Here is a 70,050-nt window from a genome sequence, read left to right on the forward strand (position 1 = left end):
TTTTCCACTTTCTTTTACAATTAGTGTTTTTAATTATTCTATTTCCTCTATTCTCTTGGCTTATTAACTATGCCTTTTCCTTATTTTAGGATACAAATGCTTGTTTCAAAGGAGACATTAAATTGAGTCTTCCAGTTTACATAATGAAGATCAAACCACCTAAGCCGGTTACAGGTAAGTGTGATTCAAATCTCTCTCCTTTTGCCATTGATTTATCTGTTCTTTCCGCCTTTCTCCACATGTCTTATCTTTTCAATTTATTAGCAACAATATCAAAATTACATAGTTATGAAGAGGAAATTTTTTTTAAACTTATAAGCTCTGAGACATAAAAACAAAAAATGTAAGTAATGCATTTGTATTACATACAGTTAACTAACAGAATTGGAAGGTCAGGAAAGAAAGGTGTCTTTTCTGAATTGCCAGGATGAGTTCATTTATTCCTACATTTCTGTGGTAATTCATTTGACTGCTAGTTGTAATACATTCATTCCTACATTCCTGTGTTCATTTATTCATTATTATTTGCTGAATGCCCATAATGTACCAAGCACAAAGATGAGTAAAACACCTCTCCTCTCCTGCACTCTAGAAGCTGATAGTCTGCTAAGGGAGAATGACAAGAAACCACCATAGTAGGATGTGATAAGTACAGCAGTGGGGACCATCAGGGACTGTGAAAACTCAGGGTAAGAAGCGACTGACTTGCTAGGGAGTAAGCAAAGGTTTTATCAAAGAAAGGGACATTTGGGCAAAGTTTCAAAGGATGGGACTTGGTCAAGAGGAGCAGAGAGGCTAGCTATTGTAGGCAGCGAATACAGAGGATATCCTCTCAGCATTCACACAAGATCACAAAGACATATCTATAAGAATGTTCACTCCTGGTGGACTAGTAGTTAGGATTAAAAAAAAAAGAAGAAGAAGAATGTTCACTGTAGCATTATGCACAGAGGTGAATAATTGGTTAAATAAAATCTGGGCAGTGCGCGGTGGCTCATGCCCATAATCCTAGCACTTTAAGAGGCCAAGGTGGGCGGACTGCTTGAGCTCAGGAGTTCAAGACCAGCTTGGGGAACATGGCAAAACCCCACTTCCACAAAAAATACAAAAATTAGGCAGAGTGGCTTGCACCTGTAGTCCCAACTACTTGGGAGGCTAAGGCAGGAGAATCACTTGAGCCCAGGAAGCAGAGGTTGCAGGGAGGTGAGATTGTGCCATTGCACTCCAGTCTGGGAGACGGGAGTGAAACCCTGTCATAAATAAATAAATAAATAAATAAATAAATAAATAAATAAATATCTGGTACACTCATACAAAAGAATACTTTGCAACCATTAAAAAAACAAAAGAGAGGCCAAGTGTGGTGGCTTAGGCCTGTAACCCTAGCACTTTGAGAGGCCAAAGCAGGAGGATCACTTGAGCCTAGGAGGTTGAGGCTGCAGTGAGCTATGATCACACCACTACACTCCAGCCTCGGTGACGGAACAAGACCCTCGTTCAAAATCAAGAACAACCCCCCAAAAAGGGAAATGAGAAAGGTGAAGAATAGACAATTTTCTCTTGTAAAAGAATGTAGTGGTCAAACTTGCTCTATCAATATTTATTATAAAACTGCACTTATTAAGATAAAAAATAGATAAGTGAATAATAGAAATATAGATGAAATATAGAAATATAGATAGATAGAAATAGCAGAAAGAAAAATAGAGGAAAAATAGGTGAATGAAACAGGATATAGAGACGAAAATAGACCCAGGCATAAATGGACACTTGATGCATTACAGAGGCAGCACTACGGAGCACTGGAGAAAGGGTGGTCATTTCAATAAGTGGTGGTGGTGGTGGTTTATATGGAGACAAAAATAAAACTTAACCCCTGCCTCATGCCATACACAAAACTAAATTCCAGAAGAACTGTAGAAGTAAATATATGAAAGGCAAAGCAGTAAAGCTTTTAGAAAATAATACAGCCTTTAGGCCCGGGGCAGTGGCTTATGTCTGTAATCCCAGCACTTTGGGAGGTCAAGGCAAGTGGATCACTTGAAGCTAGAAGTTCAAGACAAGTGTGGCCAACATGGCAAAACCCCGTCTGTAGTAGAAATACAAAAAAAAAAAAAAAAAAAAAAATTAGCTGGGCATGATGGTGTGCACCTGTAGTCCCAGCACTTTGGGAGGCCAAGGCAGGCAGATTGCTTGTGAGCTCAGGAGTTTGAGACCATCCTGGGCAACATGTAGAAACCCCATCTCCACAAAAACCAAAATACAAAAATTAGCTAGGCATGGTGGCGTGTGCCTGTAGTCCCAGCTACTTGGGAGGCTAAAGCAGGAGAATTGCTTGAACCTGGGAGGCAGAGGTTGCAGTGAGCTGAAATTGCACCATTGCACTCCTGCCTGGGTGACACAGTGAGCGAGATGCTGTCTCAAAAAAAAGAAAAAGAAAATAATATAAACAATACCTTTATCACCTCTGGGTAGAGAAAGACTTTTCAAATAAGACACAAAAAGTACTTACAATTCTAAAACATTGAATAAATTTGGCTACATTAAAATTAGGAATTTCAAATCATTCAAAGACATCATTAAGAGGATGAAAGATCATCAAGCCACATAGATAGGTAGAAGTTATTTGCAAAACACATAAAACCCACTAATGGTTTGTGTCCAGAATATATGAAAAATTACTACAGATTCTTTTTTTTTTTTTTGAGACGGAGTCTTGCTCTGTCGCCCAGGCTGGAGTGCAGTGGCCGGATCTTAGCTCATTGCAAGCTCCACCTCCCGGTTACGCCATTCTCTTGCCTCAGCCTCCCGAGTAGCTGGGACTACAGGCGCCCGCCACTTCGCCCGGCTAGTTTTTTGCATTTTTTAGTAGAGACGGGGTTTCACCGGGTTAGCCAGGATGGTCTCGATCTCCTGACCTTGTGATCCACCCGTCTTGGCCTCCCAAAGTGCTGGGATTACAGGCTTGAGCCACCGCGCCCAGCCCAGATTCTTAAGAAAAAGAGAGATAATCCAGTACAAAACAGGCAAGAGTATTGCACAGGCTATTCACAAAAAAAGATTATTTAAATAGCCAATAAACATGAAAAGGTGCTCACCATCATTAGTCTACAGGGAAGTGCAAACTAAAATCACAGTGAAGTAGCACAACACATTCACTAGGATGAGTAAAATTAAAAAGACTGACCACACCAAGTGATAGTGAGGATGTGGAATAATCAGTACTCCCATACATTGCATTTAGCAATGAAAACTGGTACAACCACTCTGGAAAATGGTTTGGTATTATCTAGTAAAGTTGACAATAATTTGTATCCTATGACACAGTATTTACACTGCTAGGTGATAGGGTGACAAACCATACCTGTTTGCCTGACTGAGGGGTTTCCTGGGATGTGAGATTTTTCAGTGCTAAAACTAGGAAACTCCTAAGCAAGCCAGCTTGAGTTTGTCACTCTACTTCTAGGAATGTACCCATAGATTTGCAAGCAAGTGTGTTCCAGGAAACATGTGCATGAATGGTAATAGCGACATGATTTTGAATAGCCCCAAACACAAAACAACTAAATGTTAATCAGTAGTAGAACAGATAAATTGTACTATATTTATTCAATGGAATACTATACAGCAACAAAAAATGAACAAACTGCAGCTACACACAGCAAAATGGATAAATCTCGTGAACAATGTTGAGCAAAAGAGGGCAGCTATAGAGTTAACACTGCATGGTTCCCCTTATGTACAGTTTAGAATCAGGCAAAATGAAACTATGGTGTTGAGGATGCACGTTTAGGTGATAAAAGCATAAATAAATGCAATGAAGTGGCTACCATAAAAGTCAAGAGAGTGGTTGCCACTCTTCCCAGAGAATTGTGATTAGAAAGGGGCCCCTGGGAAGCTTCTAGTGAGATGGCAATATTTTTTTTCTTTTTTCTTTTTTTTTTTTTTTTTTTTTTTTTGAGACAGGGTCTCCCTCTGTTGCCCATGCTGGAGTGCAGTGGTACAGTCTCAACTCACTGTGACCTCTGCTTCCCAAGCAATCCTCCCACCTCAGCCTCCCAAGTAGCTGAGACTACAGGCACATGCCATCAAGCCTGGCTAATTTTTGTATTTTTTGTAGAGATAGGATTTTGCCATGTTGCCCGGCTGGTCTCAAATTCCAGGGCTCAAGCGATTCTCCTGCCTTGGCCTTCCAAAGTGCTGGGATTACAGGCATGAGCCACCGCACCCAGCCAATGTTCTATTTCTTGACCTGAGTAGATGATACCAGAGGTTTGCTTTATAATAACTCATTAAAATATATTAAGGTACATATTTTATGCTCTTTTCTGCATGTATGTTACACTTCACAATAAGAAAAAGGTTTAATAACTAAAATAAGCAACAATGAAGAGGATCTATAGTACTAATATGAAATAATCTCCAAAATATTTTAGTAAGTGAAAATATAAGGGGTATAATTTATAATAGCAATTCTCAAACTTTAGCTGCATCATACTCATTTGGAGAACTCATTAAAACCCAGATTGTTTGCCTATAGTGCCAGCTACTCAAGAAGCTGAGGTGGGAGGATTGCTTGAACCAAGGAGTTCAAGCCTAGCCTGGGCAATAATAGCACAACCGCCATCTCAAAAAACAACCCAGATTGCTGGGCCCCACCACAGAGTTTCTTCTATTCCAGTAGGTCTGGGGTGGGCCCTGAGAATCTGTATTTTTAGCAAGTTCCCAGGTGACTCTGTCACTGCTGACCTGGCATCATCCTTTGAGAACTAGTGTATCATATGATACTATGTGTTTATAAAACAGGTGTCGCCCTCTAGAAAGTTATGCAATTGTCTCTGAGGAAGCAGTCAAGGGCACTGTGGAATCTCCTGGGCAACTTGAGGGACCCAGACACCTTCCAAAGTGAACAGAATTCTGAAACTCAGGGTGCAAATCCAGAAAACAAGTCAGCCAGTTTTACTGTGGATTTAGGAACCCATGAAAAAGAAGGAAATGAAAGGTTATTGGGAAGAGAAATAGTAACAAAAGTGACTGATAAGAAAGTTTTTTTTTGAAGGAAGGAATTGGGTAAGTGTTGGCATAAGAAGAGACTGAGACTGCCTAATTATGTGAGTCTTCAGCAGTGGCTGAAAAGTGATGGTAACTGGCAGATTTGGGGCCTTCCTCAGCTGGGGAGACAGGGACAGTGATTTAAAGTCTCTAGTGGCATTGTGAACATTTCCCTGCCCCACCGCCCCCCACACCCCGGCCTTTGCAAATATTCTGTAATCCAAAAGCAGAGAGAATGGTGTTGGGATGAAGATACAGAAGAAGGAGGACAGCAGCTGCTCTCTGCCTGGGCTCTGTGAGCTGGTGGGGTACAGGAGAGACTGGGAGAAGACTGAATACAGACCAATTGCAGAGCAAGAGTGGATTTCTGAGGATGAGGGATTCTGCAGAAAACTGGGGAATGTGGAGGAAGTAGGGGAAAATCAGGAAAGGGGAAGTCAGATGGCTTGACTAATTCTGTATATTTTCAACCTAGGCACCACATTCAAAAGCCCCCTGGAAGTCTTTGCAAAGATCAAGGACTGCTACGGACTGGGCTCCGGGCAGAATCATTTCATCAAGGATAGTCAGTGGGAGCAGCAAGCTGAGATCTTCCAAGCTTCCTACAAGAAGTACCTAGATGGGGAGTGGGAGGAGGAGCCACTCAGGTGAGCCCCCTAATCCCAGGAAAGCCAGGGAACCTCCCCAGGCTTCTGCTGTCTTGGCACATACAGGAATCAACCCAAGGACCTGAATTAATCTGAGATCTAAAAGCTCTTTCTGGGGCCAGGCACAGTGGTTCACACCAGTAATCCCAACACTTTGAGAGGCTGAGGCAGGAGGATCATTTGAGCCCCCGAATCTGAGACCAGCCTGGGCCACATGTCAAGACCTTATCTCTGAAATAAATAAGCTCTTTCTGGTTTGGGAGAATTGTCAGAGAACATCAGCAGATATTTTGAAATGTTGTGTGGAGATTGTTACTATACAGTTAGAACAAAGGTTGATAATATGGAGTTAAAAGAAGAAATAGATATCTATGTAAATGAGAAATATAATTTATTTCAATTTTATATATGACATCTCTTTTAAAAAATTTTTTTTCTGGTTATCTAAAAAACACAGAGGCCAGGCACAGTGGCTCAGGCCTGTAATCCCAGAACTTTGAGATTCTCAGGCAGACGTATTACCTGAGGCCAGGTGTTTGAGACCAGCCTGGTCAACATGGTGAAACCGTCTCTACTAAAAATATAAAAACTAGCAGGGCATGGTGGCGGGCACCTGTAATTCCAGCTACTCAGGAGGCTGAGGCAGAGAATCACTGGAACCCAGGAGATGGAGGCTGCAGTGAGCCGAGATCACGCCGCTGCACTCCAGCCTGGACAGAGAGACTCCATCTCAAAAAATAATAATAAAAATATAAATAAATAATAAATAACACAGAAGATCCAAAAGACAAATAAAGTCACCACTACTAAAATTCTTCTCCATTTCCTTCCTGTCTTTCTAAATGTAATGTAGCATAGGTGTATAATTATTATAATATATGACTTTCCCATCTTGGTGAGCAGTTAGGTCTCATTAGCTCCAAATTGTGTTGGAGAGCCCCAGTCTTTGAAGTATCGATGAGGGAGCTGGTTTTAGGAATTAGGTTTCTTCATAGCTACTGTGGATCTCAGGAATGTTCTTGTTCTCACACGGGAAGGGAAATCTCTCGTGCTGTCAAGTGGACCTTAAATTTTCTTACTTCAGGACGCAAAGTCCTAAGGCTGCCCTGACAACAGCTCCCTGTTACTGTCTGAAACCATGACAAGATTCAGTGGTGTGCTGGGGCTGGCTCCTATGGCATAGTGAGATAATTAGGGTTTTGCAAGCCAGTTGTTAAACTACCGTTAGTTGTCCATTGTGGGAGCATTTACACCATGAAAATCTGCAAATCCTACAAATTGGGGCCTCTTTTATTTAAGAGACCCAGTTTATCAGTACAACACTGGCTGCATTGCCCCTGGGATAAGAGAACATCTGTGTAGATCACCTAAGTCTGCTCTTTAAGGAGATCTTCCCCAAAACAGAAGTGGCTCTCCAAAAGACAGCTCTCTCTGGCAAGAGCTTTGCACACCACACTGGCCTAGGAGTGATTCCCAGCCCCACCCAACCTGCCCTCACCAGCATCCAAGGTCAGCACATCCCACCAGGACCAGCACCTAGAATGTGATTTGCTTCATGGCCTTTGTACACCTGGGAAGGTCCATTCTAACTATGTATTCTGGTTTTAGGACCAAGACTCTGCCAGCATCTCTCCTTGCCAGGGAGTCTACATGGCTCTGACTCATGTCTCTTTCTTTCCCAGTACAGCCACCTTCTATTTCCTTCTTCCCAGCTGCCTCTTTGCAATGCCAACGGAAGTCAAGGGCCCCACAGGTAAATGAACATGAAGTGGGTGGTTGTCCTAGCAAGGGGTCACCTTGGGGAAACCCCTCAGCAAGCCCTCCCAGAGATGTTCCCCAACAAACCTCGCATGGTAGGAGGGAATGAAGAGGGGAGTTCAGTTGCCAGCTGTAGCCTGCCAGTTTCTGTTTGCATCTGTGGCCCTTGAGCACAGCTTCCCTGATCACAAAGGCTGGCACTGCCTTCAGGGAGTGGTTGCCATAGGAGAAGGCATGAGCCCACATCCACCAGGCTACTTCTGGGTATGAATTTGTCTTGTAGAAGATGTTACTTAAAACACGGAGGGTGTGAATTTTCTAGATGTGAAAGCAGCCAAGGGGGAGTTGAGACTGTCCTCCCTATCCAAGAAGGCAAGCGGGCCCCAGGAACAGCCCTCATGGGGCTGCCCAGTCCCTCTCTCTTGGGAAGCTCACTCTTCTCTTGGGTGCTGCCCATTAAAACAAACTACTTCAGACTTCAAACCAGCTTCCTCTTGCGCAAACACCTTCTGTGCAAACCAAAGGCCACCCCTATTTATTATGTAACACCCATTTTCTCTCTTTTTTTTCCCCCAGGAATGACCTGTGTCCTTGGTATACACTGGACCAGAAGTCACAATTTCTTCCTGTATTCACTAAACCGAACTCTAAAGGATAAAGCTGGTACTCTACTGCTGAGATGGGAGTCACCTAAGCTCAGGACTTGCAGACATGTCCTTCTCCAGCTTAGCTGAGAGCATGTGACTGACATACATCAAGTGTCACTTTAGGGACCAGATCTAGGCAGGCAGTAGGGGGCTTGGTGGGTATAGTGTGACCCCAAGAATCTGTCTCTGAAATGTCATGTTCCTTAAAGACAACAGGTCAATAGGGACAAAGTCTACAGTCAGGTCCACAGGGCTCCTTAAGCAGCTAAGGTAAAAAGAGAGTAGGCTTGGCTGGGCACGGTGGTGCATGCCTGTAATCCCAGCACTTTGGGAGGCCGAGGCATGTGGATCACCTGAGGTCAGGAGTTCAAGACCAGCCTGGCCAACATGGTGAAATCCCATCTCTACTAAAAATACAAAAATTAGTCGGGTATGGTGGCACGCGCCTGTAGTCTCAGCTACTCAGGAGTTTGAGGCAGGAGAATCACATGAACCCGGGAGGCAGGGGTTGCAGTGAGCCAAGATCGTACCACTGCACTCCAGCCTGGATGACAGAGTGACACTGTCTCAAAAATAAAATAAAATAAAATAAAGAGAGAGAGAGAGAGTAGGCTTGGAATCAGAAGGTCAGTGCTAATCCTAGCCCAGCTGTCTGCAAACCATGTAGCCTCAGGCCAGTTGCTTCACACCCCAACCAACTTTTCATGTAAAACATAGAACTAATTAATTACACCATTGTTGCCTAGTGCATGAGTTTGTTGAAAATAGCAAAATCCAGAGAGTTTCTCTATGTGAAAGCTCTTTGAAATTGAAAGGCACTAAGGAAATACAGGTTGTTGTTGTTTTACAAATTTATGGAGGTGACCAGGCGTGGTGGTTCACGCCTATAATCCCAGCACTTTGGGAGGCAGAGGCTGGTGGATCTCTTGAGCCCAGGAGTTTGAAACCAGTCTGGGCAACATAGCGAGACCCTGTTTCTACAAAAAATAACCAAGCAAGGCGGCATGAGCCTGTAGTCCCAGTTACTCAGGAAGCTGGGCCAGAAGGATCACTTGAGCCCAGGAGGTTGAGGCTGCAGTGAGCCAAGATCGCACCACTGCACTCCAGGGTGACAGAGTGAGGCCCCGTCTCAAAAACAAAACAAAAAAAAAAAAAAAATTAATGGAAGCAGTTACATGAGCAAGTTTGCTTTGTGAATATTCCTTGAACTTTACTCTTGTTATACCTTATGTTACACTTCAAAAGTAACATTAAAAAATTCACAAAGGAGGAGTTTCTTTTCTTCCATCCCTTTCCCAGGCAACCTGGCTTCTAATCTCCTTCTATACTGACTGTATGGCCTTGAGCAAGTCACTTCTCTGCCTCGGTCTCCTCATCTTTAAAAAGAAGATACTAATAGGACCTACTTCATAGAACCCTTGTGAGAATGCAATGAAATTATGTGTGGAAAGTGCCTAACACAGTATCTAGCACCTAGGACATATTCATTAAACATTAGCTGTAGAGGAATAACAGTGTGACATTATCTTATCATCCTAGGCAAGGAGAATAGCACTTCATAAAGAGAAGGAAGATGGTGAGTCCAAACAGGTGTTCCTGGTTCCCATTCCCTGAACAGGGAGACCAGTCTGAGTCACAGGTTGTCCAGGTAGAAGTGATGGGTAGGTGCAGAGTCTGGGGTGAACTGGTTGAGTATTGTCCTTCCCCCTAGACCCTGAGGGTGTGTGGCCCTGTGCTGCGCCCATTGCAGTCTCTCAGCTCAGCTGCTCCTCCTCCTACCTGCTGCTGGCCTGTGAGGATGGTGTGCTCACGCTGTGGGACCTGGCCAAAGGTGAGCCCTCCCTGCCTTTCTACCTAATACTCTGGGCAATGAGTCTGGGAGCTCTAGAATTCCCACAGGCCCTGGGGCCTTCTGTTACCTCTGTGTTCTTAAAGTCACCTTGGAGAACTGGTCCTGCTCTCCTCTCATTCATTTATTCAACAAACATTTATTGGACATAATATGTGCTAATGCTTCCCACTGCCAATGTGTTTATTGAGTGACTTCTCTGAGCCTGGCACTGTACTAGGCTCTGAAATATGACCATTGCCTTCATTCTTACACTCCAGTGAAGAATTATGTCTGGCACAGTACAGGTGATCATGGTGACCTCAGCCCTCCTCCTTCCCCCAGCCCCCAAGCTCTAAATAAGTGAGTCTTCTTCCCTGCTATTCCCCCCCATTCCCAGTCAGCAGGAACTCTATTGTATTGGAGTTAAGAGACCTATAAAGCAATCAAAGCGAGACCAGAAGCTATTCTGGATGGGTGGCACTGTGGTGGAGTTCTAGGGTCCTGGGTCCAGCTTTGCAGATACAGAAATCAATGATACTGCTCCCTAAATTCTTCAGCCTCTAGGGAAGCAGCTCCCTCTAACCAGACTTTGTAAAAGGCCATTAATAACTCAGTGGTTTGCCATTTTGCAGTTGGAGATGTATTTTCCTAGAGAGTGGAGGTGGGCCACCTTCACTGGGCAGCCCTCCTGGCAGGTGCAGAGCATCAGAGATAGTACCCTGTTTATTGAGCAGCTTGTGATCAGACCGGGTTGCTGACTGTTCTCAGGGAGGCATCTGTCAAGCTAGCAAATTGCCTTCCTCACTTGGCTATCACTTTCTGAAGAATGCAGTGGTTATTTCAACTTTGGAGGATATTTTCCCCACACACTGCCAAGATAAACACCACTAAAGACCCTCCTTTATTTTATTATTGAACCAACAGCATTATTATAGAAGCAAAAGATATTACAAGGAAAGAAGAATGATGATGATTTCATAAGCCCTTGACCAAAATAGCTTGTTTTCATTTTTTTCTGGATATTAAGTTCTTGTCTGGCTACACACACACACACACACACACACACACACACACACACACACAGCCTTCTGAAACAGCTATGCCTCCCCCTGCCCATATGCCTTTGCATCCCATGGTCAGCTGTGCCTCAGTCCCTGGCTGGGTTGTAGCTTCCTTCCACTCCAGGGTTGACCCTGCCCTCCTCCATGTTCTTGCTTCTCCCCCTCCCCAATTCCTCTCCAGACATAGCAGCATTCCCCTGCAGGGGGCTTTTCTCTCCCATTGGGCACTGGGTTTACTGGTTTGCTCTCACAGGGTGCTCATTGCTTGATTTTGCCTTCACATCCTACAAGTCCCTCACACACTTGCTGGTCACAGCCCCTGTGCCCATGGCCCCCTCCCCTATCCCCTTTTCTGACCGGCTTGTGTGATTACTTTCTCCAGGATTCCCTCTTGGGATCGCTGCTCTTCCTCAGGGATGTTTCTGCCAAAGCATTCACTTCCTAAAATATTTCTTGGTCCACAAAGGACAGAATATGTATCCTGAAGGTCCAGTGAAATCCCAAATGAAATGTGTGGTGCTGTGCACAGATGCCTCCCTCCATCTGTTGGAGGCTAGTGGGACCCAAGGACCCACCATCAGTGTGCTTGTTGAGAGGTCAGTAGCTTGAGGGCCGCATGGGGTAAATAATCAGCCAGACAGATTATTTTAATTGCTATTTAATAGTAAAATCTGACAGTCTCTCTGACTACAGTCTACCTTTTGTATAGTCATCACTCTCCTGGTGAGTTTCTGAAGATCGCCAATGTCATATATATATTACAATTTTTTCTAACAAAATTGTATGATGGCACATCTGCTATGGTTTGACTATCCCCTCCAAAACTCATGTTAAAACTTAATCCCCATTGTGGCAGTACCGTGAGGCGGGGCCTTTAGGAGCTGATTGGATCATGAAGGCTCTTCCCATATGAACGGGTTAACCCACTCATGCATCAGTGGATTCATAGGTGAATGGATTAATGGGTATCATGGGAGTAGAAATGGTGGCTTTATAAGAAAAGGAAGAGATACCTGAGCTAGAACATGAGCACACTCAACTCCCTCGCCATGTCACACCCTGTGCCATCTCGGGACTCTTTAGAGAGTCCCCACCAGTAAGAAGGCTCTCACCAGCTGTGGATCCTTGACCTTGGACTTCTCAGCCTCCAGAACTGTAAGAAATAAATTCCTTTTCTTTATACATTATCCAGTTTTAGGTATTCTGTTATAAGCAACAGAAAATGGATTAAGACAACATCCTTCCTATCCCATACACCAAGAAGAGGCTCATTTCTCCCACAGTAACCTTCCATCAGTTTCCCCAGGGATCTCTCTCTCTCTTTTAAACATTTTAAAATATTTAATGCATGCAAATGAAACTGTATAATGTGTGTGTGTGCGCACGCATGTGTGTACGTGTGTGTGTGTAATAAAGAGTAGTGAGATCAACTCCCCTGTAGCCGTTGGAAATCGATAATCTCCAGTTCCATTTGGGCTCCCTGTATGGCTCTCCCTCATCAGTCCTTCTTGTTCCACCCTAAACACCTTATTAATTACCTAATGCTAAATAATAAACCACCCCAAAACTTAATGGTTTAAGAAAATAGTCATTGTTTAGTCCTTGAGTCTGTAGGTCAGCAATTTGGGCTGGACTCAGTCCATTTCTTCTACTGGTCTCACCTGGGCTCTCAAATGTGCCTTCAGGCAGCTTGCAGCTCTTCTAAGATGGCTTCACTCACACACCTGGCAGTTGGCAGGTTATTGGCCAGGGCACCTCAGTTTTCCTCATGGTCTCTCCTGCAGACTAGTATAGGCCTCCTCACATGGTAGTCTAAGGGCTCCCAGCAACAGGAGAGGGCAACCCTAGCACACAAATGCTTTTCAAGCTTTTGCTCATGTTACATTTGCTAATGACCCATGGGGCAAAGCACATCCCACGTCCATGCCCACATTCGAGCAGTAGAAAAACAGACTCCATCTTTTGATGAGAGTCACTGCCAAATACAACCAATTGCTTTTCAATCTACCACACCATTTTTCTAAATTCATCATTCCTTTGTTCTCCTTTAAGAATTAACCACATTTAGGCCAGGCACAGTGGGTCACACCTGTAATCCCAGCACTTTGGGAGGCCAAGGTGGGAGGACCACTTAAGCTCAGGAGTTCAAGACCAGCCTGGGTAACATAGTGAGATCCCTTCTCTGTGAAAAGAAAAAAAAAAATTATTAAAAAAAGAAAAAGAATTAGCCACATTTGTATGACTGTATTTCTAGACAGTACATTATTTAGCTTTGCATATTTAGGAAACTTATAAAGGGAACCATATTCTATACATTTTCCAACTTGCCTCCCTCCCTGCCTCCCTCCCTCCCTGCCTCCCTCCCTCCCTCCCTCCCTCCCTCCCTCCCTCCTTCCTTCCTTCCTTCCTTCCTTCCTTCCTTCCTTCCTTCCTTCCTTCCTTCCTTCCTTCCCTCCTTCCTTCCAGTTTGGTTTGAGACAGGGTTTCCCTCTGTGGCCCAGGCTGGTCTTAGGCTCCTGGGCTCAAAGTGCTTGGCCCCCAGAGTGCTTGGATTACAGGTGTGAGCCACTGCACCCAGCCTCCAACTTGTTTTTCAATGGTATTTATTCTGCATCTTGCTTTGCAACATTGTTCACAAGAGCCATACATGTTGATGCATGTAGCTCCAGTTCTTTTATTTTCATTACTGTATTATATTTCATTGTATAATATACCACAATGACTTAAGCATCCTCCTAATAGATATTTGGATTGTTCCTAATTTTTTGGACTATAACAGCCTCCTCACATATTTCTTGATTTCTCTGAATTTCCCCAGGATACATGCCTAGAAGAGGATATCAAAACTTTTAAACTCTTAAAGTAGGAGAATGCCTGTGTGTTTTCTGTCCTATAGGCCTGTAAAGCACCTGGATAAAACCATCTGTGCAGTGGCCCCAGTCCCAGCCTTACCTGGCATGGTAGGTTCCCCATGCCTCTCTGTGAATGCCCCATGCCTCTCATTTGAATGTGTGAATGTGTCTATCTATCCTTTTGAAAATGCTTATTGAAGGCCTGTTACGTGTTAGGCACTGGACTAGCTTTCGGGCTTACAAATAGAGAAAGAACCTGCCTTCATGGAGCACACAGCTCATTTGGGAAGACAGAGAAGTCATCAGACAGCTGCCCTAGAACATGAGAAAGGCTGTAATAGGAATTTTTTAATGGATGCATGGAATAGAGAGAGGGGTCACCTAACTCAACCTGCAGAAGTTGGCAGCAGGGCAGGACAGTGTGTTTTCTGGAGGAGGTGACAGCTGAGCTGAGCCAGAGGAGTTGAGAAGGCAACACCATGGAGGCAAGAGAGCACTATGTGTGTCCCGGGCACTGCAGGAAGTTCCAGCACCTGCCACATGAGATTGCTGTGGAATGTGGAGAGGGAAGAGGCTGGGGTGGGAAGACAGGTGGGCCAGACCGTGGAAGGTCCTGTACACTGGGCAGAACAATACAGATATGTCCCCGTGTGGGATGGCGCTCAAAACAGAGAGATCAGAGAATGGGAACAGCATGTTTAGAGCAGGGATGGAGAGTTGAGACATCTCAGTTCAGAGATGGACTCCACATTCTGGGCTACCTGTGGCTGTTGCCAAAGGAGAGGGAAGCGTGCACGGTTGATCCTCACTTGCAGAGCTGACTCCCCAGTCCTTACAGGGCCCACTGCAGGCCTGGAGAGAAAGTCTGTGATTCCTGATGTGGCCCTGCAGAGGGTGAGGGGCCTATAGGACCCCCAGGGGAGGCTTCCAGAGAGCCCAGGGCTGAAAATGTAGATTCTATGCTCACCAGCCAGGTACAGTTAGTGAGTGGTGGTTGAAGTGGGGGTACAGCAGGTTCCCCTAGTTAAAGAGAGGGAGTGAATAGAGAAGAGGTTCCCATGGGCACTACCATCACTTACAGGACCTGGAAAATAAGTTCACAAAGTGACCGAGAGGGGCCCCAGGGAAAACTGCATGGGGACAGTCCTGCAAGCAGAGAGGAGAGTCTGAAGAAGGTGAGAGCAGTGTCCTGTGCTGCAGAAAAACCAAGAGCATGGTGGAGACAAGTGGCTGAGGCTGGAGACAGAAGCAGGAGGTCGGGAAGTGGACAGGGTGTGGAAAGACCCTCTTGTGTTGGGGAGGGGAAAGTAGTGTGGCAGCTGGAGGAGGATGTCGGGTCAAAGTGGGCTTTCTAAGGATGGGGAGAGTTTAGTATGTTCACTGCAGAGAGGAAAGAGCCCAGGCAGGAGAGCGTCCCCAGCTCGGATCTCAGGCCAGGAGGGGCTGTAAGATTGAGCAAGGTCCCTGAGGCAGTGGGAAGGAAAGGCATTGGGAGCACAGGTAAGAAACTGAATCTTGGCCACATGGAGAGTGAGCTCTTCAGCAGAGATGCAGAGAGCTTGGAAGAGAGGTTGGGGAAAAGGCGGAGAAATGCATCGCCCTGGAGCAGACAGCATGTGGAGGAGGGCCTGTTGGCTGAGGGGGACTGCGGAGGAGTCAGCATACATGTGTGTGCAGGTCCCCAGCAGTCCTGGATGGATCCAGAGGCTGGGGCCCAAGAGGTTTTATGTCCAGCTGCTTCTCTCATTCCTTACTGGGGTGACCTCTACACTCGACCTTCCTGTGAGGGACGGTGTCCAGTAGAAGTCCCTACTCACCATCTATTTGCTTCCCAGGTGCTCATCTTTTCCAAGAATGGCTCTGTGTGCCTTATGGACGTGGCCAAGCGTGAAATCATCTGTGCCTTTGCCCCCCCGGGAGCCTTTCCTCTGGAGGTCCCCTGGAAGCCAATGTTTGCCGTGTCTCCAGACCATCCATGTTTCCTGCTCCGAGGTACAGAAAGGGACCAGGGCTGATGCCCACTGACCATTTCCCTGACTTAGTTCTCTCACAGACAGAGCTCCTCCGATCTCCTTCCCACTCTATGCCCCCTCCATCATAGGCCAAAGTGAACCTCAGCTCAGTCCTCACAGCACACTTCGATAAAATGCCAGCAGGGTCTTCTCTCTGAAGTCACAGCTCAACCCAGATGACCCAGCCTTTATAAGCAGAGAGTGGCCCCCACATGCTCACCTGGACCACAGAGCCCACTGAGAAAGCGATTGCTACACAGAACATGGTGTTCTTGTCTTGTCACAGGAGACTATTCACATGAAACTGAGTCCACCGACGATGCTGGAATCCAATATTCTGTTTTCTATTTTAATTTTGAGGCCTGCCCACTCCTGGAAAATATCTCAAAAAATTGCACCATTCCTCAAAGGGACTTGGATAACATGGCCTTCCTGCAAGCACTACCATTGGAGAAAAGATGTGAGCGTTTCCTCCAGAAGAGGTAAAGAGCTGTGTCTTCACCCCCTCCCGCATCTGAGGTTGTATCTGGATTGAGGGATAGTGGAGTTTGTTTTATGGTAAATCCTTTCAGCATTGAAATTTCCGCTGGCCGGGCACGGTGGCTGACGCCTTTAATCCCAGCACTTTGGGAGGCTGAGGCAGGCGGATCACCTGAGGTCAGGAGTTCAAGACCAGCCTGGTCAACATGGCGAAACCCTGTCTCTATCAAAAATACAAAAATTAGCCGGGCATGGTGGCACACGCCTGTAATCCCAGCTACTCGGGAGGCTGAGGCAGGAGAATTGCTTGAACCTGGCAGGCAGAGGTTGCAGTGAGCCAAGATCGCACCACTGCACTCCAGCCTAGGCAACAGATCAAGACTCTGTCTCAAAAAAAGAAATTTCCCCTAAGTGAAGGGTTCTACACCATGATATTGCATGAGCTGCACTCCACCTCACATGTGGATTGGTAGAAAAGGAGTCATTAATTCAGGCTGGGAGAAAAGAAGGGCTTCCAGCTGGTGTTTTCTTCCTGTCAAGACCATCTTTTTAACTTTCTCAAGTCCCTGTTAAAAGTATGTTTAGGCCAGGCACAGTGGCTCACACTTGTAATCCCAGCACTTTGGGAGGCCGAGGTGGGCAGATTGCTTGAGCTCAGGAGTTCGAGACCAGCCTGGCCAACGTGGCAAAACCCCATCTCTACAAAAAACACACAAAATTAGCTGGGCGTGGTAGCATATGCCTTTTGTCCTGGCTACTCTGGAGGTTGAGCGCTTGAACCTGGGAGGCGGAGGTTGCAGTGAGCCAAGATCGTGCCTTTGCATTCCAGCCCAGGTGACAGTCAGACCCTGCCTCAAAAAAAAAAAAAAAAAAAAGGAACAAAGTATGTTTGGGTTATTAGACACAATCATTAAGATGGGGTTGGCAAACTATATGGGCCATATCCAGTCCACTGCCTGGTTTTGTAAATAAGGTTTTATTTGAACACAGCCATACTCACTTGTTTATGTATTATCTATGGCTACTGTGTGCTACAGCAGGAGTGAAGGCTGTAGAGGAGACAGCGTGACCTATAACGTCTAAATTATTTACATTGTGGGCCTTTACAAAAAATGTCTGCCAACCCATGATCTAAGCCCCCTTTCTTTTACCCATCATTCAGATAAACCGTGATGCATGTGTTTCTCCTCTTCCCCTTCCTCTTCCCACTCTCCCTAATCCTGCAAGCATCATTTTCTTGCCCTCCTTTCTGCTATCAAAGCATAAGGCACAGTACTCAGGCTGTTCTGGAGAAATAGATGTATCTTCTAATCCATCTCACAACAAATTTCTGGGGATTTGCAAATCCTTGTTGATGATTCCTTTTGTGATCTGACCACACATTTGGGTGGATTGGGGTCATCACTGGAGCCCTGGATCCTCATCCCGGGCCTGCCATTACAGAATTAGGTGGCTCTGGCAGGCTCCTTTCCTTCCAGGGCCTTGATGTCCCTATGTATGTAATGTGACCTCTGAGATTCTGTGATCTCTCCAATCACCATAATGTCCCTTCACGACTGTTTCCCCCTTTCTCTATGTAGACTCTTTACTCAGGGAGGATTGAAGTAGAATGGTTAAGATATGCAGGTCTGGAGCCAAACAGACCTGAGTTTGATTCTGACACTACCACTTACAACGAGCCCTTGGGCGAGTTACTTAGCCTGTCAGAGGCTGTTTCCTCATTCAGTCAAAAAACACATATTGTGCACCTGTGAGATGCCAGGCTGTGTTCTGACCATTTTAATGATGGCTGATTTTTTGGGCTTGAGGTATTAATGGGATGATACACGGAAAGTACCAGGCACAGAGTGGTTGCTCAGTAAATGGTAGGTATGACCATGATGATGGCTCCCTGCTAATCCAAGTTCATGCCTGGGAAAATTCTAAACATCACCATTAGGTGGCACCATAGCTCCTCTCTGCTTCCCAGCTCATACCTGCACTTAACAGGGGCGTTCAAGTCCTTCCTGCGTTGTAGTGTGGGTCGATGGGAGGCTCTGGATACCTCCTGGAGGGAAATGTGCCTATTGGTCAGGAGACGAATATGGTCTCATGAGTCTCTAGGGAGAGAGAGAGACAATGAAGAAGGCGATGGTTGACATTGGCCCTCTCTAAGAATGTTCAGCTATTCTTCACAGGGAGGGTTTTTTTGTTTTTTGTTTTTTTGAGACGGAGTTTCGCTCTTGGCGCCCAGGCTGGAGTGCAGTGGCGCAATCTGGGCTCACTGCAACCTCTGCCTCCTGGGTTCAAGCGATTCTCCTGCCTCAGTCTCCCGAGTAGCTGGGATTACAGGCATGCGCTACCACACCCGGCTAATCTTTGTATTTTTAGTAGAGGTGGGGTTTCACCATGCTGGCCAGGCTGATCTTGAACTCTTGACCTCAGGTTATCTGCCTGCCTCAGCCTCCCAAAATGGTGGGATTACAGACGTGAGCCACCATGCCTGGCCTGATTTTATTTAAAAGCAGCAAATGTATAAATTACTTTTTTAAAAAGTGTTAAATTGGCCGGGCGCGGTGGCTCACTCCTGTAATCCCAGCACTTTGGGAGGCTAAGGCGGGCAGATCACCTGAGGTCAGGCGTTCGAGACCAGCCTGGCCAAAATGGTGAAACCCTGTCCCTACCAAAAGTATAAAAATTAACCGGGCGTGGTGGCAGGCACCTATAATCCCAACTACTCAGGAGGCTGAGGTAGGAGAACTGCTTGAACTAGGTAGGTAGAGGTTGCAGTAAGCCAAGATCGTGCCATTGCACTCCAGCCTGGGCAACAAAACGATACTCTGTCTCAAAAAAAAAAAAAAAAAAAAAAAAAAAATGTTAAATATTCTATTCTCTTTCAATAAGTAAAAGGGATTTATTTTATTTTTGTTTTATCTATTTTTTGCGACAGGGTCGTCCAGGCTGGAGTGCAGTGGTCCAATCACAGCTCATTGCAGCCTTGACTTCCTGGGCTCAGGCAATCCTCCTGCCTCAGGAGCAACTGGGACCAAAGGCATGCGCCACCACACCCAGCTAATTTTTTTATTATTTGTAGAAACAGGGTCTCCCTATGTTGTCCAGGCTGGTCTTGAACTCCTAGGCTCAAGTGACCCTCCCACCTTGGCCTCCCACCTTGGCCTTACAAAGTTCTGGGACTATCGATGTGAGCCACCATTCTCAGCCTAAAAGAAACCATTTTAGATACAGGGAATTCTACTTAGATTGGCAGAGTTAAGGTCAAAAATACAAAGTACACATTGCTACTTTATCTTCAGCCCTTTCCTTTAAGTGGCAAATGAACACAAAATACGGTGCATCTTGCTTGGTTCTGAGACAGTGAAGGAATTTCTCCAGTGTTAAATATATTCATATAACCAGTTATATAAATCTAAATATAAAACCTATCTCCAATACTTTTTCTTTTTCTTTTTCTTTTTTTTTTGAGATGGAGTCTCACTCTGTTGCCAGGCTGGAGTGCAGTGGCACAATCTCGGCTCACTGCAACCTCTGCCTCCCAGGTTCACACAATTCTCCTGCCTCAGCCTCCTGAGCAGCTGGGATTACAGGCACATGCCACCATGCCCAGCTAATTTTTGTATTTTTTAGTAGAGACGGGGTTTCACCATGTTGGCCAGGATGGTCTCGATCTCTTGACCTTGTGATCCACCCGCCTTGGCCTCCCAAAGTGCTGGGATTACAGGCGTGAGCCACCGCGCCTGACCTCCAATACATTTTTGAGATAGCATTCACTATCTTTGTAAAAAGTTGAACATTACCAGCCAGGTGCTGTGGCTCACGCCTGTAATCCCAGCAGTTTGGGAGACTGAGGTGGAGGATCACTTGAGGCCAGGAGTTCAAGATTAGCCTGAGCAACACAGTGAGACCCCATCTCTACATCTACATCTATAAATAAATACATTAATTAAATTAATTAATTAAAATCTTATCTCCACATAGATGTCCCATATGCAGAGCCTCAAAACAAATCAAAGCTATGGTCATTGTCTTTCCCCCCCAGAGTACTCCTCTTCCTGTTTGCCTAAGCATTTTAACATCATTCAGCTGCACCCCCTTCCCCACCACAACCCCACCAACAGCCCCCTCCACCCTGCTAAGCGTCACAAAAAGTGTCTTTTTGTGACTGGCGTATTTCACTCAACGTAATGTCCTCAAGAGTCATCCATGGTGGAGCACGTGTCAGAACGTCTTCCTTTTCAGTCTGAATGTTCCGTTGTGTGTAATCCCACAGCTTGTCTGCAAATAGCCTTTTAGTTCCTCAGTTCGCCATCCTGTCTACCCACATGCACCTCACAGGTTAGAATGCTAGACCCTCATTCCTCCAGGAAAGGCTTTCTGAGCACCTGCTGTGTACCAGGCCGAGTCCTGAGGACACAGAGGTGATGCAGGAGTGTCCTCTTAGAGTTTCTCAGAGGAGCAGAGGGTAGTGGAGCTCTGCCCTGGGGGCTCGGGAGCTGGGGAAGTGAGGGGAGATTCCTCTCATCACAGTTGTGTGGTCCTCAGCTATCGGAAGCTGGAGAAGAACCCAGAGAAGGAGCAGGCCCCAGAGAAGGAGCAGGCCCCAGAGAAGGAGCAGGCCCCAGAGAAGGAGCAGGCCCCAGAGAAGGAGCAGGAGCCCTGGGCCCGGCTTCAGAGGTACTCCTTGTTGCTCCAGAGACAGAGCTTCAAGAAGTGAGGCTGCCACCGCCCTGGCTCTCTGAAAAGGAGGTGTCAGCCACTAGGCAGCCGTTCCCAGGATGCTGAGGCCAAGAGAAATGTGACAGAGCCAGAGCTCCACAGGCCTGCACTCGGAGTCTGGGGCCTCTGCAGAGCCAGCAAGGGGAAAAGGATAATCTGGGGGACCTTCAACCACTAAGCCTCTTGTCAGAGCCTCAGGCAGGCAGATGTGTCACCCAAATAAACAGTGATATTGTCTCCAGACTCTCACGTTGCTGTGGTATATAACCCATCATTCCCACCGAGTCCAAACCCCAGCAGAGCCCAGATGATGGTTTCAACCAGAGTCCTTGGCCTGGTGAGGACCACTCACCTCCTAGGCCCTGGAGAGCCACTGTCCTCAGATGAGCAAGACGCCCCGCCCACCAGCAACAGTGAGGCCCCCTGTTCTCTCCACCCACTTCTCCCTCCCCCGGCTGGCTCACACCTTTATAGAATAGTTTGGAGGAGCTAGGCTCAGGGTGGTGGCATAAGGGCCTGAGGTCACACAGGTATGAGAGGCAGAGTGGGAGGGAGAGGCGGCAGGCAGGAGCTGGGCCACTGCTGCCCCGGCCTGCTGGCCTGGGAACGCTAGAGGCGGCTGGGCAGAGAGACGCCTTGCTCTTCTCTAGAAACTGTCCTCCCAGAAATACCAGATGGAGGGGTCCCCAGCAGCCCAAGGGATCCGTGAGGACACTGTGTGGAACCTTGGAGGCTGAGGGGGATCAAGTGTCCCAGCCTGGTCCTAGGCCTGCTTGGTCTCTTGGGTGAGAAACTACCTGGGAGGGTGACTGCACAGAGTTTGTGATGGCTGCTGCTTTTGCGGCCCCATCCACTTCCTCCCCGGGTCACACACCACACTCCTTGTTGGCCAGACACCTCCCGTGTGGCACTGATGCTGGCGGGCTGACTGTCCCCCTGGATGAGAGGATCCCCGCCTGGAGACACTCTGGCCCTCTCCACACCCCACCATGGGAATGAAATATAACCACCAACATAGCTCTTGGCAGTAATTCCCTCTGTACAACAGGTGCTCTGGCAGCTCTCTGGAGATGAGGGAGGAGAACTTAGGAAGATGGTCTTGGTTTACACACCACCTAAAGGTGATGGGGAACCAACATTTCTGTGGTTAGTGTATTTTCCACTTAAGCTTTAAGCAACCTTGTGAAACACAGATGTTATCCCCATTTTACCAAGAAGGGAACTGAGACTCAGGTGAGACAGTGTAGAACAGCCTGTGTCAAGTCCCCATGGGCTTCTCCATAGCAAATGCTAGAAACCCAACACAAACTACCTTAGCAAAAAGGGGGATGTGTTGGCTCAGATAACTTAGCCGTTCAGGAGTCATGCTCTCGGTGTGGCTGGAGTCTCCCTCCGCCTCTCAGTTCCAATTCCCCCTTCAGGCAGGCCTTCCACTTGGATGACACTAGAAGCACCCGGTGGACCACCCCTTCCTAATAGTGCTGGCAAAGCCCTGAGCCTGCTCCTCACTGGCCTACATGTGGTCTCTTTCCTGAACCGCTCACTGTAATGATGGTCAGGCCTGCAGCAGGTGTCCATCCTTGGAAGGAGGGAGAGGTCTTGCCACCCCCAAACCAAGGACTGACAGGGGAAGAGCTCTCTGGGGAAAGGAGATGACAGGGCCATGAGGGAGGAAGGCAGGAGGAATGCTGAGCAGGCAGACAACAGAGGCACCTGGCCTAGGAGAGCCAGCAGGGAGCCCCGCCCACCCTCTGCCAAGACATGTGCTGCCAACACCTGGCCACCTTCTCCTTTCCCAGCGTGTGAGGGGAGAGCAGGTGGGGAGAGAGGAGCTGAGGCATTCACAAGGTGTCTTATGTGCCAGGTCCCACCAGCGGGACGAGGGAGAAGGAACCAGGGCTGGTCAGCACTAGGCTGGCACTCCCCAGCTGGTAGGCTGGGCTGCCACGGCTCCAGTGACCTCCGCCTATGCAGCCCCAGGCAGAGCTGGCCATGCCTGTGGGCCCAAAAGAGATCTTTGCCTTCTGGGTGACAGACCCCATGGAAACATCAAGAACCTTATGTCGGCCAGGCGCACTGGCTCACGCCTATAATCCCAGCACTTTGGGAGGCCGAGGCAGGGGGATCATGAGGTCAGGAGATCGAGACCATCCTGGCTAACACAGTGAAACCCCGTCTCTACCAAGAATACAAAAAATTAGCCGGGCATGGTGGCGGGCGCCTGTAGTTCCAGCTACTCGGGAGGCTGAGGCAGGAAAATGCGTGAACCCAGGAGGTGGAGCTTGTAGTGAGCCAAGATTGCGCCACTGCACTCCAGCCTGGGCGACAGAGCAGAGCAAGACTCTGTCTAAAAAAACAAAAAAACAAAACAAAACAAAAAAACAACCTTAAGTCTTCTCAGGGACTGTTGGAACTAGAGTAAGGCAAACCAGTGCCCAGGTGCACCATCCACACATCCACACAGCATTCATACCTCCACACAGAACCCAAACCTCCACACATTCACACCTCCACACAGCATCCACACCTCCACACAGCATCCACACCTCCACACAGCATTCTCACCTCCACACATCCACACCTCCACACATCCACACCGCACCCACACCTCCACACCTCCACACAGCATCCACACCTCCACACATCCACACAGCATCCACACCTCTACACAGCCACACAGCACCACACATCCCTGTCTCAACGTGGAGTGGCACGTGTGGTCCGCAAGTAGAAGCTGATTCCCTGCTCACCATGACACTGGTGGCCAGTGTGCCTTAGGAACATTATTTCACAGACAGGGCCTCACCACTCCCCCGCACACACACAGCCCAGCCACCACACAGACACACAGCCTTGTCTCCACACACACACACACAGCCCCGCCACCACACACACACACACAGCCCCGCCACCACACACACACACACAGCCCCGCCACCACACACACACACACAGCCCCGCCACCACACACACATGCACAGCCCAGCCTCAACACAAACACAGCCCCGCCTCCACACACACAGTCCCACTTCCACACACACACACAGCCCCACCACCACACACACACACACAGCCCCACCTCCACACACACACACACAGCCCCGCCTCCACGCACACACAGCTCCGCCTCCACGCACACACAGCTCCACCTCCACGCACACACAGTCCCGCCTCCACACACACACACACAGCCCCACCACCACACACACACACACACACACACACAGCCCCACCTCCACGCACACACAGCCCCGCCTCCACGCACACACAGCTCTGCCTCCACGCACACACAGCTCCGCCTCCACGCACACACAGTCCCGCCTCCACACACACACACACAGCCCCACCACCACACACACACAGCCCTGCCTACACACACACACCCAGCCATCACACACACACAGCCCCACCTCCACACACAATGCCCTGCCTCCCCACACATACACACAGCCCTGCCTCCACACACACACACAGCCCTGCCTCCCCACACATATACACACAGCCCCGCCTCCACACACACACAACCCCGTCTGCACACACACACAGCCCCGCCTCCACACACACACAACCCCGTCTGCACACACACACAGCCCCGCCTCCACACACACACAACCCCGTCTGCACACACACACAGCCCCGCCTCCACACACACACACCCACCTCCCTACATACATACACACACAGCCCCGCCTCCACACACACGCACAACCCCGTCTCCACACACACACAGCCCCGCCTCCACACACACGCACAACCCCGTCTCCACACACACACAGCCCCACCTCCACACACACACAGCCCACCTCCCTACACACACACAGCCCCACCTCCACACACACACAAAGCCCCACCTCCACACACACACACACACACAGCCACCACACACACAGCCCCGCCTCCACACACACACACACACACAGCCCTGCCTACACACACACACACACACACAGCCCCGCCTCCACACACACACACACACACACACACATATAGCCCTGCCTACACACACACACACAGCCCCACTGCCACACACACAGAGCCCCGCTGCCCCCCCACACACAGCCCCTCCTCCACACACACACACACAGCCCCACTGCCACACACACACATGTAAACACACACACAGCCCCGCCACCACACACACACATACACACACAGACACAGCCCCACCACCACACACACAAACAGCCCCGCCGCCACACACACACAGCCCCGCCACCAAACACACATGCACGCGCACACACACGCACACACACACACAGCCCCACTGCCACACACACACACATCTACCTTGCTGCCAGGACTCTTGCAAAGACAGCCTTCACCAACCACCAGCACGCAGTTGGCCCTTCCCCAGGGGCTGCACTCTAGCCTCATGGAAAAGTTCCTTGAGCTCCCTGTGCTTCAGCTTCTGCCTGTAAAACAGGGGGAGTGCAAACCTACCCACCTCGCCAGCGGCCCTGAGCCCAAATTTCAAGTCCTAACTAAGCACACAGCCTGGCTGAGGGTCACTGCTCTGGAAATGCTGGTTTCCCTGCGCTGGCCTTCTCACTAGGTGGTCCTGTGAAAGCAGCTCCCAAGAAGAGGAGGGCGGCTGGGGACCAGCGGGGACCAGAGGGCAGCTAGCTGGCCTCAGCGGGCACCCCCATGCTGGTGCAGTCTTTCTCATTACCCCCTCCACGGCACATGGGGCCTGGCCCAGACCACTCCACAGTGGGGCACCCTGCCTGGGCCTTGGGGGAGGTGAGACACCCCCCAATACCCTCTGTTCTTGAGACAAGCTGGTGTTCAGCCGTAGTGAGGGCAGGACACCCAGTGATTACACACACAGGTCTGGAGTCACAGCTGGGTCCAGATCCGAACACTGCCATCCACCATTGCAGCCTTTTTCTTAACCCTCCTGTTCTTAAAGTGGCTCTGCAGCTGGGGTTACCTCGCAGCGGGGCTGAGAACTGAGGTGAGGGAGGCTCCGCTACCATCTGGCACGGGGTGCCTACCTGGACGCTGGCTACTGTTGTCGGCTCTGTGAACAGGCACACAGGGTTTCCTCCGGGTGCGGGATGGCGCTGGCCGAGATGGGGGATGGGGATGCTGGAGCAGTGGGAGGTGTCCCCTTCCTATCTCCAGTCCTGAGTCTGGGCAGCTATTAGCAGAAGCTTGTTAATGAAAATTCACACCTAGGTGCTAATAAACAGCGGGCCACTCCCAGGCTCAGGGCCGGAGAAGAAGCCCTCTGCGGGGAAGGGGGCTGGCCAATGAGCCCCACTTATCTGTGAAAAGACTTGCTAATAACTTTAATTCCCCATTCTGAAACGCAGGGCCTTTGCCATGCAAATAGATCTTCTAAGCTGGGTCGGCTCCAGAAAACTTCCCACTCTACCCCAGTTAGGGTCCTGGGAGGGGAGTGAGAGATGGGACAGAGGAGCAGGAAAGGGGGTGACCCGCGGAGGTGTGAGGTCCCACCCCGCTGCAGGCATGACTTTTGGAGCACATTCTCTGTGGCCAAGCGCCAGCCCGGGTGTGCCCTGCCTGGCCTAGACCCCTGAACTGCAGATCAGGGACTCCATCCCACTCTGCATTACAGCCCCTCCCGGCGGGGCTAGAGTACTGGAAGGGATCTCTGAAGCAGTTGAAAAGCAAACCCAGCAGCATCAGCGGATGAACGGATAAACCAACTGTGATGTAGCTGAACAATGGAAGATTATTGGGCAGTAAAAAGAAATGAAGTTCTGACACAGGAGGCAGCATGGTGAGCCTTAAAAACACTGTGCTCAGTGAAAGAAGCCAGACACAAAAGGCCATATTTTATTATTCCTTTTATATGAAATATCCTGAAAAAACAAACCTATAGAGACAGAGACTAGATGAGTGAGTGCCAGGGGCTGGGAGTAGGGGAATAATGGGGAGTGATGTTAACAGGTACACGTTTTCTTTTGGGGGGTGAAAATGTTCTAAAATTAGTGGCAATGGTTGCAGAACTCTGTGGATGTACTAAAGCCATTCAATTGTTAAAAGAGTGAATTGTATGGTATGTGAATTATATCTTAATAAAGCTTTTATAAAAACAGACATTAAGGCCTGTGTTTCAGACACTTGAAGGAGAAGAGAGGAGAACTAGGTATCTATCCATAGAGGGTAAAGGACACTTGGCAAGGAGCCTACACATCCCTTCTTCCCACCCCACCCTCCAAGGATAACTGTTCCCTAGACACCCTGGCTGGATGAGGACACACTTTCTGGGCTCAAGGCTCCTGTCTCTTGCTCCCTGATGTGACTCCAGCCAATGCAGACAGGAGTGCAACTGCCTGTGTGGATTCTGATGCAACCCCATGGGCGATCATCTCACCCCAGCTAGGCCTCTAGGAGGTCATGGTTATATAAACTCAGGACCGCCACACTGTTATTTTTATCTCTAAGCCACAAGGCCAGGAAACCAGAGAAAAGGGAGATGGGAAAATGTCGGAGTAGGGGGTGGGAGGTCCAAGGCCAGGGTGCTCCAGTCTATGGAGAATAAGGCCCCAGGACACAAGAAAATGACCTCTTGTAGCTGTTATCCCTCAGGCCCCAACATGCATGAAGCTGGCAAAATCCTCCAAGAGCTGAGCGCTGGGACTCTGGAGGCCTACAGGGGCTTGAGTGCTGATCCTCATCCTTCTGTAAAATGGTTACTTGAATATAATAGGTACCTGATATACATACAACAAATAATAATGGAGTTGTATTTCTACACAGATATTTTGGTTTTAACCAGTTCCCCACCAGGTTCAAAGAAAAGATCAGCAGATTCTACTTGCCGCTGCCTTCTCAAAGGACGCCCCTCCCCACCCCTTCCAGGCTGACCCATCTGGACTAGATGCTGAGCCAGGGCTGGGGGTAAGGTCAAAGGGGGTTGGGCCTGTGGGGGTGGGAGGGCTAAAGATTGCAAGAACCCCTCCCACCTCTCCCATGCTCTTCTTTAGAGGGAGAGAGGGAGTTTTGTGTCCACAGGTAGGAAGAAGAAATTGCCAACTGACACCAGCAGTTTATTCACAAATAAATAAATTCACATTAGGCAGAGCCTCCTGCTTGCTTCAAAGTGTCTAACTCTATGGGTCCCTCCATGGAGGGGGGGTGCTGAGAAGGGCCGCTGTGGTGGGCAAGGCTCTCACCCGCAGGAATGCCCCTGCCGGGATCGCCGGTGCCCTCTTCCAGGAAAGGCAGTCTGCTAAGGAACCACTTCGAAGGGGCTGAGGCCAAAAGAGCCTCGGTGCTCATAGAGACGGCGTCAGTTGTCTGCTGTCACTTGGGCTCCTCAGGCAGCCACTCCAGAGGCGAGAGGGGCATCCAGGTCTCCAGCAGGGCCAGCACGTCGCCGGGAAGGAGCTGTAGCGAGAGAAGGAACAGGGCAGCCCTCAGCACTGGTGACCTTGTGCGGGTGTCCGCGTTCGTGGGCTCCACCCTCAGGGGGCCCCTAGCGAGGGGAGACCCAGTCACCTGCGTGGCCTTTCCCTGCCCTCGCCTCTTGGCGCCCTGGGCATACTATGGAGGCCAGGCTGCTGGCGGGGAGCGGCAGGGTGCCTGGTCCTCGCCGTGGGGGGCGGTGGGGCTGTGCGCGGGGGCACGGCCGAAGGGGGAGCAGGGGAGGGGGCACTAACCGGGGACGGTGGGCTCGGCTCCATCACCTGCCCTTCCGAGCACGCTGCCTCGGCGAAGAGCGCAGGCAGGTCGCGCGGCTCGGGCACGGCTTGGGCTCCGGGGCAAGCAGGCAGGGACCCCCAGGACGCCCCGGCGCGGACGGCGGAGACCAGACCCAGCCTGCGCCCCTGCCCCTGCCGCTGCCCCTCCGCCTGCGTCCGTGTCTGCGTCTGCGCGGGGCAGCCGTCGGGGCACAGTGGGCAGCCCCGAGGGGACCCCGCGTCCCCGCGCTGCCGGCGCCGGCGCTGGCGCTGGAGACTCTCCTCGCTGAGGCCCAGCACGGCCGACAGGTGGCCGATGTAGCGGATGGCCAGGCGCAGCGTCTCGATCTTGGTTAGGCTCTGGCCGGCCGGCGCCACGGACGGCGGTAGAAAGCGGCGCAGCTCGTGCAGGGCGCGGGCCAGCGTGCGCATGCGCAGTTTCTCCCGCTCACTGGCGCTCTGCCTCTGCCCGCTGCCCAGGCGGCTGCTGCGCGCGCCGCGCTTCCCTACGGTGGGGGCGCGGGGATCCAGGCGGGAGCCGGGACGCGCGGCGCTCGGCACTGGGCTGTCGGCTGGGGTGCTGCCGCATGAGTCTGGGGACGAGACGAGGGAGCGGCCGCAGTCCCTGTCGGAGGGCGGCGGCCGCCGAGTTGGGCCCCAGGCCGCGGAGAGCATCCAGGACTCGGAGAGCGGTGGGCACAGGGGCCGGGCCATGGCAGCGACGGCGCGTCTGGGGGCCGGCGACCGGCGGCTGTTTTATGCCGAGCCCGAGGTGTGAAGTGGCCCCTTCCAGGCCGCATCAGCACATCAAAGTGGGCTCGGGGCTTCGAGGGGGTGGAGCCCGACCCTTTGAATCCACAGCGGGGGGCGAAGGTGCCAGCCCCTTGGCTGCGCCTGTTTCGCCCCACCTGGGCCCTCGCTTGGGCGCCCGACCCAGCCTCTCGGACTTACCGCGTGCGCCCAGTGTTGGGTGAAGCCCGGGGCGTTGGGCCAGCCCTACAGGTTAAAGGAAGCTGGGTCAGAAAAACGAAGTCTAGAGCCTAGGTTTGGGGCCTGTCTTTACCTGTTGGGGATATTATGCAAATTCTTAGTTCTTTTACACCTTAGCTTCCAATCTGTATAATGGAAGCCTCAGGGCATACCTCAACTGGACAATGGAGTAGAGTAAGGACCAGGAGCAGGGGCCCTCATTCCCTCTAGAGGTGGGGAAAGCAGTAAACCACTTCTCCTTTGAGGCAGGACGGCCCTGGGTAGACCCTTCCCTGTTGAGGACGTGTGGACATGCAAGGAAGCTTGCACCCTGGCAAATCCAGTCTGGTCAGGTTGCTGGACCTTCTGAGCAGAGGGAGGGGGCAAGCCTGCTCCTCCAACCCCAGGACACCTCTAGCCTGGCAGGGTCTGGGGCTCGGCCTGTTGCCACAGCTGTCACCACTGGACTCTACCTGATGTTCTGCAGCCTTTGGACAGGTATAACAGGTTTTCCCAATGAAATGTGAGTGGAAATGATGCAGCAAAGGCATCTGACAAAACCCAACACTCCTCGTGATAAAAATTCTCGGCAAACTAAGAATAGAAAGGAATTTCAGGCCGGGCGCGGTGGCTCAAGCCTGTAATCCCAGCACTTTGGGAGGCCTAGACGGGTGGATCACGAGGTCAGGAGATGGAGACCATCCTGGCTAACACGGTGAAACTCCGTCTCTACTAAAAAATACAAAAAACTAGCCGGGCGAGGTGGCGGGCGCCTGTAGTCCCAGCTACTCGGGAGGCTGAGGCAGGAGAATGGCGTGAACCCGGGAGGCGGAGCTTGCAGTGAGCCGAGATCCGGCCACTGCACTCCAGCCTGGGCGACAGAGCGAGGCTCCGTCTCAAAAAAAAAAAAGAAAGGAATTTCATCAACCTGATGAAAGGCTTCTACAAAGAACCTACAGGTAGCCTCATACTGAGTGGTGAAAGACTGAAAGCTTCCCCACGTCCCCCGATTTCAGGAACAAAGCGAGGGGTGTCTCTCTTACCACTCCTATTCAACATTGTACCAGATGGAGGATCTAGGCTGTGCAATTAGGCAACAAATAAAAGACATACATGTCAGAAAGGAAGAAATAAACCTCTTCGCAGGTTATGGCAGCTCTGGGCCCTGCTGCACATGAGCCTGATCAATTTAAAGCCGAATCCTGGCTCCAGGAAACCCATGAGACTACCAAAAGGTCGGAGAAGAGGTAGAAAATGTGGCAGAGGCCATAGAAGAGAAAGGCAAAGAGGAAACTGACTCTGCTGGGCTTTGAGGATGGCCAGACTCTATTTTACAACAGAATCCCAAAATACAGATTTAATGAAGGAACTAGCTTCAGGCACCAGTATCATCCTTTAAGTATCAATAGACTGCAGTATCTTACTGATTTGGGTCCTGTTGATCCTACTCATCCTATTGACTTAAAGCAGCTTGTCAATGGAAGAGGTGTGACCATTCAGCCACTTAAAGAGGATTATGGTGTTCAGCCGGTCGAAAAGGCTGCTGACACCTTTCAGGTGAAAGTTAATATTGGGCCGGGCGCGGTGGCTCATGCCTGTAATCCCAGCACTTTGGGAGGCTGAGGTGGGCGGATCATGAGGTCAGGAGATTGAGACCATCCTGGCCAACATGGTGAAACCTCGTCTCTACTAAAAATACAAAAATTAGCTGGACGTGGTAGTCCCAGTTACTCAGGAGGCTGAGGCAGGAGAATCACTTGAACCCGGGAGGTGGAGGTTGCAGTGATCTGAGATTATGCCACTGCATTCTAGCCTGGTGACAGAGTGAGACTCTGTCTCAAAAAAAAAAAAAAAAAAAAAAAAAAAAAAAAAAAAAAAAAGTTAATATTGAAGTACAGTTGGCTTCAGAACTAGCTATTGCTGCAATTGGAAAAAAAAAATGGTGGTGGTGTCACTACAGCCTTCTATGATCCAAGAAGTCTGGAAATTCTATCCAAACCTGTTCCATTCTTTTTGGGGACAACCCATTCCAAAAAGAATGCTTCCATCTGAAGCACTGGTACCATATTCCACCAATGGAAAGAATCATGGGAACCTGGCAGATCCTGCCAAATTTCCTGAAGCACAACTTGAGCTTGCCAGGAAGGACAGTTCTAATTTACTGGATATCACGAAAGAAGAACTCTTCGAATGTTCAGTACTCAGAAGGATCCAAGGCAGATTTTCTTTGGGTTTGCTCCAAGATGAATGCTGAATATGGTAGATAAGAAAATCCTAAAATCTACAGATGAAAATCTCCTCAAGTACTAGAGCTCATGAATTCCCATCCAAGAAAGCAGAGTTGTTAATACTAGAAAAGGGCCAGGCGCCGTCGCTCATGCCTGTTATCTCAGCACTTTGGGAGGCTGAGGCGGGCAGATCACGAGGTCAGGAGTTTGAGACCAGCCTGGCCAACATGGAGAAACCCCGTCTCTACTAAAAATACAAAAATTAGCAGGGCATGGTGGCAGACACCTGCAATCCCAGCTGCTCAGGAGGCTGAGGATAATCGCTTGAACCCGGGAAGTGGAAGTTACAGTGAGCCAAGATCGCGCCATTGCACACCAGCCTGGGTGAAATTTCACCTGGCCCCTCAGGGGTTTGAGTTGGCACCCTGGTCTTAATAGGTACTTCATGCATGGCTATCTGCTCTCCAGCCAGACTGTGAAGTACCTGGTGTCTGGCATCATATCTTTACGCGTTTTCAAGTGGGATGGTTTCTTTCAGTGACAGACGTCTGATTTTTATTTTTATTTTTTTGAGACAGGGCCTGGCTCTGTCGCTCAGGCTGGAGTGCTGTGGCACTATCTCGGCTCACTGCAACCTCCACTTCCTGGCTACATTGAAAGACGAAGAATTTTCTTGAATCACATATAAAATATGGTAATTCGGCTGGGCACAGTAGGATCATGCCTGTAATCCCAGCACTTTGGGAGGGCAAGGCAGGGGGATCGCTTGAGGTCAGGAGTTTGAAACCAGCCTGGCCAATATGATGAAACCCTGTCTCTACAAAAATACAAACAATTAGCCTGGTGTGGTGGCCCACGCCTGTAGTCCCAGCTCTTGGGAGGCTGAGGCAGGAGAATCGCTTGAACCCTGGAAGTAGAGGTTGTAATGAGCTGAGATCGTGCCACTGCACTCCAGCCTGGTGACAGAGCAAGATTCTATCTAACAGCAACAACAACAAAAATGCACTAACGAAAGCTGCTGCACTAACAAAATTGCAAAAAAAAAAAAAAAATCTTGTAATGTTTTAAGAAGTTTATGGATTTGTGTAGGGCCTCATTCAAAGCCGTCCTGGGCCACAGGTTGGACAAGCTTGGTGTACACCAAACCACTCATCGTCTCCTCCCTCCTCCACCTCCTTTCCTCCCTACCTCTCCATTCACCTCTCACCCATCTTCTTTGCTTAACTTTCCTGGTTCTCAGCAATACCAGCTTTCTTCATGGTATGAAATTGCAGGGATGCCCACTTCACCTTCTCCTTCCAAGCAGTCACCAGATGACATCCCTTCTTTCTGTATTTTCTTCAGGTGCACCTCTTACTTTGCTTTTCTTTCTTTTTCTTTTATTTCCATTACCTAAATCCAGTCTTTCCCCCAACTTCCTTCACCCAGTCTAATCTTCTGTAGGAAACATTTCTTCCATCTTCCCTTCAATCTATATTCTTTCCTCTGGCCTCCAAAGATCTCTGGAATGTGGATCCTCTCAGCCCTCAGGCTGTCTCTGCTCTGGGACACAGACCCCTTGGCCCATGAGACTTGTCTTCCTCTGTTTTCCACACACACTACACCAAGTCCCACCTCTCTGCCTTTGCCCACGCCACTGCCCCACCCTGTAGTGCCCTCATTCCTACTTAGCAAGCTTTCTAAACATCAAGACCTAGCTCAACTTTTTTAATTTTTTATTTGTTTGTTTGTTTGTTTGTTTGTTTATGTTGAGAGCCTCGCTCTGTCACCCAGGCTGGAATGCAGTGGCGCTATCTCGACTCACTGCAACCTCCACCTCCCGGGTTCAAGTGATTCTCTTGCCTCAGCCTCCCAAGTAGCTGGGACTGCAGGTGTGTGCCAGCACGCCCAGCTAATTTTTGTGTTTTTAGTAAAGACGGGGTTTCTCCATGTTGGCCAGGCTAGTCTCGAAGTCCTGACTTCAAGAGATCCTCCCACCTGGGCCTTCCAAAGTGCTGGGATTACAGGCATGAGCCAGCGTGCCCAGCCCCAGCCCAACTTTTACCTTTGAGGAAACTTTCTCTGAACTTTAGTATGGTAGTTTTCCAAACTATTTGTCTTCTTGTTCATGCTCTCATGTTTTACATCCTAATTGTTTCTAGTAGATTGTAAACTCCTTTGGAATAATGTCAGTATGTAATACTTAGTTACTTATCCAAGCAGTACAGGACACTCAGAGTTGATTTGCTGGTGTGGAATAGATATGTGTCCCAATTTGTGTTTGTTTGTTTTCTTTCTTTTTTTGACACAGAGAGTTTTGCCCTGTTGCTCAGGCTGGAGCGCAGTGGTGTGATCTAGGATCACTGCAGCTTCTGCCTCCCAGGCTCAAGCAATCCTCCCACCTCAGCCTCCTGAATAGCTGGGACCACAGGCGCATGCCACCATGCCTGACTAATCTTGGTATTTTTTGTAGATATGGGGTTTCACCATGTTGGCTAGGCTGGCCTTGAACTCCTGACCTCAAGTGATCCACCCACCTCAGCCTCCCAAAGTCCTGGGATTTCAGTTTTGCTGGTCTGATGTTTGGCATTCCCCCATGGCTTCCAGCCCAGTGAGCCTGATGCGTAAGCTGGTTTGTAGCAATGATGGCCCCATGACATGGTACCTTCTCCCTGGGCATGTCTCCCACCCCTCCTTCCTGGGATCTCTTCTGTCTCCTGCTGCTCTTGGCCTCCTCTGACACCTTCTGTGCCTCCTCCTCTGCTGTCTGTCCCAGCAGCCCCAGAATGCCTGTGCCCAGGGTCACATCCAGGAGAAGCAGTGCCAGCCAACCCCTAGAGTGGGGAGAAGGGGAGAAGCCCCCTCCCTGTGCATATGCCCTAGGACCCCATCTACACCCAAGGACAACCTGGCCCAGGAGGCACTTCCTCAGCCTGCAGCTGTCAGCAGAGCCCACTCCTTCTGGACTGCAGCAGATGGATGCCTTCCTGGGCTCCAGAGCCAACTCAGGAAACTGGCACGGGGGCCCAGTGACCATGCCTCTTTGATGCCACTAGGCCCAAGGGAACATGTGGTTGGGAATTGGTAAAGTGTTCTGTGTGCCGGGGTGGGAGCGGGTGCCAAGAAAAGGCCAGAAAGCGGCCGGGCATGGTGGCTCACGCCTGTAATCCCAGCACTTTGGGAGGCCGAGGCAGGTGGATCACCTGAGGTCAGGAGTTCGAGAGCAGCCTGGCCAACATGGTGAAACCCCATAGCTACTAAAAATACAAAAAAATTAACTGGACGTGGTGATAGGCACTTGTAATCCCAGCTACTCGGGAGGCTGAGGCAGGAGAATCGCTTGAACCCGGGAGGCAGAGGTTGCAGTGAGCTGAGATCATGCCATTGCACTCCAGCCTGAGCAACAAGAGCAAGACTCCATCTCAAAAAAAAAAAAGAAAGAAAGAAACAAACAAACAAAAGAAAGAAAGAAACGTAAAGAAAAGGCCAGAAAGCAGGAGGGCTGGACTTCAGGAGGCTCCAGGTACCCTGTGGTTCAGGGATTGCTAAGCTTCTCAATGCCAAGAAAGCCGATTCTCGCATGATTGTGACTTCGTTTCATAGCTTTGAGTAAACTCAGAATGACCACAAACTCGTGTTTTATCATCATATCTTTATTTGCAAGTAGAGCATTTGCTTTACACATAGTTACAAAGTCAACACGTGCAGAGGGTACAGCAAATCTCTTTACCATGCTCTGGGGTTCCCAATTGCCTGTGCCAGAAGAAAGCGCCATTACTAGGTTGTCAACAATGCTTTGAAATGAATTTGGTTTTGGGTTTTTTTGTTTGTTTGTTTGTTTTCTTTTTCTTTTGCAGGGTCTTGTTCTGTCACCCAGGCTGGAGTGCAGTAGCACAATCTTGGCTCACTGCTGCCTCAACCCCCTGGGCTCAGACAACCCTCCCACTTCATCCTCCTCAGTAGCTGGAACCACAGGCACAGTGTATCACCACACCCGGCTAATTAAAAAAATTTTTTTGGATTGGGCGCAGCGGCTGATACCTGTAATCCCAGCACTTTGGGAGGCCAAGGTGGGTGGATCACGAGGTCAGGAGATCGAGAGCATCCTGGATAACACAGTGAAACCCCATCTGTACTAAAAATACAAAGAAATTAGCCAGGCATGGTGGACGTGCCTGAGTCCCAGTTACTCGGGAGGCTGAGGTAGGGGAATTGCTTGAATCCAGGAGGCAGAGGTTGCAGTGAGCCGAGATGGTGCCACTGCACTCCAGCCTGGGTGACAGAGCAAGACTCTGTCTCAAAAAAAAAAAAAAAAACACCATACATACTTACATACATACATACATATATATGTATATATACATACATATATATAACACCATACATACATACATACATACATATATATATATGTCTATGTATATATATTTGTAGAGTCTGGGTCTCACTTTGTAACCCAGGCTGGTTTCAAATTCCTAGCTTCAAGTGATCCTCCCACCTCAGCCTCTCAAAGTGCTGGGATTATAGGTATGAGCCACCGTGCCCAGCCTGTATTTTATTAAGTACAAAATCAACTAGACATATTCGGACAAGAGATCATATGTGTGGGAAGCACACTGTATGTTGAAACCACAGCCCCTAGAAGTTCTCAGATCTGAAACTTAATAGCTAATGTTAAGCAGGTGGGAGCCACCGAGAGATCTGGAGCAGGAAAGGGACATCAGGAGTGGCCCATGACAGGAAGATCCCTGGTGTCACCACTGAGGAAAGGTTAGAAAGACACAGGGGCAAGTGTGAAGACAACCCACAAAGATGGCAAGAGAGAGGTGGGGCAGACTGGAGGGTTTTACCCCCAGTCCCATCTCTGGGGTCTTCAGCCCTCAAGGCTGACAAATTGGAGGGAACACATGGAGTCCCTCCCTCTCTTGTTGCCACTGGGGTCTCAGGAAAATCACCCCAGGGGCCCAGCTGGTGCAAGGGCAATGGTCAGTGGGCCTGATGGAACCAAGTTGGGGGATGGGAGGCACCCCAACCTCAAGCCCAGTCCCCGCCGCCTCCCACCATCAAGCCTCCTCTTCGCTGTCCCCTGCCTGTCTCCCCTTTGATCTCCTTATTGTGGCCAGCCTCTCCGGTGGGTTCACGTGGGGGCTGCCTGAGTTAATGAGTTCTCCGGGCGGCAGGGCCCACACGCTCTCCCACTGGGGTGAGGCCTTCACACCTCTGCGGCCTGTGTTTTGACAAGTGCCGGAGCTGGTGGCCTCTGCTCCCCTGGCCTGAGCCAACCCTCTGCCAAACGTGTAAGGCTGGGAAATGAGGCCTTGGGGCAGCCCCACAGGAGCGGAGGTGAGACAGCAAGCTGGGGCCAGGATGGGGGGCAGGCTGGACAGGGCAGCACCCTCTTCGGCTCAGGCCTGGGCCTCAGCCTCCCCACTCTGCCCAGCCTGCTTCCTCATGCCAAACCTGGGTCCTGGGCACTGCCCGGCCCCCCTCCCAGCCCCAAGGCCCTCATTTCCCGGCCAGCCCCTCTGACATAGGAGTGCTAATCAGAGGTGCTATGTAAATAGTTCCCTTGCAGCCCCTAATTCTGACCCTGCCGGAGCCAGAGGCCCCAGGAGAAGGAAGCGGCTCTCCTACTGCCAGCCTACTTAGCATCTCCTGGGAAGCTCCTAATTTGGGTGTCCCCCACAGCCAGGGATCTTCGCGCCACACCTCTGCAGCAACCCTCTCAGGGGAGAGATTGTTGGTAGCGAAGCCTCCACCTTCAGACAGCCCAGGACACCCCTCTGGAGTCTGGCCAATGTGGGCACGAGGCCCTCCCTTGCCAGGCACCACCTGTGCCACTTGGGCACCTTGCTTTCCACCTCTGGCCTCAGTGTCTTGTCTGTTGCTGTGCCACAGGATAATTCATGCCTTCTGGGCTGAGCATGCGCGGATCAACTCAGGTTGCACGGAGCGTGCGTGCACACTACCGCCCTCCAAGGTCTGGCACTGTGCTGGAACTTGGCAGGGTCGCTGCTCACAACACACTTTGATATAAGTATAGCAGCACTCGCTTTGTAGATGACGAAACAGAGGCTCAGAGAGATTGTCCCACCTAACAGGGTGAGCAGGGGCTGAACTGGCATCCATCTGGCTCTGTCAGAGGCTGAAGCCTCTGTTCTGTCCTCCCTACACCTCCCATGTCTCCTTTGGAGGATGAGTGGCTCCTTCCATCCTGGAGGGAAGTCCTAAGAGTGAAGGGGTTGGGGACCCCTCCAGTCACATTAAGCCTTGCTTCACATCACAGAGACTAAGAAGAAAAAGAGGCCGGGCACAGTGGCTCACACCTGTAATCCCCACACTTTGGAAGGCCCAGGCGGGTGGATCACCTGAGGCCAGGAGTTCGAGACCAGCCTGGCCAACGTGGAGAAACCCCATCTCTACTAAAAATACAAAAAATTAGCCGGGCGCGGTGGGGGGAGCCTGTAATCCCAGCTATTCAGGAGGCTGAGGCAGGAGAATCGCTTGAACCTGGGAGGCGGAGGCTGCAGTGAGCCGAGATCAAGCCCCTGCACTCCAGCCTGGGGAACAAGAGTGAAACTCTGTCTCAAAAGAAAAAAAAAAGAAGAAGAAGAAGAGGAAGAAGGAGAAGGAGAAGGAGAAGAAGAAGCAGCAGCAGCAGAAGAGGTTTGCAGGCCCCATCTGGACTTGATGGGCCAGATCCCTGGAGGATGCAGCCTGAGGATAAAAAATAAAATCTCCCCAAATTATGCAGCAGTGCCCCATGATGAACACCCCACCCCAATCACCCCCATTAAAAGGTGAGAAAGGCCCTGGGGAGCACCCAGCCCCTGTGGGTCTCAGATAGTGAGGCCTGGAGACCATGCTTGGGCTGAAGCCCAGAGAAGTCAGAGGGCCCAGCAAGGCGGGCTCACCTTCCCCCACCTGTGTGTCCTTTCCTATCAGCCTCCTGCTGAGGCTCCGCAGCTCCCAGGGCAGCCCCTTCCAAGGACGATCACTCCCTCCCCTCACACCTTCAGCTCTCGGAGCCACTGAGCTGGCAAGCCATATGGAATAGATTATTCTAGACCCACAATAATCTGATTATCTGGCTACAGATCAGCTGGGTGCTCAGCCAGTGGAAGTCGCAGGCAGCCCAGGGGTGATGAGGAGGGAGGGGGTGGGAGAAAGGAGAGAAACTTGGCAGATTCCAGGAAAGGCTCAAGAGGAAGTGCCGCATCTTGGTGAATCTAGAGGTGGCTGACAATGCAGGGTAAGCAGATAGCACCTTTCTCCTTAGGGATGTAGCATTTATGCTCCTTCACTTCCTCCAGGAAAGTGCCGGTGGGTCTCAGCCTTAGAGTGAAAAGTGGGGAAACTGAGGTATAAAGGGAGGAGGGATACTTGTCACACAATGCCACCTGCGAAATGGAGCAGGGGCTCCCGGCTGCCTGCTGAGATGTCCTGGGGGACTCTGCCTGCCTTGGAAGGCCCCGCTCAGCACAGAGGGTTGACCCCTGGCTTTCCAGCGTTCACACACTCCCAACCATAGCCAACAGAGGGCGCTGCCCAGCCATCTGGGATCTTTGGGTCCGAGCTGGGCAAATCTTCCTCTAACCCATAAGGACGTTTTTCTGGGGCTAGGGCCAGAACCCAGGCTTGGCTCTACTTGGGGGTGCGCTGGGAGCTGTGTAGATGTGTCAGGAATGCTAGGCTGGCTTAAGAAATATATGAAGGCTGGTTCAGTGCCTGTGTGACAGGCCATGTGACCCCAGACAGGCCACTTGCCCTCTCTGGACCCATTTGCCCATCTGTCCACCAGGAAAAGCATGCATCCATGTGCAGACACGTGGAGCAGGACAGGAGCCCAGCAGAATGAGGAAAAGGGTGACAAGTTCAGGAAGGCAGGAGCCAAGCAGGGCTCAACCCCCCTCCCCAACACACACATGCCCCAGGTGCAGCTGAGGTAGAAAGAGGCCAGACCACAAGCTGACCGAAACTCGAAACTCTTGCCAACTCTCGAGTGAGGGTTTGCAGACCTGGTTCAGCTGCCAACTTGGGTGCGCCCAGCCTGCTCAGGCCCTCCAGAAAAGCCCAGGATGGAGCTGTATCCAGGCAGGAAGTGACAGCTTTGGGCCCTCTGTAAGTGCCCTGTCTCCCCTACTGACTGCTCACAACAGAGGGTGGCTAGGCCTGGGCAGAAGGATGAAAGTGTGGGGCCGACCCTGGTCACTAGCCTGGGACCCCATATGAGCCTGCCTGGTTCAGGCCCTTGGCCAGCTCCAGGTTCTCCATCTGAGGTTAGGGAAATGTCCCCGAGGTATCTTTTAGACCCAATAAAAAGCAGAGCAGGGCTCCTGGGGCCTAGCCGGAATGGCTGGGCAGGACCTGGGGAAGTGCTGCGCCAGTGGGTGGGGGTCCTTTGCCAGAGGCTGGGGACGGGGCATCCCTGGACAGGCTGGAAAACATTGAAGGGAAGGGGGAGAGAGCTTAAATTGGCCGGATGCGAAATAAAAAGAGGGGTCTTACGTGATCTGTACTGACCATGTGCCAAAGACCAAGGATAAGAGGAGCACTGTCCTCAGCTCCCAAGGCCCTCACCAAGAGAAATCCATGATCCAGCCCTTGGCCTAAGCCAAGGAAGTTTTCTTCAGCCTCGTACATTATGCTCCACCCCAGGCCCTGAGAGCATACAGGATGGCCAGGTGCTGTTGCCGAGGTGCCCCAGATGTGTGGGCAGTGCTGCTGGCTGCCATTAACCAAGTCAGCCTCAACCACCCACCTCCTGGACTCAACAGGGCTGGGCTCGAGCTTCAGAACAGCCTCACCATGCCGTTTGACCAGCCATTCCCCCGACAGCAATTAATCCTGATTGGAAAAGATTAAAAGTGCAAGTTTAGACAGAATGCTTAGTGACAAAACCAAGGTGCAGAAATTTCATTCAGTATGGCACCATTGATAAAAGTAAAGTCAAAAGAAAATGAAATTTGAAAAACAGCCCCTCTACACAGAAAGTCATCGTATGATACCACGTATTCTGTAAGGGTCTATCATATATATGTGTATATGTACATAGACAGAGGCCTTGGGTATACACCAAATATAGAAAAACATACCATGACTTGTTTGGAGTGTGGGTGGGGGCACGTCTGAGTTCTGGGGGTTGGTCAAACTTGAATTTTGTCTTCAGTGTTTAAATTTTTCACAAAAAGGCTGCATTCATGTATTACATGCGTGATTTAAAAATAAGTTCTGGTCTACCGCCATACCACCCTGAACGCGCCCAATCTTGTCTGATCTCAGAAGCTAAGTACTAGGATGGGAGACAGCCTGGGAATACCGAGTGCTTTAGGTTTCTTTCTTATTTTTTTTTTATTATTATTTAAAATTAAAAAGGCTGGGCATGGTAGCTCACGCCTGTAATCCCAGCACTTTGAGAGGCCCAGGAGGGCGGATCACTTGAGGTCAGGAGTTTGAGACCAGCCTGGCCAACATGGTGAAACTCCGTCTCTACTAAAAATACAAAAATTAGCCAGGTGTGGTGGTGCACGCCTGTAATCCCAGCTACTCGAGAGGCTGAGGCAGGAGAGTCACTTGAACCCAGGAGGCAAAGGTTGCAGTAAGCCGAGATCGTGCCATTGTATTCCAACCTGGGCAATAGAGTGAGACTCCATCTGAAAAAATAAACATTAAAAAAAAGAAAGTTAAAAAAATAGAAATAAGTTTTGGCCAGGTGCGGTGGTGCATACCTGTAATCCCAGCACTTTGGGAGGTGGAGGTGAGTGAATTGCTTGAGCCCAGGAGTTTGAGACCAGCCTGGGCAACATAGTGAAACCCCATCTCTACAACAAAACTTTTTTTAAAAAATTAGCTGGGTGTGGTGGTGTGCACCTATAGTCCCAGCTACTTGGGAGGCTGAAGTGGGAGGATCACTTGAGCCTGGGAGGGCAAGGCTGCAGTGAGCTGAGATTGTACCACTGCACTCCAGCCTGGATGACAGAGTGAAACCCCATCTCAAAAATAAATAAATAATAAAAATTAAATTAAATTAAATTAATTTTTATTGCTGGGCATGGTGGTACATTACTGTAGTCCCAGCACTAGGGAGGCTGAGGCAGGAGGAGAGCTTTGAGCCCAGTAGTTCGAGACCAGCCTGGGCAACATAGCAAAACCCAGTCTTAAAAAATAAATAAAAATAGAAATAATTTTTTAAATATAAGCATAAGGATGTATTTATGTGGAAAATTTTATGAAGGAATCTCAGAGTATACAGTTTGTTAACTAAACTGTCACCACCACATCACCAGTGGAGTACAGAGCATGCCTTAAAAATCTGGTTGCAGAAGTACATCTACTGGTATGGAAAATGTTCTCAATATATAAGTGAGAAAAGTTGGTCATGAAACAGCACGCTGTCTATATACCCAGAGGAATTGAAAGCAGGGACTAGAACAGATATTTGTACACCAGTGCATAGCTCTAGTTACAGTAGTCAAAAGGTGGAAACGACCCAAATTTTCATTGAAGGATGAATGGATAAACATAATATGGTCTATCCATTCATGGAATATCATTCAACCATAAAAGGGAGTGAAGTACTGATACATGCTACAATGTGGATGCACTGGAAAACCATTATGCTAAGTGAAAGAAGCCAGAAGCCAGAGGACAAAGATTGCATGATTCCACTTATATGAGGTACCAAGTACAGGCAAATCCAGAGGCAGGAAGCAGATAAGAGGTTATCAAGGAATGAAGTGGAGAATAATGGAGTGTTATTGCTTAAGAGGTACAGATTAGCGGGGAGGGATAGCATTAGGAGATATACCTAATGTAAATGACGAATTAATGGGTGCAGCACACCAACATGGCACATGTATACATATGTAACAAACCTGCATGTTGTGCACATGTACCCTAGAACTTAAAGTATAATTAAAAAAAAAATAGAAAGAGGTACAGAGTTTCCATTTAAGGTGATAAAAACGTTTTAAAAACAGAAATGGTCATAGTTGCACAACATTGTGAATGTAATTAATGCCACTGAATTGCACACTTCAAAATGGCAGAGATGGTAAATTTATGTTATTTATATTACCTTATTTATTTATTTATTTATTTATTTATTTATTTTTTTGAGATGGAGTCTCACTTTGTTGCCCAGGCTGGAGTGCAGTGGCGCAATCTTGGCTCACGGCAACCTCCACCTTCCAAGTTCATGCGATTCTCCTGCCTCAGCCTCCTAAGTAACTGGGATTACAGGCATGCACCACCACACCTGGCTAATTTTTGTCTTTTTAGTAGAGATGGGGTTTCGCCATGTTGGCCAGGCTGGTCTTGAACTCCTAACCTCAGGTGAATATTACAAATTTTAAATAATTAAAATGTAATATACAAAAACCTTGAATCATACACTTTGCTTATTTATTGAGACAGGGTCTGGCTCTGTCACCCAGGCTGGAGTGCAGTGGCGCAATCACGGCTCACTGCTGCCTTACTCTCCCAAGCTCAAGTGACCCTCCCACCTCAGTCACCTGAGTAGCTGGGACCACAGGCGTGTGTCACCACAGCTGACTCAGTTTTGTTTTTTTTGTAGAGACAAGGTCTCGCCATGTTGCCTAGAATGGTCTCGAACTCCTGAACTCAAGTGATCCTCCCACCTTGGCCTCCCAAAGTGCTGGGATTACAGGCATGAGCCACCATGCCCAGCCAAATTGTATGATATGTAATTCTATCTCAAAAAAGCTGCTAAAAAAAGAAAAATAGGCCAGGCGTGGTGGCTCATGCCTATAATCCCAGCACTTTGGGAGGCCGAGGCGGGCAGATCACGAGGTCAGGAGATTGAGACCATCCTGGCTAACACGGTGAAACCCCGTCTCTACTAAAAATACAAAAAATTAGCCGGGCGTGGTGGGGGGCACCTGTAGTCCCAGCTACTTGGGAGGCTGAGGCAGAAGAATGGCGTGAACCCGGGAGGCAGAGCTTGCAGAGACTGCGCCACTGCACTCTAGCCTGGACAACAGAGTGGCAAGACTCCTTCTCAAAAAAACACACACACAAAAAAAGAAAAAAATATATATATATGCTAGAATTTTCAAAAAACAGAAAAACAATCCCAGAAAGTGACATGCTCCCTCTCAGTGCCTCTATCTCTATGTTCCTGTGCTGGTAGAGATGCTTAAAAAAGGTTAGGATGCAGTGACATGGGCCCAAGTGCTTCTCTCTGGGTTGATGGAACCGGGGGCCTTTTACATTCCCTCCTTTTTGCATGTGTATATTCTCTCCCTTTTCTGTAATGAGGATGTGTTGCTTTGGTGAAAAAAAAAATAAGGAAAGAAAAGGAAGGGAATGGGAAGGGGAAGGGGAAGGGGAAAAGGAAGGGAGAAGGAGGAAGAAGGAAGGAGAGAAAGGAGAGAAAAAGGAAAGAGGAGAGGGGAGGAGGAGAAAACACTTTGAATCTCCCCCCCATCCCGCTCTCTGCCCCCCTATCCAGCTTGTTCACACTCCAATGGATAGGCCCAAGCCTGGAGACAAGGCCTGGGAGGCTGGGTCTTCCTTCCCAGAGCCTGCAGCCCCTGGAATGGGCACTGCCCTTTGTCCTCCCAACAGCTGCAGGGCCTTAGGTGGTCCTCTCCAGCAGGGCAGGCAGGCAGGACTTACAGAGTCCCAGGTGCCCAACATGTGGTCCTCCATCTAATCCTCCCAGCAAGGACACCCATTTCATAGATGAGGAGACTGAGGCTTGGATGGGGAGCTGACCCCAGGCACTGTTGGCTCTAGGCCTGAGCTGCCTCCATGGGCCTTGCTGTCCCAGGAGCTGGACCAGGTAGTCCTGGGGACTCCCTGGCTCAGCCTTCTTGAAGGAAGAGCAGAGGGTGAGCTCTGTTGGGCAGCTCCCCATGCCTGTGGCCCCCAGCCCCTCCTTTACTTCCCCAGCCAATAGCAGTCAGTCCTTCCCCCTTCTCCACATTCTCTCCAGTGGTGGCTGGGCCCACTCCCAGGCCCCTGCCAGGCTGCAGTCAGCCCTTGCCCTGAGATGAGCGCAACCTCTGGACCAGTTTCCTGCCTCAGGATCTTCGCCTTCCAACCTCTCTCTTTCCTCAAACCTTTGTGGATCTCATTGCCTCCCTGAGTCTGAACTCCTCACTCAGCAGGACCTCCCCACCCCATCCGGCTCCCACCTGCTTGTCCACATCATCTCCCGCTTATCCCCACCAGCCTGGGGCATCAGCCCCCTGGGCACTGCCAGCAAGCTTGCCCTGGGCTTCCCTGTTTCCAGCCTTGGGCTCACACCTTTCCCTCTGCCAGGAACACCCACCCGCCATCACTTGGAGAAAATCCACAATCTCAGGCCCTTTCCTTCCCCCTGGAACCTGCCCTGATGGCCCTGGCAGGGAGCACCTCCCTGCCCTCCACAGGCACCCTGCACACCAGGCCACCATCAGACTCAGCACTGACTTGTCGGTCCTTCTCCTTCCACTCCCAAGTGGGCAACTCGTCTTCCTGGAGACTCAGTCCCAGCCAGGCAGTGTTCCCATTGGTGTTATGCACAGCCTTTGACTCAAAGCTAGATGCCAGTGGGCTGGAGTCCCGGCTCTGGGGACCTTCAGCAAGTGATGTGACCTCTCCGGTGACCATTTCCTGAGCTGAGTCAGGGGAAAGCTGAAGGGTACAAGGCATGGGGTTTGAGCAGAGCAGGCTCAGCCGGCACAAACTTGGCTCATCTGTGGAAAGGGCTCAGAAGACGAGGTTGGCCTGACACACAGTCGGGGTGAGTGGCAGTTCCAGTGGTTGCTCTGTGACCTTGCCCCAGTGGCTGTCAGTCTCTGGGCCTCCCAGTGACACCTCCCAGTGAGATGCTCTGCTTGGCAGGGCCTCCATGGCTATGCCCATGTACCAGCCCCTGGGGCCAGGGGATGCTGACTCGGGCTCCCCAAGGGAGCGGTCCATCCAGACCTGAGTCCTCCCACACTCCTTCCATCCCCAGCCGAGGGACACAGGCCCTGGCCTTACCCTGGCCTCCTGGGGCTGGGACCTGCCGCCTCCCACCCCCCACCCCAGAAGCACTTTTTGGGGCTTCTGAGGGGGCCTGCTGCTGGGCTGTTTTGGAGGCCCCTGCACACCCTGGTTCCCAAGTCAACACCTTCTGCCCTGAGGGAGGCGGCCTTTGTGTCAACAGGCAGCCAGGAGGTGTGAAGGTAGCCACAGTGGCCCTAGGGGAGGCTGGGCTGGCCCTCTCTGCCTTGCCGGTAATGAGAATACCACACGGCCCTGCAGCTCCCTCTGGGCCCAGCACCCTCAATTCCCTTCCACATTCCCACAGCCTGCTCACCCCCTAGGGCCTGGAAGGGATCCAAGGGGAAGGAAAGGAGAGGAGACCCATGGGTCAGGGCCAGAATTTAACCTGGCTCCAGGGTCTTGGACCTGCTCCCAGGGCCCTGCACTGTCTGGCCAGGGAGAAAGAGCAGGTGCAGAGCTCCTGGGCGCAGGGCTGTGGGCAGCCAGGTGGCTGTAGGGGCCTGTGCTAAGCCACCAAGGGCGGGCTGGATCAAGGGCACTGCCCTCTCTCACCCTGTAACAGGGCCAGGGCCGAATAAGCACATCTTGGGGGCCAACCTGAGGCCTCTGCCCTCCCCACCCCACTGCTAGTTGGGGAGGAAGTGCTGGGAGGCCCATAAAGGGATAGTGGGATAGAGGTCTCAGTTTCCTCACTATCTAGAAGGAATACAGACATGGGCATTACCTGCTTCAGGGCCAAGCTGACCCATGCCACACAGGCAAGCCCTGCACAAGATGATGGCAGCTTTGTGCTTCCAGCTCTGACAGCGGGCCCAGCCGAGCTACTGAGCTTCAGGCACTGACAAGAGTAGGAGTGCAGGTGGCCTGAGCCTGGGCACCTGGGAGGCCTCCCTCTGCGCTCCCCCAACTCAGGATGTCCTGAGGGCTCCCCTGTGCTCCCCTACTCTGGGACTACCCGGAGTCCTGAAGCAGCCATCTGCTCCAGCTCCTGCTCGTGCCTAACATGTCGTCATCTGACCTCTTCTTGATTAGCTCCAGGAACAGGCCACTCCCTCCCCTACAAGACAGCGCCTCTGACTTAGAAAGTTCTTCAGACACTCCCTGGAGGGTTCCCCTGTGTCTGTGCCTCTGCAGACAACCATCACACCCCCTCCACTTCTTTTTTCTTTTTGTACTAAATGCCCCCAGGTCCTCCAGCTATTTCTCTGGTGACCTGGCTTCAAGCCCTCTCACCAACCTCCCTGTCTGAGCTGGGATGTGTCCCCATCCCTCATAAACAGTGGCCTCTGGTTCTCACCACTTAGTTTAGGTAGGGCCCATCCTGTCTGGAGAATAAGGAACCATCATCACTCCTTGGTTGAAGATGCCCCGCCCCGCTCCCACCCTTGCTTCTCGTGAATTTTTTTTTTTTTTTTGATACAGAGTGTTGCTCGGCTGCCCAGGCTGGAGAGCAGTGGTGCGATCTCAGCTCACTGCAACCTCCGCCTCCTGGGTCCAAGGGATTCTCCTGCCTCAGCCTCCCAAGTAGCTGGGACTACAGGTGCGCGACATCACGCCTGCCTAATTTTTTCGTATTTTTAGTACAGATGGGGTTTTGCCATGTTGGCCAGACTGGTCTCAAACTCCTGGCCTCAAGTGATTCACCTGCCTGGGCCTCCCCTGCGCCTGGCCTGCTTCTTGTGAATTTGCATGCAGCTTGGATCACATTTACTTTTATGCCCCTGACACTTTGAAGGCGGTGACCACCATGCCCTCCCACATGTGCTGATTTTACAGGATGCCTCCTGACGTGAACTTGGAGAAGGGTACATGGGACATGCTGGTTCTATTTGATTAGGTCTGATGGGTTGTTCCAGCCTGTCAGGATCTCTTTAGATACTGGCTGTTTCCTAAGTCACTTCTGGGTTTGGGTCTTACCCTACATTAGATCAGTTCATATCTTCATTCAAGATCATAATACTGCCCAAGAAAAGGCTGTGCCTGTGGCCCCTCACTAGAGACCTATCTCCCGGTGAACATCCATCCATTCATTTATGGGAGCCCTGAATCTGTCATCCAGCTCACATGGCCCCACTTGGTGATAAGGAAACCCTGGGAACTTCCGTATTATGTGGGTAGGAATTGTGTTTGGTTGCTCATAGTACCTCCTAAAATGACACTGACCTAAATAAGATGGTGATTTTTCTTTTTATCTTCTTTTCTTTTTTTTTTTTTTTTGGAGACAGGATTTCACTCTGTCGCCCAGGCTGAATCATAGTGGCATGATCATAGTTCACTGCAGCCTTAACCTCTTGGGCTCAAGCAATCCTCTCGCCTCAGCCTACGGAGTAGCTGGGACCACAGGCATGTGTCACCATGCCCATCTTTTTGTTTCATTGTTTTTGTAGAGACATAGGTCTCCCTATGTTCCCCAGGCTGGTCTTGAAATCTTGGGCTCAAGCGATCCTCCCACCTCGGCCTCCCAAAGTGCTGGGATTACAGGCACAAGCCACAGTACCTGGCCTATTTTTCTTTCACATTAAAGAAATTCAGGGGTGGACAGTCCAGAGCCAGTGTGGCATGTCTGCGTTCTCATCAATGCCGCAGGCTTCTCTCTACTCTACTGTCCTTAGTGTGTGATTTCTGTCTTTGAGATTGCTTCAGAGTCACAATGGAGTTGCTGAAACTCCAGCCATCATATGTTTTCCAGGTAATGAAGAAAACATAAGGGGCAGAGCCACAGGAGTGTACTTCTCAGCACTAAAGAGCTCTCCGAGAAGCTCCAGCCAGTGACTTCCACTAATATCTCATTGGCCATCCCATCTATAAAAGAAGCTGGGAAATGTAGGGTTTTTGTTTTTTTTGTTTTTTTTTTTTTTTTAGCAGGGTGTATCACCATGCACAACACAAGATCACTAAAAGAAAAAGGCAAATAAAGGCTGTGTGGGCAACTAGCAGTGTCTGCCACACTTGTGAAACCCACACACATTCTTCTGACCATATTTCCCCCTAATCTAGCCACCATTCCTATCACAGAAAGGAAGATGTGAACCTGGTGCTACTAGCACACTGAAGCCCAGAATGTAATCACCTTACCCAACGGCACACAGCCACAGGCCCTCTTTTTAACAGCGAACCACATGAAGGGTGGTAACACTGCAAATGGGCTGTAGGGTAGGATCCAAACCTGGCTGTCTGCTCAGCACCTAGGGCAGGTTCCAGCACAGAGTAAATACCTGGCCCCACACCCATCCAGAAGTGGACGGCTTAAGGGCCCCAGGGCTGTAGGCAAGTTGAACAGGCACTCCTGCCAGGGCCCAACAGAAGACAAAGGCTGGATATGGAGAAGTGGGGAGGGCAGGATGCCCTGGTCTGGTGTGGGAGGGGTTCCCAGAAAGCAAGGAATCATTTCCTTCTTCTGGGACCGAGGCTGAAAATACCATTCCCCTCACTCACAATCCAAGCTATTCCTTTAATCACTTCTTTCTGCTGTTCCTGAACTTGCTGTAAGCATAACATCAGCCCTGTTCTAAATGTTGTCACATGCATTACCTTATTTTACTTCAGTTACCCTGGAGATCAGAATACCGACTTATAGATGGGAAAACTGAGATTGAGTAAGTTGCCCAAGTTCTCCCAACTGGTAAGAAACCAGGCCTGTCTCACTCTGCAGCCCAGATGCCTGACCACTAAGCTGCACTGCCTCCCTGGGCTAAGCGGAGGCCCAGTTGGGGGACCCACTTGGGTTTCCCTCCTGGTGGGTGAGGCTAGCAGATGGAGTGCCCCTGTGCTTCCAGAGCCTGGCTGAGGAGTGCAGGGAAGAGCCAAGGGCCACAGCAACCAGGCCCAGGGGCCCACCTTCCAGAACCTACACTGTACAACCCACAGTCAGCCTGGGGTCTGGGCTCCAGGCTAGCTCAAACCAAGGTAGGAGGAGACCAGGCAGTCTCTGAGAGGAAAGGATGTATGTACCACGTGCAGGGCTCTGTGCCTGTGGTGGAATCCCATTATTCACCAAATCCCTCCACAAGAAATCCCTCAGGCTGGCTCTAAGGAGGTTGGGGGAAATAATTCTGGATATTCAGAAGCTTCCTGGAGATCACAAGGCCATCCAGCAATGCATATCTAGCTGTTCATGCACAAGGCAGCACTGCTGGGCAAAAACTAAAAATACAATAAAGGTGCATCAGTAAGTGGCTGTGCATACTATGGAATATCATACAGCAGTTAAAAGGCATGAGTCATGCCTGTAATCTGAGCACTTTGGGAGGCCAAGGCAGGCAGATTGCATGAGGTCAGGAGTTTGAGCCCAGCCTGGCCAACATGGTGAAACCCTGTCTCTACTAAAAGTATAAAAATTAGCCGGGCGCGGTGGCACATGCCTGTAGTCCGAGCTTCTTGGAAGGCTCAGGCACAAGAATCACTTGAACCTGGGAGGCGGAGGTTACAGTGAGCTGAGATCACATCACTGCACTCCAGCCTAGATGAAACAGAGAGAGTGTCTCAAAAAAAAAAAAAAAAAAAAAAGGGGTGAATCAGAAACACCAATAGAGGCCAGGTGTGGTGGCTCACACCTGTAAGCCTAGCACTTTGGGAGGCTGAGGCAGGTGGATCACCTGAGGTCAGGACTTTGAGACCAGCCTGGCCAACATGGTGAAACCCTGTCTCTACTAAAAATACAAAAAGTTAGCCAGGCATGGTGGCAGGCATCTGTAATCCCAGCTACTTGGGAGGCTGAGGCAGGAGAACTGCTTGAACCTGGGAGGCGGAGGTTGCAGTGAGCCAAGATCACGCCACTGCACTCCAGCCTGGGCAACAAGAGTGAAACTCCATCTGAAAAAATAAAACAAACAAACAAACAAAAAACAACAAAAAAAAAACACCAATAGAAAAACAGAAACAGCACCTGCTGTATCTGAAATGCAGCACCTAGATCAAGACATCTCTATGAAGCCTGATGAATTTTGTTTACAACTGTTGAATTCATACATGTAAGTTCCCTGATAGATAGCATGTCAAGAGCTTTATAGTGATGTGTGGCCTTGGACCAATAAATGATGTACCTATACTACATATGCCATTATTTCAACCCAAAAAGTCTAGGGGTGAATGTTTTACAAGTTGTCCTTTATCTCCCCTTAGGAAATAGGTTTTTTTGTTTTTGTTTTTGTTTTTTTGGTTTTTTTTTGGTTTAAACCTTTTAAAGTCATGAAATGTTCCCATAACTAACTGCTTCTTTCCAAAGAAAGCCTGTTTGAAATCTATCCCACCTTCTTTTCATGTTATGGACCAATCAAAATTTTCTCTTCTTTATTCATAGCAGCTAGAATAAACTGAACAATAGTTGTCTACCCAGTGTTATTCAATGCCAAGTGTTACTTCATCATAATGTTACAGCAGTGACTTGGGCATATTTTCTCCAATATATTTCAAAATAAATTCTGAGGAGAAAAAGTGATATAATTTAATTATTGAAGGTGTATCTGTACCTCCTGCCATTTTTACCTTTTTTCCAAAGTTAAAATTATTTACATGGGCTGTGGACAGTGACTCATACCTGTAATCCCAGCACTTTGGGAGGCCGAGGTGAGTGGACTGCTTGAGCCCAGGAGTATGAGACCTGCCTAGGCAACACGGTGAAACCCTGTCTCTACAAAAAATACAAAATTTAGCTGGCGTGATGGTGCACATCTGTAGTCCCAGCTACTTCAGAGGCTGAGGTGGGAAGATTACCTGAGACTGGAAGGTGGAGGCTGCAGTGAGCCATGACTGCCCCACTGCACTCCAGCCTGGGTGACAGAGTGAAACCCTGTCTAAAGAAAGAAACATTATTTAAATGGATAAACATTTAAAACATTTAGATCAACTATAACCAAGGTTTTGGTTAAATCTGTATTCACAGTCAGTACCTTTTTTTTTTTTTTTTTTTTAGACAGGGTGTTGCTCTGTGGCCAGGCTGGTGCACAGTGGTGCAATCATAGCTCACTGCAGCCTCAAACTCCTGGGTTCAGTGGATCCTCCTGCCTCAGCCTCCCAAGTGGCTGGGACTACAGGCCCACACCACCATGCCTGGCTAATTTTTTTTTTCTTAGATACGGTTGCCTAGGCTGGTCTTGAACTATGACTATATTGCCCAGGCTGGTCTTGAACTCCTGGGCTCAAGCAATCCTCCCACCTCAGCCTTCCAAAGTGCTGGGATTATCTCCACTAAAAATTTGATGCATTATTTTTTTAAAGGGTGAGTCAGCAAAATATGTCCTGACATGGAATGCTCTGAAACATGCTGCTGAATGGAAAAAAAAAAAAAAAAAAAAAAAAGAAAAGAAAGAGAAGAAAAACAAATTACAAGCTGACATTTACTCATAACAATGTACATAATGTAACTGGAGGGTTACTGTGTGTTTGCTAAGGATATACATGTTTATGTTAACCCACTGGCCAGGTCTGGAACTACACACACAGCCTAACAACAGCTGTAACTTTTTGGGGGTTTATGGGGTTGGTTAAAGAGACTCCAACTTTACCTGTTATGTTTCCATTTCTCACAATGAAATGTAGTGTTTACATAATTTGTGTAATTAAAAGTTAATTTTTGAAAATAGCCACGATGTCCCTGAAAGAAAGAAAGAAAGAGAAAGAAAGAAAGAAAGAAAGAAAGAAAGAAAGAAAGAAAGAAAGAAAAAAATTAGCCAGTCATAGTGGTATGTGCCTGTAGTTCCAGCTACTTGAGAGGCTGAGGCAGGAGGATCACTTGAACACAGTTTTTTTTTTTTTTTTTTTTTTTGAGGCGGAGTCTCGCTCTGTCGCCCAGGCTGGAGTGCAGTGGCGCGATCTCGGCTCACTGCAAGCTCCGCCTCCCGGGTTCCCACCATTCTCCTGCCTCAGCCTCTCGAGTAGCTGGGACTACAGGTGCCGCCACCACGCCCGGCTAATTTTTTTGTATTTTTAGTGGAGACGGGGTTTCATTGTGTTAGCCAGGATGGTCTCGATCTCCTGACCTCGTGATCCACCCGTCTCGGCCTCCCAAAGTGCTGGGATTACAGGCTTGAGCCACCGCGTCCGGCCTGAACACAGTTTTAGGGTACAGTGAGCTATGATCGCATCACTGCACTCCAGCCTGGGCAACAGAGTGAGACCCTGCCTCTAAAAATAAATAAAGCCTGGGCACAATGGCTCATGCCTGTAATAACAACATTTTGGGAGGCCGAGGCGGGCAGATCACTTGAGGCCAGGAGTTCGGACCAGCCTGGCCAATATAGCGAAACCCCATCTCTACTAAAAATACAAAAATTAGCCAGGCATGGTGGCACGCACCTGTGGTCCCAGCTACTCAGAAGGCTGAAGCAGGAGGATTCCTTGAGCCTGGGAGGCGGAGGTTGCAGTGAGCTGCCACTGCACTCCAACCTGGGCGACAGACCCTGTCTCAAAAATAAAAGAAATAATAAAATAAAATAAAATCAGCCACAAAAATATTACAAGGCAGCTGGGCCTGGTGGCGCACGCTTGTAATCTCAGCATTTTGGGAGGCTGAGGCAGGCAGATCACTTGAGCCCAGGAGTTAAAGACCAGCCTGGGTAAAACCCAACTCTACAAATAATAATAATAATAATTAAATAATTACAAAGCCATTTGCTACTTCAGGCTGCTGCAGGTTAATCTCTTCTTGAACACCACTGTCATGTTGATCTTTAGTTAGTTATTAGCTAATGATTTTTAAAATTGTATCACCCTTCCGCTCAAAAGTCCCTATGGCTCCCAAAACCAACTCCTTAACCTGGCCCCAGCCCAGGTGTGCTCTGGCCTTCCACATCACTACCCCAGTGCCCTGCTCCTGAGGCATCTTGGAAGGTCCTGAGGCCAGGTCTTTGCTTATGCAGTTCCCATCTGGAATGCACTGTACCTGCCTCTCTCCCTACTCAAATCCTATGCATAGTTCAAGGCCCAGCTGTGACTTCTTCACCTCTGTGGCCAGAACCCTAATGTCCCTGGCCTTCTTTTGGCTCTTAGCCTCAGGACTCAGCCCTTTCCCCAAGACCACACAGGACATTGACAAACTCCTTTAAACTGTACTTCTTGCTAAGAAGATCATTTACTTTATAAATTTTACTATCTCAACTATCCCTCACACAGTCCCACGTAGATACTACCATTATTCCTGTTTTACTGAGCAGAAGCTCAAGCTCAAACAGGTTAAGGGCCCTGCCCAAGGGCACACAGCTACTGTTATACAATGGCCTGTTCACTTTTCTTTCCCACAAGACTGAAATCTCATTAGAGCCGAGACCGTGACTAGCTCATTCACCCTGTGTGCTTGACATTTACTGGTTGCTAAATAAATATGAATTCAGCCAGGCGTGGTGGCTCACGCCTATAATCCCAGCACTTTGGGAGGCCAAGGCGGGTGGATCACTGGAGGTCAGGAGTTTAAGACCAGCCTGGCTAACATGGCGAAAACCCGTCTCTACTAAAAGTACAAAAATTAGCCGGACATGATGGTGCACACCTGTAGTCCCAGCTACTCGAGAGGCTGAGACAGAAGAATTGCTTGAACCCAGGAGGCGGAGGTTGTGGTGAGCTGAGATGGTGCCACTGCACTCCAGCCTGGACGACAGAGCAAGTCTGTTTAAAAAAAAAAAGAATAAATAAATATGAATTAAATGAATAATGCCCATTAGTGCCTTGAAATGTAAGTACCTTCTTTTCATTTTATTTATTTATTTATTTATTTATTTTTGAGACACAGTCTTGCTCTGTCACTCAGGCTGGAGTGGAGTGGCACGATCTCGGCTCACTGCAACCTCCACCTCCTGGGTTCAAGCAATTCTCCTGCCTCAGCCTCCTGAGTAGCTAGGATTACAAGCGCTTGCCACCACACTCGGCTGGTTTTTGTATTTTTAGTAGAGACAGGGGTTTTACCATATTGGCCAGGCTGGTCTCGAACTCATGACCTCAGGTGATCCACCCCTCCTTGGCTTCCCAAAGTGCTGGGATTACAGGTGTGAGCTACCACGCCTGGCCAGTACCTTCTTTATAAAACGATCATGGCAAACCTTCAGCTCACTTGCCAGGGCCTAAGTGTTTTACAGGGATTGTTGTATTTAGTCCAGGAACCATCCTAGACAAAAGTATTTTGTATCACTATTGGTACCGATGAGGGAATCTGAGGCTCAGAGGAGCTAAATAACTTAACCAAGGTCACAGCCAATAAAGAGGTTGGCTTGGGGACCGACCTTTGCAGGTTTCCATCACCTAGGGTACAACTCTTCTTCCCCCACTTGACCTATTCCATTTCTCAAGACCAGAAACAGACCATAGGCAGTGAGATGCCTTTCTTGGTGTCACTCAACAAATCAGAAACTGTGGATTTTGGGGACCCCAGAAGGGCCCACCTGCACTTCTGCCTCAGTCATCATGGGTAGGGCCCTCCGGGCTTGTCTTGATGCCTTATTTAATACAACAGTAGGCACCGCGTCCTGGGCACAGACCTCCGGGAGGTTAGTGATAAGAGAGGCACCCACAGACCATGGCACTACCCGCCACTGCCGGGCTCCCGGGCACTCACCGTGAGCAGTGGACGGGGCGGGGGCGTGGGTGGGAGCATGGTGAGAAGCTTAGCAGCTCCATCCAGATGCGAATTGTTCCTCCCATACTTCCCGGGCTGCAGGGGCCTCCATTTAGAGCTCCCAAGGAGTCAGAATCCACACCTCCGCAAATGGGCCCGCTTTCCCAGGGGCCCCCTGCCCAGACCTTCCCTGGGCTCTGTGGGTTTTGACACCTCTCTGTAACCTGGCGGGGGGCCACCTCACACCTTTGGGCAACATAAAAGCTCAAGCCTGGAGGTGGCTAGCCCAGCCTCCCAGAGCCTGCAGCCCGGCCATGGCCCAGTCGCCTCCTCCGCAGAGCCTCCTTGGCCACGACCACTGGATCTTCGCCCAGGGCTGGGGCTGGGCCGGCCACTCAGACTCCACGTCCCCGGCCTCCTCCTCGGATTCGTCTGGTTCGTGCCCCTGCGACGGCGCCCGCGGACTCCCGCAGCCAGCGCCTGCGGGCTGCAGCTCCCGAGCCGCAGAAGCACCCGCGACGACTCTCAGACGAGCGCGCAGCGGGCCAGCGGGCGGACAGCGGCAGAGCGCCAGCGAGCGGGAGAAACTGCGCATGCGCACGCTGGCCAGCGCACTGCACGAGTTGCGCCGCTTTCTGCCTCCCTCCTTGGCGCCCGCCGGCCAGAGCCTCACCAAGATCGAGACGCTGCGCCTTGCCATCCGCTACATCGGCCACCTATCGGCCGTGCTGGGCCTCAGCGAGGAAAGTCTGCAGTACCGGCGCAGGCAGCGCGGGGACGCGGGGTCCCCTCGAGGCTGCCCGCTGTGCCCCGACGGCGGCCCCGCGCAGGCGCAGACGCAGGCGGATGGGCAGGGGCGCGGGACAGGCCTTGTCTCCGCCGTCCTCGCCGAGGCGTCCTGGGGGTCCCCGTCCTCCTGCCCCGGAGCCCGAGCCGCACCCGAGCGCCTGGGAAGGGGGGTCCACGACACGGATCCCTGGGCGACACCCCCTTACTGCCCCAAGATACAGTCGCCTCCGTATTCGTCCCAAGGGACAACCTCCGACGCGTCTCTTTGGACGCCACCCCAAAGCTGTCCCTGGACGCAGTCGTCCCCAGAGCCCCGGAACCCGCCAGTGCCCTGGACGACGCCCCCAGCAACCCTGGAGCTGGCCGCAGTGTACCAGGTATGTGTGGAGGCCCTTGCTGTGTTGCCCAGCCTCCAGTCTGCAGAGAATCTCATACGTTTTCGATCCCAGCTTATCTACTCCAGGATTATCTAATGGAGGGGAGAATGGAAAGAACCCCCGGCTCCTTGGGAGAAGAGGTTGGACCCTGGGAAGTTAAGGCCACCTCCACAGTCACCACAAGCAGTCTTCACAGCCATGGGAAAGAGGGGGGAGCCCGCCGACTTGCTCAGAGGGTGGAAGGTAGCAGGGTGGCTTACTGGCTTCAAGTGCTATTAAGAGTGCAGTGGGGGAAGGAAGTCCCAGGGTAAGGGCAGCTTTTCCCCAGTGCATGGGCCTGGAGCGGGTGATTTCAAGTTTTCTTCAAGCTTCATTCATTCATGAGGCTCATGAATGACTCATGGTCCATAAAAAATCTATTAACCAAAATTTGTTGAACACTTTCTGTGTGCCCATCATCATTCTTGGCACCTTACATGTATTATTCAGCCCCAGTAATGACCATGGGAAGTAGGTATTATCAGCTTCCCTAGTTTACACGTGAGAAAACTGAGACAAAAAGAGCTACCTGAGTTCTCATTGCTAGTGAGTAGCAGAACTGGGATTTAAGCCTTAGCAGAGTGTATCCTAAGCCAGTGCTCTTAACCAGTTGGCTTTGCTGCATCCATTGCACCAGGGCTGCCTAGATGCTGCCAGCCACACCATGGCAACGAGCCAGATTCAAGATCTCTGGACATCAGGGAGCAGCCCACTAACCAGGCTGCTCTTACCTCTCTTGCAGGGTCTCTCTGTGTCTCCAGAGTCCTGTCTTTCGCTGGGAGCTCCATCTCTCCTGCCCCACCCATCATGCCAGAGACTGCAGCCTCAGACCCCCTGGGGGTGCTGGAGCCACAGTGCAGAGGTGGTGCCCAACTCAGAGGACCAGGGACCAGGCGCCGCCTTCCAGCTCAGTGAAGCAAGCCCTCCCCAGAGCTCAGGCCTGCGGTTCAGTGGCTGCCCTGAACTTTGGCAAGAAGATCTGGAGGGGGCCCACCTGGGCATCTTCTACTGAATGGCTTTGACTTCCCTCTCTCCATCCAGGAATCAGACCTGTAGCATGGGTGCCTCCTCATTTGCTACTTAGTGGTTGTTCACGCTTTCCTTTAGCCAAGGCTCCCTTTTTCTAAGTGATGTCTTTCAGGGAAGCAGTGTTTGAAATAGATAGTGGGTATCTTCCCTGGATGGAGTCAGGGCGGGGTCAGTGTCCTCCACTGCTAGACACCCCCAGAATGCCTGGCGCTCTGCAGAGCACAGTCTGAGCTGCTCTAAGAAGAGGTCTCCTTTACCCCAAAGGCAGCTGGGCAGGGACAGGTGGGAGAATGGGTGTAGGAGGCAGGCCCCATACTCTGCTTCTTGGTGACAGTTGGCCAGAGCCCTGTGTGCTTTGATATTTTTTGTACTTAAAAAACACACACACACACAACAAAAATTTAGTTTGGTTTTGTTTTTTGTCCATCAACCTGGGTTTTTCTTGCCTCTGGAAAAGGAAACATGTTTTCCTTCTGTGGGGAACAAGTTCTGCTGCTCCTTCCTTCCCGAATCCAGGCCTGCTAAGATATGTGTGGGCCCTCATTTGTCAGTTTGACCATATTTATTGCGCTGGTGCTCCAGGGCCAAAAGCTCCACCTGGCTTGCTGTGCAAGGTAGCACAGGTGGGCTGAACTTGGGCCTGCCCACTTGCCCCAGCCACATCACCACTGCCCTTTTGTGTTCTGGGAACATTCCTGGTGACTGGTGGGGTAGGCGCATGCAGCTGTGGACAGACAGACAGGACCCCCAAATGGGGAGACCACAGTCCCAGAGACCTGTGATTTAGGGCTCTTTCACAATGACATGAAATTTTCTTCAAAGAATGCTAGGAGTGGTTCCTATGGGCTAGGCCCAGTGTATTAGTTTGCGAGGGCTGCCATACTAGAATGCCATGGGCTGGGTGCAGTGGCTTATGCCTGTAATCCCAGCAGTTTGAGAGCCTGAGGCGGGAGGATCCCTTGAGGCCAGGAATTCGATACCAGCCTGGACAACATAGCAAGACCCCGTCCCTACAAAAAACTTAAAAAAAAAAAAACCACCACAGACTGGGTGGCTTAAACAACGCAAATTTATTTTCTCACAATTCTGGAGGCTAGAAGTTCAAGATCAAGGTGTAGGCAGGTTTGGTGGCTTCTGGGGCCTCTCTCTGTGGCTTGCCTGTTCATTGAGCCCCCACACAGTCACACATCTGACTCTGTTGTCTGTGTCCTGATTTCTTATAAGGGCACTAGTCACGTTGGATGAGGACCTACCCTAAGGGACCCATTTAACTGTATTTACTCTTTTAGGGATCTTTCTCCTAACACAGTCATACAGTTACATTCCGAAATATTGAATGTCAGGGCTTAAACATAATAAATTTTTTTTTTTTTTTTTTTTAGACAGAGTCCTGCTCTGTTGCCCAGGCTGGAGTGCAATGGTGCAGTCTCGGCACACTGCAACCTCTGCCTCCCAGGTTCAAGTGATTCTCCTGCCTTAGCCTCCTGAGTAGCTGGGATTACAGATGCCTGCCACCATGCCCGGCTAATTTTTGTATTTTCAGTAGAGTTGGGGTTTCACCATGTTGGCCAGGCTGGTCTGGAACTCCTGACCTCAAGCGATCCACCTGTCTCAGCTTCCCAAAGTGCTGGGATTACAGGTGTGAGCCACTGCACCCAGCCCAACATAGGAAATTTTTTTTCTTTCTTTTTTTTGAGATGGAGTCTCACTCTGTCACCTAGGCGGGGTGCAGTGGCATGATCTCAGCTCACTGCAACTTCTGCCTCACTGCAACTTCAGGAGAATCACTTGAGCCACTTGAGGCAGGCGATTCTCAAGTGATTCTCCTGCCTCAGTTTCCCTAGTAACTGGCCTAGGTGCCTGCCACTATGCCCGGCTAATTTTTGTATTTTTAGTAGAGATGGGGTTTCCCCATGTTGGCTAGGCTGGTCTTGAACCCCTGACCTCCAATGGTCCACCCGCCACGGCATCCCAAATTGCTGGGATTACAGGCATGAGCCACCACGCCCAGCCAAACATAGGAATTTTATGAGAACACAGTTCAGCCGCCTTGGCCTCCCAAAGTGCTGGTATTATAGGCATGAGCCACTGCACTCAGCCATACGGGAATTTTATGGGGACACAGTTCAGCCCGTAACACCATGTGTTAGGTACCAGAGAGTAAATATTCCCCAACTAATGTGAATTACAGGGAAATAAATGATCAAAGCCCAGGTCCTAAACACAAGGATGGGGATTTGTGTGAGGTGCTTAGGGACCAGGATGCAGTAGCCTGGTGGGAGGCGAGGTTGGCAGTACCATCTCATTCTTGAGTTACCTGATTCCTTAGTCCTGCTGCCTTGATTGCAGTGTCTTAAGAGTAAGAGGCACTGCCAGGATCTTGGGAAAAGGACGCCAAGATCCATTAGTAAAGGCTCCTGTGGGCATGGGAGCCAGTGGTGGTGGTAACTTCCTTCTGTATCTGCTGACTCAGGGAGGAGAGAGTTGCAGGAGAGGTGACCTTAGAGCTGGGTGTTAAAGGATATGCAGGAGTTTGCCAAGAGGAGTGAGGGAGGAGAGGTCCAGGCAGGAGCAACAGCATGAGCCAAGTTGAAACAGAAGCATCTAGTGTCTAGAGTTGACAGAGAAAAGTGGCAAACAGAGCCAGAAAGGGGCTTGGAGGCAAGACGGGGGAGTTCCACGTGGTGGTTGATGAGGTTTTGGCCTCCGTTTCCTGAGTGATGGGCAGCACTGAGGGTTGGGAATTGGGGGTGAGCTGGTAAGAAGGCTGCTCTCTGTCCCTTCGGCCACTTCATAGAAATGGAACCAGGCAGGAGGCCATTGCAACAGTCCAGCTTGAGAGAAGGGGAGAGGCAGCACAGAGCGTGAGCTGCCTGATTTCCTGGGCCTGGGCTCTTGACGTACAAGGCTTTCCCCTGTCATTCTGCAAGGTTGCCTGTTGCCTCTGACGTGCCCTGTGGCATCGGGCAAGTCACTCTGAGTTTTCACAGTTCCTAAAGGAGGAACTATCTTGGGTGGTGCTGAGGTACCTTCTTCCTTTAACCTTCCAGAAGTGCTCTGGTTCTGCCCTTAGGGCCCTGCTGTCCCGAGGGGCTGTCAGCCACAGCTGGAAGGATGAGGAAAAATCCAGGCAAGCTTAGAGCAGAGACACAGCAGGCTGCGCATTCTACTCGGCTCTTACTTGCCGTGTAACCAAGTGAGACTGACAGGCATCCTTTGAAACCTCCCTGAGCCTCAGTTTATTCAACTGTGAAGTGGAGACATAATAGACCCTACCTCTCAGGGTTTTAATACTTGCCACATAGTAAGTGCTCAATAAAATGAGTACTGAGGCCAGGCGTGGTGTCTCATGCCTGTAATCCCAGCACTTTGGGATGCAAAGGTGGGGCGATCACTTGAGGTCAGGAGTTCGAGACCAGCCTGGCCAACACAGCGAAACCCCATCTCTATTAAAAATACAAAAATTAGCCGGGCATGGTGGCAGGTGCCTGTAATCCCAACTACTAGGGAGGCTGAGGCAGGAGAATCACTTGAACCCGGGAGGCGGAGGCTTCAGTGAGCCAAGATTGTGCCACTGCACTCCAGCCTAAGCCTGGGTGACAGAGCGAGACTCTGTCTCCGAAAAAAGAAAAAAAAAGTACTAAGTAGAGTCACATTACCTAAGATAACCTAGTCTAGTGGTTCCCAAAACTGGCAGCGTGCTGTGCCATCTGGTTCCGGGATCGTCCTCTGAGAGCATGATTCAGTGAGTTAGATTCCCAGGGTAAAGTCTCAGGTTCCTAGGTTTTAACAAGATCCTCTCCAGGGGATTCTGAAGCCCAGCCAGGTTGCGAACCATGAATATTCTTCGCCTCCAGTTAGGTGTGGACATTAGGCTCATCACTCCTAGTCCAGTGCTCTCTCCTCCCAAGAAGACCCACGGTCCTGGCTCCACGGTCTCTTAGCATCTGCACTGAAGGCAGAACTGAACAACAACCCTGTCTCCTTTCTTTGGCTCCCACCTATCTGGAGTTAGTCCTTGTGGCGGCAGAGGGAGGTCCTCCCTGGCCATGTTTCTCTAACTCTGAGGCCCTGTGAGGGCTTGAGTGGAGCCCAGGAGAGTTCTGGCCTTCGCCAGCAGCAGCCAGAGATAAGCATCTTCTGGAACTTGGAAGCCTCGTTCTTCAGTTCTCCTCAGCATGGGCCTCTATGGCGAGCAGAGGCAAGAGGCCCCATGGCCCCAGCCAAGGGCGCATGTGCGGATGCCCAACTGGGGTTGCCTGGGCCGTCCTAGATGCTGCTGGAGTGAGGGGAGCTGGGTCCAGGTGGACTCCGGCGAATATCCCCATGCCTGTCCTCCCACTCTGGGAGCGAAGGCTCAGCCCTGCATCTCAGAGCAGCAGACCCTTACTGTCTCCAGTCCATCTGTCCGTCCATGGCTCCATCCCAGGCATGCTGCTCTGGGCTGTACCTCTCTGCTAAGTGCCTGGCAGGGGAGGGAGAGGGACTGATGCTTGTACCCTGCCTGGGATGACTGGTCCCCCCACACCTTCTTCCTGGGAACCCCAGTCACTGTCTATAAGAGACTGAACACTTGCTGAGTACCTCACCCAGGCCTTTCAATGACCCTGCAATGGAGAGAACATTCAGTTTTTCATATGGGTAACTGAAGCTAGGAGAAGTGAAATGCTTGGCCCACGTCCAGAACTGTGCTGAAAGGTTCTCTCAGGGCCAGGTGCGGTGGCTCATGCCTGTAATACCAGCACTTAGGGAGGCCAAGGCAGGAAGATACCTTACAGCCAAGAGTTGGAGACCAGTCTGGGCAACATAGCAGGGAGCTGCCTCTACAAAAAATTTTAAAATTATCCAGGTGTGGTGGTGTGTGCCTATAGTCCCAGCTACGAGAACTGAGACAGGAAGATTGCTTGAGCCCAAGAGGATGAGGCTCCAGTGAGCTGTGATCGTACCACTGCACTGCAGCCTGGGTTAACAGAGTGCTACCCCACCTCTATAAACATACAAACGAACAAAAAGCAAACTTCAAATTTGTTGGGCACAGTGGTCCACACCTGTAAACCCAGCACTTTGGGAGGGTGAGGTGGAAAGTTTGCTTGAGGCCAGGAGTTTAAGGCCAGCCTGGGCAACATAGAAAGACCCCACCTTTAAAAAAAAAAAAAAAAAAGAAAGAAAGAAAGGGAGGGAGGGAAAATGAGGCCAGGCGCAGTGGCTTACTTCTATAATCCCAGCAGGCAGATCACCTGAGGTCAGGAATTCGAGACCAGCCCGGCCCCGTCTCTACTAAAAATACAAAAAATTAGCCTGGTATGGTGGCGAGCACCTGTAATCCCAGCTACTCAAGATGCTGAGGTGGGAAAATAGCTTGAGCCCAGGAGGTGGAGGTTGCAGTGAGCTGAGGTCGTGCCACTGCAAGCCTAGGCGACAGAGTGAGACTTTGTCTCAAAAAAGAAAAAAAAAGAAAAAGAAAAGGAAAGATTGCCTTAGCTGTGCTGATTCCACAGTCTCAAAAAGCTGGGTCAGAGGAGCCACCAGGGCTGCTTCTTGCAGAGCCTCAGCACCTTCCATTCCTGCTGGACTTGATGCTAAGGGCTCGTCTCCCTGGCAGATAAGAGCTCTGGGCAGGGAATCAGCCACCAGAGTTCTAGTTGGTTCCTGCTCTTTGACCTTGATCAAGGCTCTGCAGGCATTGCTCTGGCTCTGTGTATCCTCACTGCATTCCAGGATCAGCCTTGGAGGGCCTGATGAGTGCCAGCATTGTACACTGCCAGGTGGCACCGTCATAAGTGTTTGAAACAGAGCGATTCCAGGCCGGGCGCGGTGGCTCAAGCCTGTAATCCCAGCACTTTGGGAGGCCGAGGCGGGCGGATCACAAGGTCAGGAGATCGAGACCACAGTGAAACCCCGTCTCTACTAAAAATACAAAAAATTAGCCGGGCGCGGTGGCGGGCGCCTGTAGTCCCAGCTACTCAGGAGGCTGAGGCAGGAGAATGGCGGGAACCCGGGAGGCGGAGCTTGCAGTGAGCCGAGATCGCGCCACTGCACTCCAGCCTGGGCAACAGCGTGAGACTCCGTCTCAAAAAAAAAAAAAAAAAAAAAAAAAAAAAAAAAAAAAAAAAGAAACAGAGCGATTCCATCTTGAATAGGGGCTGGGTAAAATGAGATTGAGACCTGCTGGGCTGCATTCCTAGAAGGTTAGGCATTCTTGGTCATAGGATGAGACAGGAGATCGGCACAAGATACAGGTCACAAAGACCTTGCTGATAAAACAGCGTGTAGTAGAGAAACCTGCCAAAACCTGCCAAAACCAAGATGGTGACAAAAGTGACCTGTGGTCATCTTCACTGCTCATTATGTGCTGATTATAATACATTAGCTGCTAAAAGACACTCCCACCAGCATATGACAGTTCACAAATGCCACGGCAATATCCAGAAGTTACCCTGTGTGGTCTAAAAAGGGGAGAAACCCTCAGTTCTAGGAAATCCCCACTTCTTTCCCAAAAAACTCATGAAAAATCCACCCCTCATTTAGCATATAATCAAGAAATAAGGCTGGGCACAGTGGCTCACGCCTGTAATCCCAGTGGTTTGGGAGACTGAGATGGGCGGATCTCCTGGGGTCGAGAAACCCCATCTCTAATAAAAATACAGAATTAACCGGGCATGGTGGTGCATGCCTGTAATCCCAGCTACTTGGGAGGCTGAGGCAGGAGAATCGCTTGAACCTAGGAGGCAGAGGTTGTGGTGAACCGAGATTGCATCATTGCACTCCAGCCTAGGCAACAAGAACGAAACTCTGTCTCAAAAAAAACCAAAAACAAAAACAGAAACAAAATTCAGAAATAACTCTTCAGTTTACTCAGTTGAGCAGCCGATGCCGCTGCCCTGCCTGTGGAGTAGCCATTCTTTGATTCCTTTCCTTTCTTAATAACTTGCTTTCACTTTATGGACTTGCCCGAATTCTTTCTTGCATGAGCTCCAAGGACCCTCTCTTGGGGTCTGGATCTAGACTCCTTTCCAGTAACGGCACAAGCACGGCGTTATAGACGTCAGGCACTCCATCCCCGCTCCAGATGGAGAACCGGCTTCCACTTCTGTGCAGGGAGTAAAGCCAGACAGCGGTTCCATTTCAGTTCTACTGAGTTGTAACTTCATCTCCTTGCCCCGCAGTTTTCTTATCTGTAAAGTTGAGATAAAGATGTTCCTTATCTCATGGTACAGTTGAGAACTAAATGAAATAATGTGCATAAACTCTTCTCCCTGGCAGGCCAGCTCTCTCCTCTGCAATGTCCGGGGAACCTGGAGCCCATTAGAAACTCAAGATGGTGAGGCTGGCCCCTCCCACAGCTGGACCCCAGAAGGTCAAGTGCTAGCCACAGCCCCTGGGTACTGGCGACAGGAAGGGTTGGCCCAAAGTGACTGGTGGAGCTTAATCTGGGGCGGCCCAGGGAGCCTCCTGGCTGGTGGAGGGACAGTGCCCCATCACCGGGGCTGGCCTCCCGGCTTAGCCAGCCCTACTCTTTGATGTGCGGATGGTGGTGGGGGATGGGGGACCTTCCTGGCCCCAGGCCTGCCTGCTTCTCACAAGGGGGAAGAGGCTGGTGGGGCTAGAGCCAGGAGACAGGGTCAAGGGTGATAATAAAACCCAGCTCTCCTTATGTGTCAGGCCATTTGCTAAGTACATGTATCTCCTTCAATCCACACGCCAGCCTAACAGCTCTGACACTGCCTCGTTGTGCAGATGAGACTGAGGCTTGGGCATGTAGGTCCCTTGTCTAAGAAACTGAAACCAGACCTGCTGGACTCCAGGATTCCAGCCTGCAGAGCTGGCCATGGGTGTCTGTTGGAGCTGACTCCTAAGGACCCCTATGGCTGTTCCTGCCTTCTCCCCCTCCCCTCAGCCTTGAATGTTCAAATGGGACTTGCGGGGCAGAGGGGAGCCTGCCACAGTCTGGCTCCATTTGTCAAGAAATGCCCACCAGGGCCAATGTATGCGTGGAGCTGTGCAGGTCCCAGACCTTCTCAGAGTTGGCCCTGACCATCCTCTGCCCCAGGCGATGTGGAGGGCACAGCCCCCACTTTATGAGCCTGGCAAAGCTGTCCCCACCCCATGGCTTGCCTGCTCCTCAGCCCAGCCCTTCCCTGTGTGCTGCTCTAGAAAACAACCTCTTTATGCATTGGTACCCGCACCCCACTCCACCCTTCCACCACGGAAGACTGTGGGGCGTGCCCTTGGCCGGTGAAGAGTGGCACCAGGTCTGGGACCCTGCGCTTGCTGCCTCCACTGCACAGAACTGTCCCACATTGTCCCAGGTGTTCCTGTGGGGCAGGAAGAGGGGCACAGCACCCTGCACCCTTGCCTCATGTTAAGAAGGGTGCTTCCTGAAGAGTACTCCCTGTGCTCTGCCAGGGCCCCTCTCACCAATCACTGTGGGAGCACTGGGTCCACAGCTGCCCACCCTCCACCTTGTGATGCCTCCCCACCACCCAGCATCTCCAGCTGCCATCAGAATAGGGATAAAAGGAGACCTGCAAACTGCCCAGCTAGCTCAGTCGATAGAGCCCAGAGTCCTGCAGGCAGACACTGAGGCATAGGTGCAGGGCACCTGCAGGAAGGGCCAGCAAGCTGGGCGCGTCTCCCCTCCTGTGCTCTGGAGTCCCAGGCTCCACGATGCTCCGCATGCACCCAGCTTCCCTCCACCCAGCCTCCCCAGCCGCTGTGCTGACCCACTCCTGCTTTAGTTTAGTAATGAGTCTCACTCATCTAGAAATCCTTTATTTACATTTTCTCTTAGAAAAAAAAATATACAGATCTGCTGCCCTGTTGATTCCTCAGATTTGGGGTCCTTAGGGAAAGGTGAAAGAGGGTACAGGGCGGTCCCCCGCAAGGCCGTCCATTGTCCATCGAGAGCTTCTGCTCATCTGGCCCTGGAGCTGGGCTTCCCTGAGATCAGCCCCAGGGCCCTGGGCGACAGGCGCCATGCCAGGCCTAGGGCGGAGTTGGCATGAGAGGCAGGGGCCGGGAGGTGCTCAGTCAACCTGGTCATCAGGAACTAGACTGGCTCACAGGCAGAGAGAACGTAGGCTGGAGACTTTGTCCTTGAGGGGAGGACACTGGTGCCTCGGGCTCCAGGAATGGAGGCCCTGCCACCAGCCGCTGGGATGGACACATGTGGGCACCTTGCATGGGGGCCGGGTGACTTTAAGGGCCGGGGACTATTTGCTGTTTTCTGTGAACCACTGGAGCACCACCTCCTTGTTCTCCTTCACCCACTTGATGTTGGCTCTCGTCTTCTCCAGGGCTTGCTCCAGGGCCCGGGTGCCTGAGCCGAAGCCTGTGTCCTCGTTGTCCTTCTTGAACTGCTCCAGCTGCCAGAAAAACAAAGATCCTCAGCCCCGTCTGGGTCCCTAATACAGCCTTGAGGAGGAGCTCTGTCAGGCCTCTGGCTTCCCACTCCCACTTTAGAGTCCCCATGGATGGGACCACACCTGTTCTAGGGAAAGAGAGGACGTCCGCCTTGTTCCTGGGCAAAGTCCTTGTCAACACAGAGGTCGCAAAATGACAATCCCAGGCAAAACCTGGCTCAGGAAGATTCTGGCCTTCATGTGTAATATTTCATTATAATATCAATCCCATCAAGAGAGTAGAGAGGGGCTAATGAAGCAACCAGCCAAATCTAAAATGTGGAAATTTCTACACCACAAATGATCCAGTTGCTTCAATAAATAAATGCTTTTTTAAAAAAAATACTCCTACAAATTAGAAGAGTTATCAGTCCTGGAGGTTCTATCCAGGCAGTCATCCAAGAGAATGAAATAAAAGGAATCCAGAAAGGAAGAAGTAAAACTATGTGTATGACATGTTTGCACACATAAAATTTTAAGGAATCCATTAAAAAAACTATTAGAACTAATGATTTCTGCAAGGTTGCAGGATACAAGAGCAATACACAAAAATCTATTGTATTCCTATACACTAGCAATGAAAAACCTGAAAATGAAATTAAGAAAACAATTCCATGTACGATAGCATCAACAAGAATGAAATATTTAGGAATAAATTTGACAAAATGAGTGCCAGACTAGTATGCTGAAAACTACAAAACATTTTTGAAAGAAATTAAAGAACGCCTAAGTAAAAAGAAAAAAGACCCAGATAAATCTGTGTCCATGGACTGGAAGATTTAGTATTATTGAGATGCCTATAGTCCCCATAGTGGTCTAGAGATTCAATGTCATCCCATCAAAATTTTAACTACTTTTTTTTTTTTTTTTTTTTTTTTTTGCAGAAATTGATAAGTGATCCTAAAATGCATAAGAAATTGCAAGGGACCCAGAATAGCCAAAACAGTGTTGAAAAAGAACATAGTTGGCCAGCCTGGGCAAGATAGTGAAACCCTGTCTCTGCAGAAAAATACAGAACATTAGCCAGGCATGGTGGCATGTGCCTATATAGTCCCAGCTACTCAGGAGGTTGAGGTGGAGAGATCACCTGAGCCTGGGAAGTTGAGGCTGCAGTGAGCTGTGATCTCACCACTGTACTCTAGCCTGGGTGACAGAGTGAGACCCTTTCTCAAAAAAAAAAAAAAAAAGCAAATTGGAGGACTCACACTTCCCAATTTTAAAACTCACTACAAAACTACAGTAATCAGGACAGTATGGTGCAGGCATAAGAATACAAATGTAGATCAATGAAATAGAATTGAGAATCCAAAAAGAAACCCTTACATTTACAGTCAATTGATTTTCAACAAGGTTGCCAAAATCATTCAGTGGGAGAACAGTCTTTTCAACAAATGGGACTTGGACAACTGGATATCCATATGCAAAACGAATGAAGTTGGACACCAACCTCATATCATATACAAATATTAAGTCAAAATAGATCAAATGCCTACATTTAAGTGAAAACATAATAAAACTTTTTTTTTTTTTTGAGGCAGAGTCTTGCTCTGTCACCCAGGCTAGAGTACAGGGGCACGATCTCAGCTCACTGCAAACTCCACCTCCCAGGTTCAAGCAATTCTCCTGCCTCAGCCTCCCGAGTAGCTGGGATAGGCGCCTGCCACTGCGCCCAGCTAAGTTTTGTATTTTTTAGTAGAGACGGGGTTTCACCATCTTGGCCAGGCTGGTCTTAAACTCCTGACCTCATGATCCACCTGCCTCGGCCTCCCAAAGTGCTGGGATTACAGGCATGAACCACCGTGCCCAGCCAATAAAATGCTTAGTAAAAAACATTGTCAAGTCTTTTGTGGGTTTGAAAATTTTTTTGAAATAAAAAAAATAAGTATAAATCTTCATGACCTGGGGTTAGACAATAGTTTCTTAGATATGACACATAAAGCATAAGCAACCAAAGGAAAAAAAACAAATAGGATTTCATCAAGATTTAAAACTTTTGGGTATCAAAAGACCTATCTAGTGAGTGACAGGTCTCATAGAATGGGAGAAATACTTGCAAACCCTATCTCTGATAAGAGTCTAATATTCAGAATATATAAAGAACTTTTACAATAAAAAGACAACCCAATTTTAAAATAGCAAAAGACTGGGCACAGTGGCACACGCCTGTAATCCCAGCTACTCGGAAGGCTGAAGTGGAAGGGTTGCTTGAGCCCAGGAATTTAAGGACAGCCTAGGCAACATAGTAAGACCCTCTCTCGAAAAGAAAAATAATCAGTTTTACCCATTTCTCCAAAGATACACAAATGTGTATAAGGCCAGTAAGCACATGAAATATTCAACATCATGTAATTACTCATTAGGGAGATACAACTGAAAACCATAATGATACCACTTCCTACCCACTAGATGACTATACTAAAAAAGGGGGGAAAGGGAGATTAAGTGTAGACATAGAGCAATTAGAACCCTCATATGATACATTGCTAATAGTAATGGACAATGGTACCCTTGCTTTGGAAAACATTTTGTCAGTTTCTCAAAAAGTTTAAACACAGAGTAACCAAATGACCCAGCAATTCTTCTCCGAGGTGTATACCCAAGATAAATTGCCGGGTGCGGTGGCTCAAGCCTGTAATCCCAGCACTTTGGGAGGCCGAGACGGGCGGATCACGAGGTCAGGAGATCGAGACCATCCTGGGTAACACAGTGAAACCCCGTCTCTACTAAAAATACAAAAACTTAGCCGGGCGAGGTGGCAGGCGCCTGTAGTCCCAGCTACTCGGGAGGCTGAGGCAGGAGAATGGCGTGAACCCGGGAGGCGGAGCTTGCAGTGAGCTGAGATCCGGCCACTGCACTCCAGCCTGGATGACAGAGCGAGACTCCGTCTCAAAAAAAAAAAAAAAAAAGATAAATTAAAACATGTTTGTACAAAATTTGTGAAGGTCCATGATATTCATAATAGCCAGAAGACTGAAACAACCCAAATGACCATCAA

The 70,050-nt window shown here is 50.0% G+C and overlaps 4 protein-coding genes and 1 pseudogene across 7 annotated transcripts in view; 3 read left to right on the plus strand and 2 right to left on the minus strand.

Annotated features, from left to right (window-relative positions):
- The window catches only part of WDR93 (WD repeat domain 93), a 51,280-nt gene extending 29,984 nt beyond the window's left edge, over window positions 1-21,296 (plus strand). For 2 of the 4 annotated variants that reach the window (XR_012415378.1, XM_073996708.1), the window contains 10 exons: window positions 90-174; window positions 5,528-5,699; window positions 7,387-7,452; window positions 8,034-8,120; window positions 9,816-9,935; window positions 11,379-11,592; window positions 13,893-13,956; window positions 15,684-15,840; window positions 16,147-16,342; window positions 20,880-21,296. Coding sequence is in view for 3 of the 4 variants with exons in the window: in XM_073996708.1 (XP_073852809.1) it covers window positions 5,672-5,699; window positions 7,387-7,452; window positions 8,034-8,120; window positions 9,816-9,935; window positions 11,379-11,592; window positions 13,893-13,956; window positions 15,684-15,840; window positions 16,147-16,342; window positions 20,880-21,051 (1,104 nt within the window). In the remaining variant the exon portion in view is untranslated. Of the gene's footprint in view, window positions 1-89; window positions 175-5,527; window positions 5,700-7,381; window positions 7,453-8,033; window positions 9,374-9,815; window positions 9,936-11,378; window positions 11,593-13,892; window positions 13,957-15,683; window positions 15,841-16,146; window positions 16,343-20,879 lie in introns of those variants that run through there. The other 2 variants (XM_045395985.2, XM_073996707.1) reach the window with 2 other exon arrangements.
- Window positions 21,297-28,051: 6,755 nt separating this feature from the next.
- On the minus strand, window positions 28,052-29,455 carry MESP1 (mesoderm posterior bHLH transcription factor 1). The gene is made up of 2 exons (XM_005560493.5): window positions 28,685-29,455; window positions 28,052-28,412 (listed from the first exon to the last, which is right to left on the minus strand). Exons 1-2 carry the CDS (start codon window positions 29,417-29,419, stop codon window positions 28,329-28,331), a joined length of 819 nt encoding a protein of 272 aa, XP_005560550.3. The 5' UTR covers window positions 29,420-29,455; the 3' UTR covers window positions 28,052-28,328.
- Window positions 29,456-30,712: 1,257 nt separating this feature from the next.
- LOC102114901 (large ribosomal subunit protein uL15m pseudogene) lies at window positions 30,713-31,993 on the plus strand (annotated as a pseudogene).
- A 23,715-nt stretch (window positions 31,994-55,708) lies between these two features.
- Window positions 55,709-58,054, plus strand: MESP2 (mesoderm posterior bHLH transcription factor 2). Its single transcript, XM_005560494.4, has 2 exons — window positions 55,709-56,586; window positions 57,368-58,054. The coding sequence occupies exons 1-2, from the start codon at window positions 55,735-55,737 to the stop codon at window positions 57,635-57,637; spliced, it is 1,122 nt and encodes a 373-aa protein (XP_005560551.2). The 5' UTR covers window positions 55,709-55,734; the 3' UTR covers window positions 57,638-58,054.
- An 8,356-nt stretch (window positions 58,055-66,410) lies between these two features.
- The window catches only part of ANPEP (alanyl aminopeptidase, membrane), a 22,716-nt gene continuing 19,076 nt past the window's right edge, over window positions 66,411-70,050 (minus strand). The window contains exon 20 of the mRNA XM_005560495.4: window positions 66,411-67,019. Within this exon, the coding sequence (XP_005560552.3) occupies window positions 66,867-67,019 (153 nt within the window). The 3' untranslated portion in view covers window positions 66,411-66,866. The remainder of the gene's footprint in view (window positions 67,020-70,050) is intronic.

This window comes from Macaca fascicularis, chromosome 7 (genome assembly GCF_037993035.2).
Source record: "Macaca fascicularis isolate 582-1 chromosome 7, T2T-MFA8v1.1".
Classification (NCBI taxonomy): Eukaryota; Metazoa; Chordata; class Mammalia; order Primates; family Cercopithecidae; genus Macaca; species Macaca fascicularis.

What these genes read in the sequence shown, in the direction of transcription:
- MESP1 (XM_005560493.5), bottom strand. Translation starts at nt 29,419, where the DNA reads ATGGCCCGGCCCCTGTGCCCACCGCTCTCCGAGTCCTGGATGCTCTCC. An exon ending in AGCCGAGCCCACCGTCCCCG is followed by an intron (nt 28,413 to 28,684) that starts GTTAGTGCCCCC and finishes CTCTCGCTACAG; the next exon opens with CTCCTTCCCGGCGACGTGCT.
- MESP2 (XM_005560494.4), top strand. Translation starts at nt 55,735, where the DNA reads ATGGCCCAGTCGCCTCCTCCGCAGAGCCTCCTTGGCCACGACCACTGG. An exon ending in AGCTGGCCGCAGTGTACCAG is followed by an intron (nt 56,587 to 57,367) that starts GTATGTGTGGAG and finishes CCTCTCTTGCAG; the next exon opens with GGTCTCTCTGTGTCTCCAGA.